The sequence below is a fragment of the Coloeus monedula genome (genome assembly GCF_965178545.1).
Source record: "Coloeus monedula genome assembly, chromosome: 13".
Taxonomy (NCBI): domain Eukaryota; kingdom Metazoa; phylum Chordata; class Aves; order Passeriformes; family Corvidae; genus Coloeus; species Coloeus monedula.
In genome coordinates this window covers 15,765,552-15,837,640 of record NC_138793.1, presented here as the reverse complement: position 1 = coordinate 15,837,640, position 72,089 = coordinate 15,765,552, and positions in this window count along the sequence as shown.

Sequence of the window (72,089 nt, the reverse complement as noted above, 5' to 3'; positions counted from 1 at the left end):
TGCATCAGGAGGACCCTTTGTGCTTCCTTTACCTGTGTGGTGCTCCTGTGAGGTTGCCTGCCCTGGTATCTGTCTTGTCATCAGTGCTATGTGTTCACAGAAACTGTAAAAGTGTTTTTCAAGGAAATATAAGAATTAGCACTTTAATCATTATGTAAATTTAATATTTATACCTGTGGAGACATTTGCCTTTGCAAGATGATGAAAAAGGAAATATGCGTTAACATTAACAATTAACAATATGATGAGGATTCTGTGTTTGCTTTACCACATATTCTATATATTTTCTCTGAGTTCAGTATTTATTTTCTTTTCAGTCTGACAGCTCTTCAAAAGTAGGTGCACACCTTGTCACTTACAGAATGGCCTCTGTTGTAAATTGACTGAGGGTGTGTGATTTGCCCTGGAGCATCTTTTTTAAGTAATTAGTATAAATCAGTCAATAGATTTGTGTTCGTGACACCTGAAAAATTGCAGTAGTTTGGAAAACACTGCCTCTATTATATGTTATCCCCTTTAAGTGCCATTGGTTTAAAATGTGGGAGAATTATCAATTTCAAAAAGTAGATCACTAGTACTTTGATTAAGCAGCTTTTGTTTTGGAGAGCTCTATGCATTTATTCAGGAGACAGCTGATACTAACTGCAGTTTTTCTGCTTGTTTCATGGAATCCTGGAATCCTGGAATTGTTTGGGTTGGAAGGGACCGTTTGTTCCAACGAGACACCTTCCACTTAAAAAAAGTGCTTTCAAAATGTTGCTCCATAAACTGCTCACACTGAAAATAAGGATGGAGAAGGATCATTTTGACCTGCATACAAGTGACCTCTTCAAAACAAAATTTCCCACACTCTAGAATGTTCCAGCTTCTCCACACTGTGGTTTCTGCAGTTGCTGAGTTATGGTGGTGGTGATCCAAGGCTCTCCTTAATGTGGGAAGCAAGGGAAAGATGCTGGTTGTAGGCAAGGGATTGGTGGTGTCAGCTACAGAGAAAATTTTCGTGGGAGTGAGGGATTTGTTAGTCAAAAGACAAGTTCCAATGGCCATTTTGGCATGCTAGTGAGTCATTCAGGCCTGTCAGGCTCCAGTTTAACTTCTTGGGTGCACTGCTTTCATCCATAATCCATGGATTCTTCTTTGCCACTTGCTGAATTCTTTCTAGTTGAGTCCAGCCTTTTTTTTTCTTTTTTTTTTTTTTTTTTTAAGGCAGTGGGATATCACTTCAGTCTCTGCCTTTGTCAGAAGTTGTGGTTTAGCAACTCTGTGTTTCTGTTTTCTTTTCAAAGTAAGTCTGCCCTTTGTGACCATGGGGAGACTGTCTCCAGTGAGGCTGACTGCCATGAGAAATGCTCTCAGAAGCACTCCTAGGAGCCTTCACTCCTTTGCACTCATACTAGAGTCCTCTTGCTTGTTACTTGTGTGAATAACTAAAAATGGCCTTTTTTAGTAGTTTAGGCAATTTAATCAAAACTGAAAATAGGTACCAGCTTTGAAACTGCTGATTACAACAGCTCTGTCATCACCAACATAAACCTTGCCTGCCTTTCTAGCCCTGCACAGAAAACAAGCTGTTTAGATGAAAAAATCGCCAGGGATTTTTTTTTTTTAAAGATCTGTAATTAAGCAATCATAGCCGCCCTTTAAATAAATACAGCTTGCATTTACATTTTAATATGCACTTCTGGTGTTTGTTTAACTTTATTTCTTTTTCACCCCATTTTAACATAATAGGAATTGTACAGCAGGCTTCCTGAGTGCCTCCACTGCCCCAGCCTGTCACAGCCTGTGAGCTGTTCCTCGGAGCCCTCTGGACTCAGGCTGGCAGGATGCCTGATGCTGTCACTGCTTAGCAGAAGTGGGTTTGAACCGAAAAGCCAACCATTTAGAAAGCTACATTGTTCTGCCCATCCCCAGATCAGAATCTATTAAAGCAATTAAAACTTAATTGTGATCAGAAATTGTGTGTGTTCGTCTCAGGCCTTGGCTGTGGAAAGTTCAGCGTTCCCTGGAGTTGGAGATCTGGGCTGGTTTTCACACGAGCTCAGCACGCACCAACTCTTGTTGAGAGCTATGGGGGTGCTTCTCAAGACTGGATGCCTTTGAAAATCTGATCATGTCACTTTATTTATTTATGTAGATTTGTGTATGCACAAATATATACAACATGCCCAGAAACAAGCACGCACACATACATGACAGCTCTAGGGTCTGGATTTTCAAAGGAGCCTAGGAGGATTCAGTGAGAGATGGGTGTCTAATTAAAATTCATATCCTTCCTGCCTTTGGCATGACTTAAGCCTACAGCTAAGTTAATACCAAAACATGGCTAAAGGGCAGCAGGATAATTCAGTAAAACCTACAAGAAGGAAGCCAGGCAAATTAGCCTTCCTTTCACCAGCCTCACATTTTCCCATTTCTTATTTTCAAAGATGGAAGTAAAATTAAAAATGAAAGCCAAATCTCTTTAAAATACTGCCCTTAGGTGGGATGCTTTAGATTATCTGGGGTCAGGACCTATCTCTGGTTATTTGTGTGTATAGACAGCAAAAAGTGCCTGATTTTTGTTGGGACTTCACTGTACTGTTGCACTGGTGTATGAAAATCAGAAAACCACAGCCAGGTTACCAAGGACTTTTGGACACCTGTAAAATCCTAATGTAAGCTGTAAAATCATAGTAGAAACAGTGCATCTTCCCCCTTCAATATACTGCAAACCAAAAATATCAGACAAAAAAGCCCCCTGGTTTTGGATTTCCCAGAAGGTTGTTCCTTATCAGCATGAACAAAAAGAAAATCCTGCATCCTGGAAGATGTTTTACCAAGCCAACATTTTTTATGATAGTGCACAATGCAGTTTGCATTCCCGCCTTGTTCCCAGGAGGGAGGAGGGCACCGAGCTCAGTGCCCAGCATCTCTGCTTTAACTGATGTGGATACTCCAGACAGCCCACCAGGGTACCAAATGGAAAAATGGAATGCATTCTTGAAAAGGGCTTTTACACCACCATGGATCTTGAATTCTTTGCTGCCCAGGACATGTCCTCAACAGGTAATTTGGGAAAAACAAGTAAAGAAGATGATAATTTTTGTTCTCTGGAGACCACTGTGGGGAGGGAGGAATCTGAATGCCCTTATTTTCTAGCCTGGGTGAGAGACAGGTTCGCAAACCTAGAACAGAATTGTTTCTCCAGCCACTGAATTTTAAAAGAAAGTGACTGCAGATACATTTTCAAGGCATGAAATCTTTCTGTTTTCTTTAGAAAAGATTTACAGGATTGAGCCACTAAGGAGAGAATTTTTAATTCAGGTATCCTGCCAAGGCTTAGTAAGAAGTCAGTCCCAAATCAGTCCCCCTGAGCTGGTACTTGCATATCTAAGGAGGCAAATCACGGCGTGGGGTGACACGTGGGCAGGTGTCAGTTTGCTACCTCAGAAGCACAGGACCCTTGAAAGGGATGAGGGCCTGGCTCCCAGTTTAGCATCTTTCCTCACGGAATCTGCCTGAGCTGTATTTAACCAGGGGCACTGAGCCCCAAGAGAGAGTGTTTCAAAACTAATAGGGTCTAGTGTTTTCTTCCCAGTTTGTTGATGTCAATCTATGCTTTTTTTTAGTGTGACCTGCTTTATGGACTTAGAAGGAATGAATCCCAAACCTCTTTCTTTTCCAGAACTGGTCAGGTTTTCTGCAGTTCTCTCACTTGTGCTTTTGGATGGTACTGACAGTGGAGAACGGATTTTTAATTAAAGGGAAAAAAGGTATTAACAAATACCTTACATCAAAGCAACTGGTCTCTAACCTGAGTAGCCCAGGATGCTTGCCCCCACTAGGCTCCTGGACAAACACACTTCACCACTGTGATCTTAAGAGGCTGAAGTAACTTTCAGACAAGCTCATTCCTTAGACTTAATTAAAACCTAGTTCGCTCCTTTATTCAATTTATGAGGCCTAGCCAGTAGGATTAAGCGATTACAGGCAAAAAGCCCCATTTGTGAAACACTCATAAGCTCAAGCTGCTAGACTGCTCAGTTGTACTCCATTAAATTAATAAGGAATGAATAGACTGATCCATTATGAATAAAGCTGTGGGGAGCCTCTGCATTGCCTCAGACTCTCTGCACACTCCTTAGAGAACATTTGTGCAAAATGATTATGTTCATATTCATTCAATTGGAATTCTATAAAAGTGGAATGCATAAATTACTCTAAAGATGGGGAGTTTATCTTAAACATTAACTATGTGTGTGAATTAATAAGACTATTATAAAACCATTAGCATTCAGTGTATTTACCTACGTATGCTGCATACCTAAACTAAATTCAACAATTGTTCCTAATTGCTATTCTTGTTGTGTGATCAAGCTGTGGTTCATTTTCCCTTGTAGTCATAATATTTATGAATTGCAGTCTCTCCTGTTAAAACTTCTCAATCTCCCCTTTCCCCCCACAGCCTTTCACTTGCTCCTGCAGTTTTTGCATTGGGAAGTAAAAGATCAACAGATGCCTACAGATGTGTTAAAATAAAACACTGGCTATCACCTGCAAGTATGCATGTCAATCAAATCTTTATCTTTTTCAGAGTATTAGTTGAAGAAGGATGGCAGTGACTCCTAGGTGAGTGTCCCCTGAATCTTCTACTGTTCAGCAGAATCCTGGTTTCAAAATGCAGAGGGTACAAAACTCATCCACCATTTTTTGCTGTGTTGTTAACATGCACAGTCTGTTTCTTCTGGAAGAACTCCAAATGAAAGGTAAAAAGCAAATCCAAAAACCAAAAGGAAGGGGTGGCTTGATGGAAAAAAGAAAAAAAGCCAGTTTTTAGAGGACTTGGCAAACAAGGAGTTAAAATGAATGAGCATGGGTTAGTTGCTAAGGTTATAAAAGCAAGTGCTCAAACAGGCAGTGGTAGGGCTGTGCTGCAGGATGAGAGAAGGGCTCAGGGCTGAGCTGCTGGGACAGTCACTTTGAGCAGGCAACCTTTCCTCCTGCCCTGCATCTCCCTTCCCATCCTTTGACACTTTCTGACAGAGCGACCAGAGCAGCAGACCCTGTGGGGTTGTTGAGTGGATTCACCAGGGACTGGGCTGAAGCAAAAAGACTGCATTACTAGGGCTGATTCGATGTGATCTCGATGAGATGGCAGCAGGGGTATCTCGGCACGGTGTTATTTTCAGAGCTGTTCCTGAGCAGAGCAAGGAAGTTACGTGTTAACACAGGTTAGCTGGCATGTCTGACCTTCATTGTTCCCAGTGGAAACAGTGACAGTCTATTAGTCCTCCACAAGGGATATCACTGTCTCACAGCAGCTCTGAAAATCCCCCAGGACACTCCTGGAACAACAATAATTCTGCAACAGTTCACACAACGTTAGAGCTCTGTGAAATGTTTGCAACAAATCTTGCCTGGATTGGAGAGGGGGATGTGGTGGGAAGGGGGAGAGCGATGGCTTTGAACTCAGCTGCATTTGAGAGGAGACACTAACCTTGCAGGCAAGTCAGACCAGGTGGGACTTTCACAACAGGAAAATTTTGCTAATTCTCTTGAAATGAAACAGCCAAATAGATAAAAGAAGGTGGAAATTAGTTTTTTAGCTTTATCTTGCTTCTGAAGTAGAATATCAACCTTTAAATCTGAATTTTAAAGTGAAAGACAAAGAATTTAAACAGTGAAACTCGTAGGGGCTAAAAGCCAAAGAAACCAATTTTCAGCTGAACATTTAGGAAATGGAGTGACAGAGTTTTAATACAGCTTATACGAAGTAGAAGCTGAATCAAAGTATGATTGCCTTTGATATAAAAATTATGTTATGCACGGGGAAATACGTCTCTAGATTTTTACACATTGAGTAGCTGCTAAGATCTTTTCATGGCAGTACTTTTAAAATAAAAGGGTAGGAGTAAAGAAACTCTTAGGTCCACTACTGGATTCCTTAGACCTGATCCTCTCCTCTTTGGTTACATTATCCTTTCCAACATGTTGTGCATTTCAAAGCTTCCTGCAGCCTGGGGGACAGTGGTGTGGTGTGCCCTGGTCTTAAACTCAGCACAGCCTGTGGGTGCCCACAAGTGATGCCTGTGCATGGATAACCTCACCAGGTGTCCTAGGATTGAGTAAAGATAAATATGGACTATGTTCAGGGTAACCTCAACTTGCTGCTCTGGAGATTTTTTCGCCTAGGAGGTGTACCTCAAGGCACAGAGTTACTTCATGTCATTACGGCCCCTGGATGACTTAATCCAGGCTTGATCGAAAGGATTAATAAATGGATTCTTGACAGAGCCAGCATGTGAAGTCTGTATTGGAGAAAGGCTTATTCCTTGGCCTGGCTCCAAGAGAAACTAATCATCATGAACTTCATGCAGATTTACGATTATTCTTTTTGTAGAAAGAGTTAGGCCAGCACTCTCTGGCAGTGGTGGAAAATGTGCAGAAAAGGAGAAACCAAACACACACAGGACAAACGTTGCATGTGGGCTTGTTTCCTTGAAATCCTTCCCTTGGATTTTCTACATTTTCACAGAAAACTGATGTAAGAGCACTATCATGTATTAAACCAGATAGAATCGTTACGCTCCTCTCAACTCCAGGAGACAGAAATATCATACAGTCTTATTTTTCCAAGGGAGATGATATCATGGAATAAAGTGATAAGAAAGAAAGCTACCGTGATAGTATGAAATATGTCCACTGGCTGCCTTCAGCACAGTAATCTTTTATGTTCAAACTATTACTCGAAGTAGGGATTGTTGAAATGCTGTTCTTCTGTGGTGCTCTCTTGGGTGATCTATGGAAGCCTGTAGAAGTCAGTGAAAGAATCTTATAATTTCTTCTTGTTCCTTAAAAAAATGGTAATAAAATATCTATTAAATTTCAGAGCACATATGTATTGGAAATGCAGTATGATAGTGGGGGTTTAAAAAGTGCTGTTTCGTTATCAGATTTCTAATATTCTTTTAAAATATCCAGGAAAAAAAGGAAAAACTGCAAACTGGTCATCCAAAATTTTGGGCTTTCTTTTTTTTTTTTTTTTTTTAATTGGAAGCTAGTTGAATACATTTTGTAATCTTATTTCCAACAGTTCATTTGCAGATATGCTTGGATTTGTGAGGTTATCTCCTACTCATAGGATTTTGTTGAACAAGGTTGTGGAACAGTCATTAAAATGAAGACCAAAGCATTGTCCAGGAGGGTCCTGAGATAGCTTTCTGCTTTTTCTTTTTAATGCTAAATTTTTCACATTAAAGCATTATTTTCCTGCCTCTTACACACAGAAAAGGACATAATGAGGGGACAGAGATAATACAGGGACTGAGGAATTCTTTCATTTTATAAGGCAACAGACCAGTGGGCTGTAAGGTCCAATATCTATCCCAAAAGAAAATTAAAATCACTTGGTCAGCCAGGCAGTACAAGATGATCAAAATTCTGTGATCCCTGTGCATGATTAAGGTATTCCTAGAGCCATGGGGATTGTTAATCCTTTTGACTTAAGCTAAATAGTCAAACTACAGATGTTACTACTTTGTAGATTCTGCATTATTTGGATCTCATTAGTGTGTGACAGGGTTTATGAGCTACACGATGTGTGTTGTGTGAATGGGTGTACAAGGACAGGGAGTGGCTCCCACTTGTGGGGCTGCAAAAAGGCTGAGTTCATTTTGTGCACATGCACTAATTAGGCATAAACTCTAATATCAACTTTTTGAAAGATGGATTTGATAAATGGTAATACCCCGGTTATGCCCTGATGAGTATCTATGTCCCAGGATAGTCAGTTTTCCTGTGTTGTTACGATATGTATGGATTTTGTATGCTCAAAACCACTGACTCCACCGTGACATGGAAACAGAGGAGCCACTGTATGTGGAACTGAGGAATGATTTCCTCCTGTGCTCAGGACAGGTGTTTATTTAACAGTTAGTCATAGAAAATTAAGTGAGGTGATTTTTCTAGTTAGGAGATGAAGGAGAGAGACCTATTTATTCTGCCATCTTCTATAACCTTTTTGGGCCGTATGGATCACTTGCATTCCTTAAGATGGTTGGACAAAACATTGCTGTCCAACTTCCTCAAAGAGATTCCTTCCATGTCTCAGTGAAGCAACAGGTAATGATATGGACACACTTAATAGACTTGGCTTTAAATGTTTTGCATTCCAGTGTTAACATATCTGCCCCCTTGAAAACAAGCAAAACACCAAGGAATAGCACCACCCATTCTTAAACATCACAGGAGTCTCAGGGAGGAGACTTCAGTAATAAAGCTTTCTTTCTTGGATGTACACATTTAACTGTATGATTATCCTGGGACTATGAGAGGTGTAGAAACTCAAACCTGGTGGACTGAACCACCCTCCTCTATGACAGCCTCATGAGTGCAGGCTGGAGCTGAGGTAGAAGAGGTATTTGATGTGTGAGGAGCCAGTATGTCCCAGTATGTCCCTTTTTGTCTGTCACATTCACTGTGGTGCTTGCTGATAGAAATCAGTGGGAATCCTTGTAAAGTGGGGTTTCAGTGGGTCTTCTAATAAATTGACTTCTCTCAAAAAATACTTCTGATGAAAGCACAGTGCTGTCAGGAGAGGGATAAAGGTCACCTTGGTAATAAATGATAGCTGTGTTGCAGTCTAGGGAGAAGTTCTAAGGTTTTCCAAGGTTTGAATAGGGATAAGTGGCCCGTTAGGTAATTTTCCATTTCCTGTAATATCTTGCCTTTTTTTTGGCCAATTTGCCCTCTCCCTACATGCTCTATTTTGGCCAGTTTCCCTGGAAGTCTGCTAGAAACCCAGCATGTGCTAAAGGCCTGCAAATCAGATGATCATATAACAATGATTTTCCAGTTCCAGCTGCATGTGTCTCTGACTGCCTGGTACAAGCAGGATTCTACTGGGTACCCAGCATGTCACACCAGTCCCAGTGTACTGACATTTTGTTGTCCTGTGGCTGTATCATGATTTAAGGGTTGAAGCCACACTGGCTCTGCTGGTCTGCAAGCGCGTAATTCCAATGAGCAGTATCCCCCACAGGGTAATAAACTCTTTAATAACAGTAATGTAGCAACCACAATAATGAAAAAAGTGATTACATTCTACATAAAAATATAAAAGCTCATTTGATCCTGAGGTCCCCAGTGGCACATTACCTGGACTTTTATTTAAAATATAACATTTCTTACATCTTATTCAGGTCCTTTGTTAACACTAATATAAAACACCAGTAAAATTGTCATTTGAGGAATTTAATAAGGAGTGGGTATGGCTCAGTGATGCACGCTGCTAATTCTGAGTCCTTCCACGAATCCAATCTAGAAAAACACAAGATGCACTGCTTGAGTGTTTCAGTACTGAACCCCTCTCTGCATATGCAAGGCAGATCAGAGGATCCCTTCTTTAGAAGCAGGGCTCTTTCCTAAAATAGAAGTGCTTCAACAAGCACATGAGTTACATGAAATGTGAGAGTCCCTTCTTGTACTTTTATTGCTCTTTATTCTTGATGGTTTTCCTGCAAATTCAGGCTAATTCCAGAGATCTAGAGTGACACCAGGGGATTTTCTTCCAAGCATATGTCAGGAGTTCTGAAAGCAGAAGCCAGCCAAACCTTAGTCTATGATCCACCTTGCTACATTTCTGTTATATCTAATGCTGTGAGGAAACCAACCCTTCTTAGCATTGCTTTCCTCCCACTATAGATAGTACAGACATTACTGAGCCTATGGGCAGATTTCAAAAGAATGAGAATTCCAGCAGCAATTTTTTTTGCACTGTCCCTTCTTGTAATCTGTACAGCCAAGCAGAAATATATTCAGACTTTTCCCATTTCCTTTATTTTTCTCTCAGTACCACATTATTTCCTGCTGGAGACTCTAGCCTTCCCATCCTGTCGTTGAGGAATTAATCCCCTGCTCTGTAAGTAAGAACATATGGCAAATCATTAGTCATCAGCCAGTGCCCGGACACAGCTTTGTTCTAGAAAGTAGGCTGGCCAAGATGGTGAGTGGAAGGATGGGGTTTTTAATAGGAGTTTTTATCAGGGTTTTAAACGTTCTCAAATCCGAGACAGATCTGAAGATTTAGAAAGTGTATGAGCAGGTAAAGTGCATTAGCAAATCCCCCTGTGAGGTTTAACAAGGGCATTATGGTGGCCTTTGAGATTGTGGTGTAAAAGAAACCTCTACCTCCCTTTGTATGGAAGCTTCACATGTTCTCAGAACCCAAGGGCTTGCCCTCATTTCAATGTGTGCAAATTGCTTTCTATCAAATGGAAGCAAACTAATTTAGGTAAAGAAACACATTGCTGCTCCTTTTTCAAGTATATGAATGTGTTGGGTGTCATTCCAGAAGCTCCCTTAAAAATTTCTGTGGCCATTTAACATCATCTATACCTTCTCCTCATGATACAGTCCCTCTAGCAGTTGGTGAGCCCACAGGAAATGTCATATATGTTGTAACTCTCTTTGACCCTGTTCTTCCTCTTGTTCTTTGATCATATCCACTGTTTGTCTCACAAGATGTGTATGGTCAATCGCAGCTCTAGGGCAAGGATTGCCTCTGTTTTAATATGCAAATAGGCATGTGATGCAACAGGACTGGTGTTGCTGGGTGTTAATGAAAAACAAACACATGATGGTAATCAAGGCAATGGACTGCCTGAAATGGAGGTGATAGAAGGGGATGGCTTTTCAAGATAGCATCTGCCAAATATCCTTTTACCTGAAGAGAAAGAGAGAAGTCCCCACAAAGAGAGAAGTCCTGTTAGAAAGCTTTGTTTTATTCCTTTCCAGAGAGTGACTGCAGCACCAACCAAGATTTTTAAACATCTTTGTTTTTTTGAAGTGATGAGCCTTTTAAAAATAATATTGCATGGGTAGCCGTGGTGAATAGGAATTGAGGGAGATGTGCTACTATGCTTGTTCTCTTACTAGTCATTGACTGGAAATGCTCACAAAAGGAATAAAATGTACATTTGCCTTGTTAATACAATTTGTATTACATATTCATAAACCATTTCATAAAGCTCCCAAGGAAAAATTCAATTGTACTGAAAGCACATAATGGTAGAGTGGCCATATAGAAAACAGGCAGCATGTTGCAGAATTAACTGCACAATGAATGAAATGCAATGTCTATAATAAACCCATTCAGATATAAATTATGGGAGAGTAGATGAAATGTTTGTTAAGCAATAAAGCTTGCAACCGTACATATGAAATTGAATGGGATTTATCATAAAATATTGTGGAGGATACAGTCTGAATATGTGTTACAAATTGACTGAATTAAAAATAATCCAAGGAAAGCAAGCTTTTGGGAGACTGAAAATTTTAGGAAATGAGTTCATAAGCTGTTTAGCTCTGACCCAAGCTCCCCCGTTGCCAAGAAAAAGAGAGGCAAGAAAATAAGAACAGAATAATTTCTTAGAGGACCGCAGTTATGTTGTCTTAATTTTAACCTCCTAAATTTTGTCCAATAATCAGACTCCCTGTTGAACTAACAGTATCTCCCTGGAGTAGAGGGTAGAGAATTTGGCCCAGCAGTGTTTGGTTAGTATGATTTACAGTGGAAGATTTTTTTTTCCCCCCCAAACTATTTATCCCAGTAAGGCTGTTGTACTGAGGGCAGGATAGATGATATTTTGGTTGGACCTTAAAGAGATATGTGGTATGTTTTCCCAAAAGACTTTACCAGATATCTCAATACAAATAAGAGAGTTGCTGAAGAACACATTCTGTGGGATTCCATACCAAGCTTGACTGAAGTCCACTTCTCAAAATGACAGAGCCTACGCTTTCGCTCAATTTTTGAAAATTGAAAATACTTACAGTTTTTACAACATGATGGAAATATTGTACTTGTGAACAACAACCAAGAGAATCACCAAACCCTTAGTATTAAATTTAAAATTCAAATAGAGGTTTATGGGGTAGGGGGATAAAAAGAGTGCATAATTTGCAATCACAAATAACATTTGTAGCTATGGAAACATAGGACAACCTAAGAAAAAGAGAGAAATAAGAGCTGTAGAATCTGTGCCTGAGAGGGTTAAGAACATTGTCCCTTTCTTAATATCACCTAGATTCTTTTCAGGTCTTTTCTCTCCTTTTGAAGCAGTGAATAATGACCATTTCTCGAAGTAGTTAAATGTATACAAAGGAATGTGGAAGCCAGAATACAAAGTGGTGTTTCTGTAGGGGCTTTAAGATGGTTGCTCTGATTTATAGATAGAAGATCCTGCCCCTAGACTAGAGATGAGTGCAGCCAAGTGAGATGGCCTTTATAGGTCTGTTGACCCTAAGATCTTTTTGACTGTAGGTGTGTGTCACTGTGGTGACATTCTGATAGAGTTTGTCACACTGAAGGAGTAAATACCTAACTTCACCCTGAGTAACACACCTGAGTCACCAGTAGACCTCCTTTAATCTCTTTGCCTATGGAGCCCAAGAGAATCCTTTTTGGTTTGCCTCTGCTACTGTCTAATAAATAAATAAAGGGGTCTCCCTTCTCAGAGCCACAAGGAAGAAACACTTCCAGTTGTTATCCAGCAGCGTTTTAATTCCAAGAGATAATGCCGAGCTATTTCAATGGACCATTATTGCAGAGTTCAATATAAGTAAGTGAGGAGAAATTAACTCAAGTGGACTCCACTTTGCCTCTCTGCCGAATGGATGTATTTTCCCATGTGTAAGAGATTCCGTGGATTTTTTTGTTCCTTTTTTTTTCACTTGAAAAACCACACTGAGTACAAACATACATCGGCATCCCACAGTGTATCAAGAGGCACTGGTAATCTTACCCTTTTAAGAAATGTGGCATGTGCCCAGCACTTTTGCATTGCATTTTATTTGTAGGAATACAGGCTATGAAAAACCTCTTCCCTACTGAGGAAGAAAAGCCTGTTAACTTGTCAGCCTGCATCTGAAAGGCCAAGGGTTCAAAGCTGCTCATCAGTGTTGGTTGACATTCCCCCTTAGAGCCTTTGAAAGTATCAAGTTTGCCAGTTATTGACTGCATTGCTGAGTTATCTGTTGTATAAGCACAATTTCCATAAAGGACATAAGGCCAGGGACATGTTCACCAGGAGTTTTAAGACATGGTTGATTTGATTTTCTCATTCCTTGTTTTCTCTAAACATATTTCTCTCAAATATTAAATTCTAACAATATTATTGATTGTGTTCTGCTCATGGAACAATAGCATCTCTTTGGGTTTTTACATTTTTTTTTTCTTGATGATTTGCTCAGAGGGTGGAAAGAAGTAGAGGTGATGAAATACCTTTGTCCCTTGGAGATGAGGGCATTCCAATGGAGACCAGCAGCATGACAATACAGGATCTGTTAGCACCATGACAGACCAGGGAGAGCCCCAGAACTCAAAACCTTCCTCTGCATTTCAGGAAGAGATTCAGGACTTCACATCTATATCTTAATAGTGAAATACCATGTTTTTCTTCAATTAGCATCTAAATTCCTTCATGATTTGAATAAATCTGGAGGAAAATTCTCTGGGAGCACAAGAATTGTAAAGTCAGTTGAGGGGAAAACATAGCATGTATAATCTGCCTTGGGCAAAGAAAACGCATCAGGTTTTGAAATGCTGAATGCTGGCAATTCAGCAGAAAGTGAGTTGTGGACATAAGCAGAGTGTTCAGCTGGTAGGACAACAGCGAGGATCTTGCAGCCAATTCTGTGTTTTTCCTGTTTACTGTGTGATTGCAAGTGAAGAGGTAATACCACTCAATGAGGCAAATTTCATTCTGAGATTCATGCGCATAATTATCAGTGACCTTTTATATCTGAGAGAGAATTGATTTTGATGAGAGCTCTACCTCCTGCTCTTCGTGCAGGGTCTTACCCAATTTGTTTTACACGCTCAACAGTCATTATTTGGATGAACCAATCATGGAGATGGGCTATTATTGATAGATCTTCCAGGAAATATGTCAAAGTTAAGTAAAAATAAATAAAACATGAAATTAACATGAACATGGGTTTTTCCTAATCAGATACATGTTTCAGCAGGACTTGCTCAAGAGGCACAATTTAACCAGGAGGATGCAATTGATATGTAAGGCTTATTAAGAAAAGCAATTCAACATATCTGTCATTCACAAGGGAATACTGAAAAAAATTAAAATTTTCCTCTAAAAAATATTTGTTGAAAGATGCACAGACCTGAATCAAACCATCTTCTAAGGTTCTTTAAAATGCTATAGCAAACTTTGTTATTCTGAAACAGATCTTATCCTGAGGAACTGCCAGGTTTTCTGGCACACCAAAGAGGTCAAAAGACTTTTATGACCCGTATTTAATGCCCATTTAGCAGGTGAGAGAAACAGGGATTGCTCAAGCTCATGTGTCTAGTTATTTTTGGTGTAATGATGCAATGCCAAGTCCTCCATCTTCTGGAAGAATCTTTCTTGGGCATAGGAGGAGCTCTCATCTTTCTGACTCAGATGGAAGAGCGCTTTGTGTCTTGCAAAATGAAGGTCCAGACCTTGGTCTGGATGGTTGACAGTGGTGCAGTGTATGCCAGAATATCTCTCGGGCTTTATAAAAAGCAGTAGGTGCTCAGTGCTCACATGTCTCTACTTGTTTATGTGCAAAATTGGGCTCCCAAAATTAACAAATGCTTTTCAAGAATTTTGTGCAAACAGTTTGCTTCAGTGAGTCAGTAGCACAGATATGAATAGAGCCCAGGGCTCCTCACTCCTGGCCCTGTGCACCAACCACCAAGACCATTTACTTTTGTAGCCAGCGCCAGAGTGAAGATGTGAAAACACCACAAGCAAAACTTTTTTTATTTCCAACTTTTCCACTCATTTTTGCAGACTCAGGCAGTTTGGTTAGCTCTCCACATTGAGTGAGAGGTTAATACTGGTTTTGCCATGGAGTTTTTCACTTCTAGGTGTATGAAAGATGAGTCTTTCCTCTTGCTTTCCCCACTGACCTCTGCTTGAAGGTGAGTGCATATGTGTGTTGTGCTACTTCTGCTTTGAAGAAACTGGTGCAAAAGGAGAGGAGGGTGAGGAAAACTTGGCCCAGTGGGGATCCGGCCCCAAACTCCCATTGGCAAAGAGCAAAGAGGATGGCCAGGAATGGTAGATAGTAATAATAGTACAGGAGGGAGGCCAGGAATAGCAAATGGTCCACAGTCCCAGTCTGTGCTGCTGATTCCATCCTCTGGTGATCCAGCCAGGGGATCAACAGGCCAGTTGTGCCCAGTCATTAAGGAAAGGCATGTCTGTAATTAATGGCAAAGGGCCTGATACAATAAAAGGCATGTCTGCCTTCTGCACTGCGAAGCCCGCATAGGGCTGCGAAAGACGCCAAAGAAAATCAATGTTAAGCAGCTTGTATGGATTTGTGCAGACCTTTACAGTGCCAAAGTCCAGACATATTTCTCATTGAGCTGAGTCCTCATATGTTTTATTTATAATTTAATGCTAAAATTTATGAAGGAGGTGCATGGCAGAGGGAGAACCCATAACCTTGTCATTTCTTTTCTTAAAGCAGCAGCTGCTATATCTAGGAAAGAATTACATCCTCATCCTCCTCCTCCTTCTATCTGATTCCCCAGCATAAAACGTAACATGATAGAAATTTTATTCACTCTGAGTTTGTTTTCAGTGAATTGGCTGTACAGATGAGGTGCCCATTGCATATCACACAAGTTTTTATCAAAATCACTAACTGCCAATCACTTCCTCTAAACTAAATCACCTCAGCTGTTATTCATCAAGCATGCCATGTTGCATTATAGACTTTCATAACTCAGACACTTAAGGTATGAAATAAATTAATTGCCTTTATTATTTTCCATAAAAACAAATAAACAGCACTAGGTGCCTTTTTAAACTCAATCGGAGGATTGATTTTTAAATCAAATTGTATTTCATGAGAGTTCAAGCACTCACCACTAGAAGCTGTAATCTTGGAACTTTAAATATGGATGCTGTAATTCCAGAATGTCACATGATTTAAACATTGAAATATAAACCACTGCCGTAAGAAAATGTTGTGGTTTAACCCCAGCTGGCAAATAAACCTCACACAACTGGTCTCTCCCTCTCCCCCCACCAGTGGAATGGGGAAGAGAATTGTAAGAATAAAAGTGTGAAATATTGTGGGTTGAGATAATTTTAATAGGTTAAGCAAAAACCACACAGGCAAGCAAAGCAAAACAAAACAAAGAATTCATTCACCACTCCCCATGGCAGGTAGGTGTCCAACCATTCCCAGGAAAGCAGGGGTCCATCATGCCATCGTGTGTAACAGTGACTTGGGAAGACAAATGTCATAACACCAAACATCTCCCCTTCCTTCTTCCCTCACTTTTATATGCTGCAATATGTTTCCACATGCCCTGGAACATCCCTTGGGTCAGTTGGGATCCGCTGTTCCAGCTGTGTCCCCCCACAATCCCTTGTACCCTGCCCTATCTCCTCTTTGGTGGGGTGAGGAGCAGAAAAGGCCTTGACTCTGTGTAAGTTCTGCTCAGAAATAACAAAAACATCCCTGAATTATCAACACTCTTTTCAGCACAAATCCAAAACACACCCCATACCAGCTACTATGAAGAAAACGAACTCTACCCCAGGCAAAACCAACCCAGAAAATAAAAGGAGTATACATAAAAATGTATTAAACATGACAGCACCATTAACAGCCTTGTTTGGAGAGAGGAAGTTTTTTTAACAGAATACAGTATTTACTGGTCTCTACTGTACCATTCCAGCATGATGTCAGGATTACATTTTCCCTGGAAGTGTGGATCGGGCTTTCCCCCATCTGACATCAGCCACGTTTGTATTACCATACTCAGCTGAGACACCAAGGTGCAGGATTTCAGCTGGCATGAATCCAACCAGATCAGCACTGCAGAGCCAGCTGAGCTTAATTGAACTGTGCTGGAAACCTAAAAGTGAAGAGGCTGCCAGGGAAACAACACAGGTTCCTGCAATGGAGAAGACCCAGTGACAGGAGAACCTCAAAATGTTTTGTTCTGCTAAGTTGCCAAGAACAGCTAGGAGTCCAAAACACACACAGGACTCATGGGTAAGGATCCAATAGTTGCATATATTTTCGTGTTCAGTTAAATTACCCAAATGGCGTGGTTCAGCAGAATGTGAGCTGGGAGCACTCAGGGAAACATCTGTCACATGAAGTGTTTAGTTAAATTTAGTTAAACTGTTAAATATCACCACTTTTATAAGCAAAAGAACAGAAACTCCACTTAATCCAAAACACCTCACATTGTCTTCTACAAAAACATGTTTCCTCTTTTATCCCTCCCCCTTTTTTGGGGGACTTAAATATGTCAGTTGTTTAAAAGATGTGACTGCCCTTATAAATGTATCGAAGATAAGCTAGGTTGTAAAGGATTCAGGTTCATGAACTGTGTTTATACAGTCTATTGTTTAGTACTCATGAATAATAGATTCTTGTCCTTCCTGCACAAATATTCAATCAGATACCATTCAAATTGATAGCAGGTGTCTGATCTAGGAAAAAATGGCAATGTTCTTTGACTGGAGATGTGATTGTAATACAACTCTACTCCAGCCATGGGGTACAGAGAGGAGTGTCACACATTTCAAATGGGACCTGTTGAGAGGGAGATTTGCTAATTAAAACAGCATACTGTGTAATTGTCTGGTATGTTTTGGGTAAGCAACCATCCCAAAAAAATGCTTATTGCATTTTATTTTTATGTGTGAAATAGAGGACAGGTCATAATTTTTAATAAAAATTGCTTGTTCTGGTGAGACGTTTGGTTATGCAGACAAGAATAGTTCTATATAGTCTGTAATTCCATAGGATCCTTACATACTCAATATTAAAAATCTGACTCTGATTTCCCCAAGACCATGTGATGACCAGGAGACATAGAATAATTGCATTATGTGATATATTATTTAAGATCCAGTAAGAAGGTGCCTGTTCCTTAAAGCACAGATTATTTTCCAATAAATTACAACTTTCCACTACTGGTAGCTTCCTGTAAGTCGCTTTATATACTGCAGGAAAAAAAAAAAAGTGCATGGAAAGAGAAGAGGGAGCAGGACCTGCTTCTGTATCCTTGAACCTTGGAGCACTGCTCATTTCTTGCTCAGGGACATTTGTGGCTGTGAGCAAAGCATGCCTGATATGGAAAGAGGAGCTGCAGAGTTAATATAGATATCTAACTGGAATTTTGCTCCCAGGCACATGAAAATAAGTCTGAGGAGTCAGAGGTCCAATATATTCCAACTAAAGCAAATACAAGTTTGATAATTGAATTAATCGAGACAGAAATCAATTCTAAGTTGGGGTTAGGAAATACCCACTTAGGACATGGGGTTAGGGTATAGCCCACTTGTGATTAACTGATATTAGTAGGAACTCCGGAAGAGCCACTGAGCAAAAACGTAAATTGTTTTTATTTTTTGGCCCCTATCATCCTAAAAATGTTCCTGTGGGAGGTCTCAGCCTTTGGAAGGGTGTGGAAGAGCAGGGACATAGTGCTCACGTGTTTTGCATCAGGGACCCAAAGCACTGTGCTATGAAGAAGAAAAGTACTTCAATTCCTTCTCATTCTTGCCCAATCCATGCTGCAATCTGCAAGGGTGTTTTTAGGGTCACTGTTTTTACTTTGTTGTGCTGCTTCCCCTGTGTCCTCCCACTCCTGAGTTTAATGCTTAAAGACTGATAATCATAAGCTATGAAAATTGTTTTCTGGTTGCTAGTAATGGCAGTTTTCCATATTTCATTATTTACAGGACTTTATATTTACATCCTCTTTTCTATCAAAATGGCTCTGTAGGTGTCGAAAAGTTCTGTTATATAGCATTCATGTCCATTTCTGTCTTTGACCATACACATTTGACTACCAACATGGAAAGATAATGTTGTTTACAGGTTGGGTATGCAGGCCACAAACATTGGTTCAATGAATGGTTGGTCACAGCAGGATGAGAGTTTTTGTAGTCCTGTTAGATTTACACTCTTGAACCAGGCAGATGATGGCACTGCATAGTTCTCCCACATTCTTCAGCTCACTAGCAATCATGTATTTCCAGAAAATTATTTCAGCCATGGAGTGTTAACTCTCACTGTTTATTTGCATCTTAATTGCGGCTGACAATTCTTGAGGGGTATCAAGTACCCACCCCCATGTCTCTCTCAAACCTTCAGACCATCTTACAACCCTCTGGCACACTTGATACATCCTTTAGAACTGTCTCACAACTCTCCACGTACTTGTTCCATGCCGTCCCCCAACACCAAGAGACATTTCAGAAAGATGCAAGTGCCAAGACGTGTTTCTGAGCGCTTTGCTCTTGTTGATTGAAAAGCCCTTATTTGGTTTCTTATTTGGGTAAAATATTTCTTCTCTAGAGAAGCATAAAATGTAGAAGTTCCTTTTCTTTTCTCTTTTGAATACTAAGCAACTGCCTGTTTGTGAAGGTTCAAACAAATGCTTTACTTATACTCTGTCTGCTCAGCACTCCGGTGCACAAAACCCAGTATTTTTAGGAGCGCAGACCCTGAAGCCAGTAGCACACTAAAATGCTCAATCTTCCATAAATATTACCCTTCCCCTGACCTTCCTTCATTTTCCATGCTGGATTCCACTTCTGAATCTCTTCATTTTGAATAGGCAGCAAAATCCTTCCCTGGAATAGACAACACAGATACACCTTGCCAGCTGTAGCAGTTCGTAATGTATATATATTATTGAAATATTGGCAGTGGTCTCTGAAACCACAAACAGAATTAGTTGTACCCAGAGAAACATACTTTCTTTCAGTGGCCCAAGTAGCCAACAATTACGAAAAATATCCTCCTCCTTTCTATAATTTCAGAAGATATTATAGTCTTTAGTGCACAAGTGACATAACACATGAATTGGCTCTTCATAAAGACTTCCTTTTCCCATGGTACCTTATAACTATTCAGATGGGGCAGCTCATAAAGACAGCAATTTCTTTTTTTTTAATTAAGGGCATTTAATGCTTGCTTAAAGGTTTCAAGTTGCCTGCCTTCCGTTACTAAAGTTTCCCTTCAGCTAAGCACAAACCTGAAACCCATCCTGCAACCACCTTATTCACATGTGGAACCTTACAACTGCACTGATGTTTCCAGTGCACTGCCAGAAACACGGTGGGAAAGTGGGGGCAAGGCTGGGACCAGGTCCCTGGCTCTGGTTCTCACTTCTCACTCCTGTTCCTTGGGACATAGAAGGAGAGACAGCTGTGTTGACTGAGGTGTGACCTTGCTGTGGTATCTGTGAGGGACTGCAAGGGTGATACTGTGGGAAGAGAACAGAGAAGGGTAATTTTCTTGCAACTCAGAAAATGGCATTTGCATTATTTTTTCTGGCAGTCTCTGCACTCCACCTCAGGAGTGATCCATACCTTATAAATTGTTGCTTGTATCAGTGTGTTTACAACTTTAAGGGCTCTGAAGAGCTGTCATACATACCAGTTTTTAAATGCTTATAATTTATTTAGAAGTGATGTGTATTTACAATAATCAAATGACTGTGAATGTTACGCTGTGTGCTCAAGGAGCAACCAGGTTGGGACACATGTGGAAGAGATGTGTTGGATAGAAGGAAACATCTTGAAATGCTACAGTAATGAGCATAAAACCCCAAAGTGAAAGTTTTTGGAGATCTGGACTCTGCTGGTATTCCTCAGATTGGAATTTTTCCTTTTTTTCTTTCTAATAAGCCAGAATTTGATGGCGTATTCCTTGCACTGCTTTGGTGAGATAACACTTGGTAGGAAAACCAACCTAATAACTGTCAGCTGCTGGAAGGTATCACTGACCTCTCCAGTCTCTTGCAGCTGCACACTCTGGCATCTTTAGGAGTATCTTTTCCCCCTGTACTTATTTTTCTGGCAATTTAACTCAGTGAATTTGGTCATTCTTGAATGCACAGAGCCAGGAAGCAGAGACGTGTATGACCAAGTATGTGGGGCACTGCCTGACCTGGAGTGGGAACTTTCAGCTATAGATTTGCTTGGAGTGGGAAGCTGGATGGCTTCTGTAAATTCAGTTTGAATTTTTAGCTGTTTTGCTCTCTAGGAAGTTCTTAGAATGAGTCCATCAATCATTTCATTTCATAGGAATGAACCACCAGCATGGGTTTCTGCTCAGCAAGTGCTAAATTATATTCTGAGAATTTTAGAGGATGAGGGAACCCATAAACATGAGAAAAGTATAAGTGTTCTATGTACCTATCTAAAAGAAACAAGGGTTCTGGAATTCATAAACCAGTCAGCCCAACCACTTTTCCTGAAAATACACTGGAACAAGTCCTAAAAAAAAAATCTTTCTAACTATTCAGATGATAAGAGGGTTGTAAAAGATAATATAAGATTGAAGTGATTTGTTCTTAGCAAATCCATCTGATTTCTTTCTCTGAAAGAATAACTAGCCTGGGGAAAGGGGTAAGATGTTGCTGAATTATCCTAATTTCAGCTTTTGGTTTTGTCACACATAATGTCCTTGTGGAAAAAAAAAATCCAGTGGAGTGTGCACAGCTAAAGAACTGCACTGGGCACCATATTTTACATATCAAGAAAGCATATTAAATTGAGTGGAGTGTGACAGGAAAATCTGAAATTTATAGAACATGATCTATGAAGAAAAGTTTTGGGAACTGATAAACCTACAGAGAAATCATCATGATAGTCTCTCCAATATGAGAAAGTTACGCAAAGGCTGGTGCTTATTGTTCTCCCTCCACTTGAGGGAATTTAAAAGAAACCAATTTAATTTTCAGCCAAGATGCATTAGGATGACTGGGAGGAAAACTTTCTAACCATGAGGGGAATTGAGTAATGATGCAGGCTTCATCAGAGTGTTTCCAGAACAGGGTAGACAGATGTTAAGGGGGGGTCTGGCACTACTAATGATTCCAAGGCTGGGGAGGTCCTACCTAGGCCGAGGTTATTACCTGAGAACAGCAGCCCAGGAGGAAAGAGTAAAAGCTACTGCCAAGAGACTAAGAATGAGCAGTGGTTTTACCAGATGGTGATAAACAGCTCTTTCTTAGATATGGGGATGGTATTGCTTTCTAAAAAAATAAAGTTCTTTCATCCTGAATTGATGGTGATATATACATTTTAATATATGTAGGAAAGCACAATGTAAAATGTTATAAGGAGACAGCATGCTAGTGATAGTCTATCACAGACTCTGTTTATATATTGTGATAATAGCCCTAACTTCTTATTTTAAACATCAGTTACACTGTGATCTAGTAAAAGATTAGGGTTTTCTCAAGTAACTTTTACTAGATTTACATACATTTTTAGTTCAAATACAAATTTTTGTAGGCCTCCTGAGAACTTACAATAATAGGACAGGAGAGAATGATGCAGAATTCATTTTAATTTGCTTGTCTTGGAATGCCCTTTGCTGTTTATATTACAAATTTCAATATACATCTCAGAGGATCAGAGCAAGTATAAATATCTATACCAATTTAAAAATGTACCATTTTTAGAACCTGTCATATATTTTCTGGTAAGGCATGCTATTCATCATCTTTTGAGGACCATTTTTCTTAGAAATATGTAAAAGCATGTATACGGCTAATATACAGCATCCCAAAAGCTGTAGCTGGGAACATAAATTAAGCCCAAAGTGCTCAATTTTAAATGTACCTTGCTTTCAACAGCAGTTGGCTGTCTGGATCTGAGAGTGCTTTCAAATATGAATGAGTTTCACAAAGTTCCAAAGAAGTTGATAGCTATTATTGGGCTTATGTCTATTATTTCATAATATCATCCTCCAGAGAAAATGCTGATATTAAGATTATTCTGAAGGCTAAACTGAAAATCTGGTTATGTGTCTAAGGTAGTTTAAAAGTTTATTCTCTTTCTTCCCCCACCTCCTTACCTTCTGTAACTTCTAGTACTGAAATGATCGGCAGAATGACGTTAACATCATAATTTTTGGTGCATGGAAATTTTTACAGCTTTTGGTCACTCTCAGTGAGTCTTTATTCTGAGAAACATACCCAGACAATGTGTACTGAGGAATTACTCATTTGTAGGATTTCACTTTGGTGTGCTGTCACTTGGCTATTCTCATTTCCACTTGCTCCTTGGCAGTGACCTGTCTGCAGTCGCAGATGAGTGGACTTTAAAAGTTTCTATCACTAACAATGTGCAGAAACACATGAAAGGAAATATAAATTACTGGTAATGGTGGTGCTCAGGAGTGCTGAACCTTTAGCTCATTTATTGAACAGTTAAATATTGCCACTTTTGTAAGCTAAGGAAAAAAAGGAAACCTCACTAAAACCTCAAAATTCTCATTTTATCTTTCATAAAAGCACTTGTTTGCTCTTTCATCCCCCATTCTCCCTGCCATAGAGGTCATCTATGGTGTGTCTGCTGAGATCCTCAGCAGCCAAAATGTATTAGAGCTGCCATGAAGTTGATTAAATTGACTTAAAACATGTCAAAAATGGCTGGCAGACCACTACTGCTGGGTTATTTTATGCAGTGTTACAGATTTTAAACAGTTAAGAAAACCAATTAGCATCAAGCAAGCGTACAATACCATTTTCTTCTGTAATTCTACCTGTCACGTTTTTATTTCCCATTTCATTCTCATCTTCATAATTGGATACAAAAATACTAAGCTGCAACTACTTGTGCAAAGGAAGATGAGGGGCAGACCTTGACCAGATCAGCGTGTGCACTAGGAGCTGTGCGTTGTGAAAACCCAAAACCAGTTGGAAAGTGATGATTCAACCAGAAATGTACAGCGTGATAGATGGAACGGACTGGGAGGCCAGAAAGAGCTGAGTTGTGTGGCTGAACTGCTCCAGTGGTCACCGTGTTTTACAGACCAGTGCTTGCAGAGGTGCCTCTGTATTGGGCAGTCTGTTGAGGAAACAGCAGTAGCCATAAAATACTCAGCAATATCCTATATATAACAATGAAGATTTGAAGACAAGGACACCAGGTTATGTATTTCATTCTTTTGCTTTACTGAGAACGTGAAAAACAACAAAAAGCAGGTGGCCAGGGCGACTGATGTAAAGTCTCTTTTGACAGAGATTGCATTCCAGCATTTTTAACAACTCATTTTCCCAAGGGTGGGGTGATGAGGATGCTCTAAATATTCCATGGTTATTTTTTTAAAAAGACATGCAGAGCAGGCTGAGAAGGTCCTATTTGCTTATCTGATGCACTTGAAAATCCTCAAGGCACATGGATGGAGGCACTTGTTTATGGGCATCATTTCCAGATACACTTTGCAATCAGTAATGTTTTCCTAGGAGGCGAGGTATTGCATGATGTTCTGTGGCTGTGAGTAATTCCTGCAGTATGTATCTGATGGATTTCTGATTTTTTAAGGAAGGGATGGTCTCTCCTTATTTCTAATAGAAAAAAAAAAATATCAAACATTCTGTTTACAAATATTGATGATTAAAAGGAGTGTTTTCTGCCTTGGTCAAATATAATAGGAACATTTGGGAAATTTTTATTTTTGTCCTTGTGCTTTTTTAGTCAAATACTTCAACTATTTTTGGCTCTCATTTCTGCAATTTTGCTTCAGCAACTTGCACTGACTGCACAGTAAGGATAAGAACCTTGTCCTTTTTTTGCACCCTGTTTCCCTATGTGGTATGGAACTTTGGGGTGTCTTTCTGCATTTTCCATGACACCAACATTTGATGTTGTTTTTTCTTTCTGACTTGGAATATCCCTGGATCGTTTATGCTTTATTTAGAGCACTGAAGTTTTTCCTTCCCATCCATCCTTAAACTTCACCTCTGCCAGAGAGGGACTTCATGGGACTGAAGGAGGAGATGCTTTCCCAGCATCAGAGTGGAAACTGGTTTATCCCAAATCCATCTTTGCCTTGTCTTTTGGGGTTAAAAGGAATGTCCAAGTGATAAGTCTCCTCTGTCAGTGATAAGATTTTCTTTGTTGTCTTTTCTTGCATTTAGAAGTGTCTAAACAACTTAAAATGAATTAAAGGTAATAAAAATATCCAATAATTTGTGCCCACATCCAGATAGTCTGACTCTGCAATTGCTCATGTATTTTTTGGAGGTGATTCATTTCTAAAATTTCTTTGACCCCTTAACCAGAAGAGAGGGACAGACTGACACAGCCATAGTTACAGCTCAAGGTCACTATAATTAATATTATTTCATATGCAGCTTTTAATTCAAAGAACTTGAGGAGTAGGATCCCAGTTGATCCAAAACTTGTAACTCAAGTGTATGAAGCCAGGAGGCAGCTGCCAGAGCTAAGGCTGAGAATGTACTTTAGTGTTTTTCTGAACTGGGGAGCACTCTTATTCCCTCATAATATAATATTTTGCACAACCCAAACATGTAGGTCAAGAGGCCAGAAAATTAGCACCGAGTTATAACACTCGTGTAAGGGGGTTTGATGAAAATAAAACCTAAAACCATTCATATGTTTTAAATGGTTTCCCTTCCCTCCATTCATGCAATGATACGGAACAGCTGGTCGTGAAACCTGGCTGCATATTTGTTAAACGGGAACAGATTACTAAATCAGATTTGTTGACCAATTTTCAAGTATGTGGCCTTGAGATGTTAAAACAAACAAAAAAAAAGTGTAGGGGGGTATTGCATTGCCTAAAGAGAGAAGGGGTAAGAGGCCAGTGATAGGAACATTTCATGCTGGTGGGATTTGGCGAGGGGGAGGGAATCTAATCGCTGACTTTCGCGTGAGTACCCAGCTAAAACCTCAGGGAATTTTATATAGTGCATGTTGTCAGTATTTTAATCATCCACAGCTGTCAAAACTCTTGTAACCCGCCTCTTCTATTTAAAATGTGTCTTCTAGGCATAAAATAATTAAAGGTGCAGGACCATAAGGTAGGCTCAGAGCTGCTGCAATGTGACAAAACTCCACATATGAAAGGCATTATTTCAGGAAGTTTTAAATATAAATTTTGTTTTGTCAGAAGGCTGCAGGGCACACATTTTCTATACTGTCAAGCTTGATAGTAACAATATTTATATTTCAAATAAAAAGATTAAATTGCAGTCTTATGTGTTTCTGGTTTTCACATAGTTTTTACCAGTGTATCATAGTGTTCCATATCAGTGTGTCATCGAAACTTTTTTTTTTGCTGACACCAGTTTTGCTTTATTGTAATATTAAGTCTTGTACTGTCAGTCCCTGAATTGAAATAATGAGGGCAGACAGTGGTTTAGTTGACTAGCCTATATCTTCCCTTTCCTTCCCCCCCCCCAAAAGAAACCCTGAAAACAACACAAAATAAAAATGAATTCATTCAGAAAGGCAGTTGTAAAGACAGAGATTTGGAGCCTACAGATATAAAATGGCTCTGTGTGTGTGTGTGTGTTTGCACGTGTGTGCTTGTGCAGCCTTGTGTTTGCTGTGTGTCATTCTTGTTCCCAAGACCCCACCTTGCAGAGTGGCTTTCATGTGCCTACCAAGTGATGTGTGCTTTGCAAAAGAATTAAAACTTAGCAGAGAATATAGATGGAAGAGGAGGGGAGGGCAGCATAATTTCTGAGTATTTTGAACTTTATTTGTTTGTTTTTAATATTAAAAGAACTAACCCCAAAAAAGAGTGTCTCGATCATTTCAAGCTGGCTGGCTGGCAAGGCTTTTGTGCCACTGCTTTTTTTCTGTTGGTTTTGAACTTTCTGCTGGTGCCCATAGGCCCTTCTCTCTTCATTGTTCTGAGCTTGAGCCCTGGGTTGGGCTGGTGTCATCTGTGCAGCATCAGGGCTTGACAGAACAATGGGAAGAAACGGGAAGAGGTTCTGACTCAGGCTCGTGTTGGAATGGCCAATTGGAGTCACTGGGGCTGGGTTTGCTCCTTTTGGGTTGAAATCTGAATATTTAATCACAACCGTTTTGTGGAAGTTTGGAACTGGCAAAGTCTTTCTGTGCTAATTCCCCAGGTTTTACCTCAGTGTGATGGTGAGGATTTTTTCCCCAGTGCCTGACAGTGCTGGTTGATGGGTAACAACTTCTCTGACCATGATGTGCTTGGCAAACTGGGCTTATCAGAAAACTTATTCAAAATTTGGGTGTTATAGAAATTCTTCCAGAATTGCTATCACCCTAGGTATGATATGGGATTCATCTTCTCTCTATGTTTCTGCACATTGGCCCTTCTTTCTGTCACTTTAAGCCTTTGGTCTGTCATTTGGCTAGTCATGATTTTACAGTAATGGAAGTTTTTATCTTCTTACAATAAAATGATATTTGAAGGGTTGTTTTGTTTTGTTTTTAATTGCTGCTGATATACATCAGAAAATATATTTTGTTTCCTTCCATAACCAGCCAAGAAGTTTCTGGTCCACTGTAGAAATTAGCTGGAAAGCTTCACAGATTATGTGAAGCACAGGATGTTAAAATATCAGTGAAAAGGTTGTGTTCATTGAGGAACAGACATGCCTTTTCCATGTATACATCCGTGTCTCTGTACACAGAGCTCCTAAATGCAGGATTAATCAAAATAGGAACAGGAGGGGAAGATATTTAAAAGTAAAGTTATGTACAAGTAGAAGACTTTTGTATGGAAAAGGAGACAACAGGTGGCACTACCCATTCTGTACTCACAGTCTCATCTCAGTTAACACCCCCAGACACATTTTTTTCCATTTTGAACTGATGGATATACAAATCAGGCTATTGCACACACACATCTCAAATGAGAGAGCCCTATTCCAATGGAAACATCTGGTTTCATTACACCAGGTAACACCTGCATGAAATTACATCTGTGTGGAAAGTCCTTTAACAGAATTTAGTAATTAAAGTGAGGCAATCTAATCAAAGAAAGGCATAGAGAAGGTGATACATGAAGTTTTGTTCTCTGCCATGTAAATAAACTGCATTAGTATATTGGGTCTTTCAAGGAACAGTTAACATCAACAGCTTGCAATCGAATGGATTTCATGTTAAAAACAGCCTTCCATATTATATCCCCAATATATATTCTGATCTTCCAAACAGATCTCTGGGGTGCCGTTTGGATTTATTGCACTTAATAGCATATTGTTTGGAGTGTAAAATGTGTGGGTCCAACTGAGTTTTACTGGGGTATTCTGCGGTTCAATTTCCTTTCAATATGTAACTGTGTCCTTTTCAAATTTTGCTTTAAAGCCTTGTGCAGACTTTGCTTTATACCTTATCAACTGGTTTTCAAAACGTCAACGTTGACCTTGACTTGAGCATCAGCAAGGAGCTCCCCCAGAGGAGGAACATGGCTCTGTGGTAGTTGGGGGTTTCTCTGTGTGTTGTCACTGAGCTGTGTCTGAGGCTGGAATCACCTCAAAGCTGAGCTTCTGGAATCAATTCTTAGTTCTCTTGTCATTCTCAGGAAAGGAGATGGTTTCTCTGTCTTGGAGTAGGTTCTGTGTCAGCCCTACGTAGTGTACAGGCACTTCTGGCTTTGTTTGCCTGGGATTTTACCATCTGGCAGTGTCACCTGGAAGGCATAAATAAAGCCATTGTTTCAGGGGTTCTATTAGGGGCTGCATATATTTTTCTTGTCAGAAAGTATAGAATAATGGATCCAGCAGAAATCACAATAAAAAGGCTGCTACTGTTAGAAACTGATAAAGGACAGCATGGTTAACACTCCAAGCTTTAGGATGAGTTCCAGAAATTCTTTAAGGAGCTGACAGACATTTTTTCCCATACTTTTTTTTTTCTCCGAAAGCTGATTTTTTGGCCAGAGTTTAAAAAAAAAAAAAAAAAAAAAAAAAAAATTCAAAATTTTCATCTTGGAAATGAATGCCCTTGCCAAGATTAATAAGTTTTCCAAAACTTCCCTGGAGAGAGAATAATCCTTGGAGCATAGCTGGAAGTCAAGGACTCATCTTGGAAATCAGCTTTTCAGTAGAGCATTTCCCTGCCTGCTTTTGAAACAGCATATTGTTAATCACCTGACCTTTGAACGAGTGCAGCTGATTTGTTCAGGCACTTTCATCCACGTTAATCCAGATGTGCCTTTTCAAACCATGTTCCTCCTGTTGATCGATCGATGTTCTCAGAATCCCTTTCTGCACACGTGCCCTCCAGGGTGGGCCACAGAGCAGGGCAGGATTTGGGTGAGCTGGGAGGGAGATGGGAGCCCAAAGGTCACCTTGCCACGAGTCTCCTGTTTGAAAGGGGAATGTTTTACCCTGGCTGCCTGTGCTGATTGCTGCTGCTGCTCCCTTTTGCTACAAGTTGAGGGCCAAACACATCTCTTTGTGTAACTTGTAGGTAGAGCCAGAAGCAACCTATGATGTCTCTCTTGACAAGTACTTTCAACATAAGGCCATTTAATGCTTCAGTCAGAGTCAAGTGAGTGCATGGAATTTTGGCTCCACAATACCTCACAAAAGTCTTTGCCTCCTTCTCCAGCAGCTGTAAATACAGTTGAGATAGCGTTCCCTTGCTGTTTAAAAAGGCCAAAAAAAAAAAAAAAAGATAAGAAAACAAAGAAGGCAGTGGCAGTAAACTTTCTGCAGAGATTTAGCCTACCAAAGATTTAAAGGATTGACATTTGCATTACGTTTTTCCCCCACCCAGTCCTCCTCATTAGCTGGATATCTTTATTCTCTAAATATTTACCACCTAAACCAAATTTACAGTTTAATTTGCTGCATAAAATCATTTATTGACTGATAAAGCTCATTACTAAGGCCTAGCCCAAGCTGTAGCCTGCCACGACAGTTTTAATTCTTGTAGCAGCAGGCTACTGCGGGAGAAAAACAATCCTGTCATGTTAACGGCAGGGGTCTGAATTATTCAAATACACTAAATCCTCCCAGAACAGTTCCCCTGCTCATAATTTGTCTTTTCCCACCAACAATTAACTAGCAATATTCAAAGTTAACAATGCCAACTCTTTTGAAATCTCAAGGAAAATGGAAATATATACATGCAAGAAACGTTTTTAGAGAAGAATACATTAAAAGAGCAATGCTGGGAGACTTCTAGGGAATATAATCAGTTAAATGGACCCATTGCTTTCTCTAGCCCAGAAGGAATTTGCTGGATATTTGTGTGTGTACAGATGGATTTGATGCTGAGTTCTGGTGTCAGGTGGCACAGATGCAGAGCTGCTTACACCTGCCAGTGGCTCTTTCCATGGCACTCCTGATGGCTGATGTTTGTCAGTTCTGTTGGACTCAGAGAAGGAGTTTCCTCTTCCATCTCCTCTCTTCTGTCAGAGCTTTTGCTGTTGTCATGATTATGAATTATTGTAAATAATTGCAGTACTAAGTGTAGCATACTTACATGGCAAAACCATGCAAATGCTATGAAAACAGTGAGAACAGATATGGGTGAAGGTTGCTGGCATAGATCATCTCGAAGAAGCTGAAGGTCTGAACTTGTTCCAGTTAGGAGCATCAGAGCTTTCTTTCCATGTCAGCCCACAGAATTTAGGCTGGCAGGTGGTCTTTACACAAATCTCTGATTAAGGCAATTTACAAAGTCAAGACAAACTGAGGCTGTCTGATCTGCTTTGGTTGTTGACCCACTGGCCAGTTTGGTCTGCGGAATAGGGTCTTGGTGTTTTCGTAATTTGTCTTTCTTACCAGCTCTGTTGGGTGATGGACCCTCTCCTGCATCCACAAATAGCCACTAAACAGAGAGGGGTTTGAGATCACTCCAGTCACAGTGAGGAGGGACTATAATTCCCTGCAGGGACAAAGTTTCGTTCCACAGAGGACAATCCAATTCAGGTTTGTCCTTCTGTATGTGTGACAACCACAGTCCATATATCACAGTTAGTGATGGGCAGTAGGAAAGTCTTTAGCATTCTGGTGTCTCTTATAAATATTGCTTCTACATAGCACTTTACACTCTTTCAGAACTGTAAGTCCATATTTCCCTTGTCCCATTCATTTTCTCCCTTCAATTTCTGTGGCAGTTCCAGTGCAGAATAGCTTCTTGTGCAGGCCTTCAAAGGGAAAATGATGGCTCCAATTTGTGACCAAATAGCTTTGACATTGTCTGTACGTTTGCTTGAGTTTATAAAAGACTTTGGTTTTCTTATTTAATCCTTTGATGTAGAAGCAGTCTGAAAAATCAGTAATTCTTTCTGGTGTGCCCTTAGTGACAATTTTAACTCTCCCATGAAATTCTTGGTTTTTAAACTCATAATGTGTCTTTTTATCCCTTCCTACAGCACACAGAGTGCTTTAATGCTGTGAAATCCTAGATCTCTGTAAAAGTGCGTAAAGATAGGAGGAAGTTAAATTATATAAAAAGTATATAGAAGATTATGCATTATTTGCTACTTATCTATATCAGCATTTCACAAGATGTGGGCCATAGCCCCTCTGGTGATGATCTGCAAAAGGACTGAAATTCCCCTTCATTCCCATTTAATTTAAAGGTTAAATCTGTGTTTCTAGTCCACTCCCTGGGTGGTGGTTGAGTGGGCAGTAGCACCTGCTGAACTGATATGTCTTTATTTGATCTGATATCTCTAGTGAGGAGTGTATGTGCTGCAGGAACAGAGGGCACTGTAGAAGGTTATGTATGTGCTTTCTGAGTAGCCATAATCTCTCCTATTCATACACTCACAACAGTGGAACTGGACTTTGGCTCTAAAACCTCTATTGCTGAAGATAAAAGGGAATTATCAGCAGGAGTGAGGGTCCTACCCAGTTTGGACTTGCAGTGTTAGGACCAGTCTGATATGTACTCGTGTGTGCTCTCCCTGGGTGCTGCACGTGCTGAGATTCACCCTGGTGTCAGAGCAGTGGAGGGGACTCTGGTGGTGCTGATCTGCCTCAGCAGCTATGGGCAGTGTTAGATATCCATCCTTACTGAACACTTCCCCACTGTCGGTGTCCTCTTCTGTTCTGCTGACATGCTGCCATTGCAGCTAAAGCCATCCTTTGTGGTTTAAACACAGCTGTGATGAATAATCCACTGCAAACTCTTATTTTTTCTTTTTTAATGAAGGTAACTTTACAGCATCACCTTTCTCTCATAGGAGTTATTCATGTCCATGGAAGATTATTTATGATCCTCATCTGTTTACATTACTTCTTTGCTGTCTTTTTGATGGGTTTCTCATCTTACTTTTCTGGAATACCTGTGGTAGCATCTCTTAGTCCTGTAACAGTTTTATGGTAAAGACTGAGTAGACCTTGGGCATCCTGAAAGCAGATACCTTGTTCAGCTGTCTCAGATGTAGTTTTATCAGAAGACATGGTATGCAGAATTTCTGAGAGTATGCTGGGGTAGCTTGCAGGGTAAAGCCTAACTTCAAACTTCCAATCTCCTTAACTCCTCTTTCTATAGAATCTCAGTCATTTTCTCGTATTTATTTCTCGTATTTATTTCTGCATCTGCTATCCCAGACCTCAGGGCAGTCACCAGACTGTTTAGTTTGTCCCGGGATGAAAAGAAGCATCTGGACCACGTGCATCTGAGCACTTCACCTGTGCAGTGTCAGTGACATCCACTGTGTTTGGAATTGATGGATCCGGTGCTCGCTGCTCTGAATCAAAGGGGCCACAGTGAGTTCAGTGGAGCACTGCTGGTTTCCACTGCCTTGGGACCTGGTGCTGCAATCCCAGATCACTCATTTCCAGCTCCCTTTGACCGTCTGCCCCTGGTTGTCGCAGGCTGGAACGAAGCCGTGGGGAACTTGACCTGTGCTTGTTTATTCCAAACGTGCCCACAACTGCAATAAACCCTCGCTGCTCTGAACATGCTGTTCCAGCTCCTCTCTGAGTCTGAGGCTTGGAGAGTGAAGCTGGTTAATTGTGGCAAATGTGGTTTTCTGGGACATCTAAGGGTTATGTCACTTTTCTAAAAATCTCTTTGATCTTGAATCAAAAGAAAGGGGTGGGTTTTTAACGTCATCTTAACTGTGTGGCTTTTACAAATTAAAAACCTACTTGAAATTGGTTATACAATATGCGCTTGTGTTTCTCTAAGACTGATGAGACCACCTTTGACTCTAAGCTGCTTTTTCTAGCAGATCATCAGGAAAACTCTGGTAATGAACAGTTAGGAAAAGCTAGAGGGAGCTTTTGAAATAAGAACTGTGCTCTTCTCTGTACTTTGCGAGCCAAAGCTTTAATTTACAATAAGCACAATAAGGGCAGAAATGAAGCTGCTAGTGTGCCATCTCATGTCAGTAAGCAAAGCAGTAGAAAGAAATAAATATTTATTCTGTCCTTGTCACTAGAATCATCACAGTCATAGGTAATTAGTATCTAGAGTCTGAATCATATCCCACTGATTTGGCCAGAATCTTAGTAATTTCTAACTTTTGATTAAACTGACTGTGTCTTATTACCTTCTAGCTCTCTAAGCATTCATAGAATCTCAGGACTTTTTCCTCAGTTGTTTGCACCTTATAAACCCATTTATGTAAGTTGTGAGCTGGTACCGTGCAGCTGAGAAGGGCTTTAAATTAATGGAGCTTTTTTTGTAGATCTGATAGACTTAACTACAGCAAATGCAAGCCTACTGAATACTACTCTTGACATATTTCTGTGTAGATTCCTTTGGAGTAGTCTGTGGACTTCAAAATATCTCTGAAATACAAGTGGGAAGTCATGTCTCTAATTTATAGACTGGATTTTTCATTTCGTGAAATGGGTGAAATGTATAAAACATGTTTTTAATCCAGTTTGAAAATCAGGTTTTGGATCTTTAGTGCCTTTTAACACAGGCACTAAACAGCCTGTGTTGCCCAAATTATGCTTTTTCTGTCAGAATTTTATGGTAGAAAAATATTGATGAATTCCTGTTTTCTAGAAAAATGTGTTAGATGTTTCAAATAGTTTGTTAAATTTATCAGAGTTTCAAATAAAGAAGAAAAATAAGCTCTCCTTGAACAGTAATAATTATCACTGCCCTGATTATCTGGATTCAACCAGAGCAAAAGCGTTGGGGATACCCAGTTTTATTTAATACTTTTTTTTGGTGAAAGAAATGAGATTTCTTAGTGTGTATGTTCAAATGATGGTAATGCCAATCTGTTCTAACCATAATTGATGATCATTGTTTTTGGGTAAATTACTTGCCAACATATCTTCACACAGGAAAGACATTCAAATATAACCTTATTTTATTTGGTTTTCTTGTAGGTGTTCTATTCACAACCACTGAATATGTTTAATTACTCTTAAGTATGTATATGTGAGATAAAGATAACTATTATTCGAAGTAACCAGTTCTTTGGTAGAACGAGATTTTGAGGAATAATTAAAAACAATTTTAAGAGACTGTGTTTTCTGTGAGATAAACTCCCCCAGCTTCTGAAAAAATCCATCTTTTCATCAGGACTTTGGTTTAGTCACCCAGAATGACTAGCTGGTAATGGCAAATTTAATCAGGATTAAAAAAAAAAACAAGGTTCAGAAACCAATGGCAACGAGTGTTTTTCTGAGTTTTTTTGCAAATGGGGCTGTTTGTTTTAAAAGCTGAGCAGGAACCATTTTGAAAATCTTCCTGGTACTTTGCTCCCTTTGTTGATGTGGGAAAGTAGACGACCTGGCTCTGCATCACTCCTGGTGCCAAAAAACTCCTGGTCTTCCACTGCTTGGGAGCTGTAGGCACAAAGTGATGTTGAGATAAATGCCCTGGAGCAACTGCCATGATCTCATGTCTCTGTTGGTATGACATAGCCTTGTTGGCTCCTGTAGCCCCGTTTGACTCAAGGCTACTGCGTACACCTCATTTCTTTTATCTGAGCTTTTAAAAGGCTCATCTGATAAGGTCTGAGCAGTTTATGTGCACATCTGCTTTACTACACCTAAAGCTTAATTCTCTCTGTCCTAAATGGAACTTTTCTGCCGTTTAGTTTGAAAGCTACTTTGCGAGGAAGTTGGTCTTCTGTTCCTATTATTAAATACATGTGATTCTTTGGGGGCACATCACAGAGATTCGAGTTTTTCTTGTGTTGAATTCTGCTCTTGGATACAAATGCACAATTCCCAGAGTGATCTGCAGAGAATTAATCTGTCATTAGCAATATTGGGTGTAGTGCCTCTAATTCCCATGCACCACCCTGAAAATTTCCACCACCCCCACAAATGGAAAAGAAAAAGAGGACTATTCCATTTATTCTTTTTTATATGTAAATGAGACTTAAAATAATTGTTTGATAATGACATGGGTTTTTTGTTGTTGTTTGGAAATATCTCTTGACAATAATTTATCCTGCAATTATTGTTGCTTAGTCCTATCCTTATAATTAAGGCCAAGAAAGTGTTGTTCATCACCTCATTAAATGCTTTCTCTTTCAGGATGCCTGACTCCCTTTAACACAGCCAAGAGCTGATAAAGCCACTTGTATGCAGAACTGGCTGCCTGCAGATCTTTGATCTTTTTTTTCCCCCTTCTTCAAGAATATGACTTTGTGAAGTAGTTGGTGCTGCAGTTTCAGTTTGTTGTTTTAAACAGTTCAGTTGCTATAAATACTCATTCACTTTGATTTTCAATTGCCCTTGTAAGACAATTGTTTTCTTGTTGGATTCCCACTGAATAGATAGACCTCCTGCCTTTTACTTTTTTTAAAATATGATTAAAATATACCTTCTTTTTAAGCTTTTCCACAGGTCACTTCTTCCTGAAAAGGTGAAATTTCAGCCCTAACCAGTGCTAATGACTGAAGAATTCTTTGCACTTGTGTTATGCCTTTCCCTTGGTTTTAATGGTGGCAAAGGGGGTGAAGAAAATGTCCTGACTGAGGACATGCAAGAAATCAGAAATATCTCTTGGACCTTTGTTAGAATTATTTGACAGAAATCTCACTTCATTCTGTTGTACTTTTCCCCCTTTCTGCATTTTTTTGGCATTGAATGTAGAGTGGTTCCAAAAAATCTATTTCTAGAACCTTTTCTGTTGTCTGAGATATCAGTGGCCATGCTCCTGCAGAGATTCTTCCCCCTGTGAACACCTTTGTGCACCCTGAATCCTCTGTCATCACTGAGGAGGGTCGTTGTGGAAACCTTAGCTGAGGGCTGAAGAAGCGAAATTTTAGCTATTTTTTAAACTTAAGTACCTAAAAGTTCCTTATGACCTTCCATCCCCCTAAAGAAGCTCTCAGTTGTGTATCTAATATTGTAATTCACATCTCTCCAAGCTCTGTCAGTTATATTTTCAATAGTATTATCCTTTAGGATAAATGAGTTTTTTGCTCTTTCAGGGCTCAGTATGAGGAACAAAATAAAAACCTTCATGAAACTCCAGCTAGGAGGAGAGAAGGGTACATCCTCTTGCTGTTTCCTGACATGCCTTGCTATTCCTGGCATGTTCTCATTTCTTTTGTTTCATCCCTTACACGGTGACTTTCTTTCTGGAGTTCCTCTTTGTCTGTTTCTCCTCAGCTTCTCCCAGATGGAGCAAAGACCTTTACAACTTTGAGGGACATACAAATGACATGACCTGAATTAGGAAGAGGCCTCATCCTCCCACTTGTGTGAACATCCCGTTTGTGACAGAGGTAGGGAGGCTTTGAACACATGCCACATAAGGTGTGTGTTTATATAAATGTGTGTGGGGAACAAAGTGCCCTCCTCTGGGACATTTCCTCTTCCAGACAGTTTAATAACAGAAGCTGAGATTACTCCTTACACCTGTGCTTCAGCTTATCCCATGGTAAGATAAAGTAACAGCCAGTGAATTAATAAGTCCATGGTGCTTTATATTAGGCAAGTACCAGTACACTACACTGGCATTTATTGGCTATTATTCAGTGCTTTCTATAACTTTTGTCTGCCTTATTAAATTTGCCTATCAATGACCAAGAATACAAAGGCAGCAGCACAGGTTTAGGATCATGAGTCATCCTTCAGTTTCCAAGGGGCTTCTTACCCACTAAAAGTCCCTTTCTGGTTCAGGGATTTTGATAAATTAGGGCCTAATAGCTGGGTGGAGCAGAGGGATTATTTTAGTAGTGATGATTGCAGGTAGGGAAGCTCCTGAAACCAAAAGGAATAGCAGGCATTCCTGGCTAAGCCACTTAACTGATTAAAATGACCCAGTGATTCATTTAAATAAGAGTTTACTTGCTCAGGCTTGAAGTGTCTAGTAATAGTTGATCTTGACTATTTGTTTCATCTAATGTAAGTGACTCTCAGCACAAACAGCTATTTTCATACCTGAAAGACTGTTGTTTAAAATAAGTTTAAATCAAACCCCATAACTTTCCTTCTTATGCGTTTTAGTCCTTAGATAGAGAAGGCTTGGATGTTTCTTCTGCTTTAATAAAATGCAGAGTTGGTGGCAGGGAAGAGAGTGAGATTGTGGTGAATAGAAGAGGGACCACTCATTTTGTGCTGAAGGAAGGGAGTGCCCTGGCACCAGCTGCCACTGATCCCATGAGAGGTTTGTGTTCACAGCCTCTTGTGATGGTGCCGGGACAGGCTCTGCTGTTCAATTAAGAACAACAACTTCTGCATTCATGCAGCAGCTGAAGATGTTCAAGGAGAAAAAGTCTACTGGGAATTATTGTTAAATGTGAAGCTGCCACTTGGACCAGGAGACTTAAGCAGCTGGGCAGTGCTGGTCTGGTCCCATAGATGTCAGTGATCCACATGCTGCAAATTCTGCTCCTTACAGTGTCCTCTGTCCCAGAGATTCCCTGAGCTATACAAATGAGAGGATCTTCCAAATCATTGACTGGAGAGCCTCTCTCATCTTTGCCTCTTATAATGTGCAGCTGGCCAGCCTTGCTTTTATCACTAAAGCCTCTTAAGTGAGTCACTGGTGCTGCATGTTCGTGTGTTCAGTGGCTTACAAATCCTGCAGAACCCATGAGAGCAGCTTTAGAGTGGTAGCTACCTGGCAGCATAAATCTCTCAGACATTAGTTAAAATCCACTCCGGACAGAGTGGTGAATTCCAGATGCTCAAGTGCACCTTGGCATGGGTTTACTGTGCACATGGAAATGGGACTGTGCTCCTAAGAATCCTGGTTTTCTCAGCTCATATGGGCTACAACTGGACTCTGTTGACAGCACAGCCATGAAGGTTCACAGGAACAAACCTCAGCTGTCACTTTGCTGCTTGTTCCTGGAAATGTGTGAGGGGTACTTTTGTTTCTTACATTGGGAAACCTAAATGTTCCCCCAGGAATTAATCTATCACATGAACAATCAGTTGTTTGATTATTTTAAAAATTTATTTTAACATGTTTAAATCAATAGGCACATAATAGAAGAAAATCAGAATGTTTTTCAAGATTTGATTTTACTGGCTGAAACCAAGCTAAATGTTAGAAATAGAGTAAAATTTAAGTATTTTCTTAAAATCTAAATTACGGAGCTTGAGATCCTCAGACATTTTTTCTTCTTTATTCACGCCACTGGGCAAAGGATTGTCCAACACTCTCACTTTTTCCCTCTCTTGTCAAAGTAACGCTCATTTTTGCTGTTTTTATATCCTGCATTTGTTCATTTTCTGGTATGAAATCTCTGATGTTAAAACTGGTGGAATAGTTCTGACATTTTTCAGCATCATTTGTACTCAGATAGTGCATTAAAAATGGTTTCTGGTTTGGCCTGAGCCTGTTGCACACTGTGATCAGCTCAGGAAGAGTAACTGGAAAAGTAATTTCTAGCTGTTGAACAACATGGCACTTTCATATTCCATATCTGTGAGGGCCAGGCTTTAGCAGGGAGCCATGAAAGCATTTAAACTCCTTTTGATACTAAAATCTGGGTTATATTAATGATTGAATACATATCTTGTATATGGATTATTGTTTGTACTTGTCCAAACTGGTAATTTCCCCTAGAAGTAGAAGTTACTGCTATCTATAAGTCACTTAAAGAGTTGCTCTTTGACCATCAGTTCAGCAAATCTTCTGTGGGCCTGATTGAGATCTTGCCTAAATCAGTCATATTTAACCTTTATAACCATATATAACATTGATGTTAGTCCTGACTCATCCCAGGAGAAGTGAGAAGAGGGTATGTCCTGCTGCTGTGGTGGCTACCTGAGGGATGAGCATGATGTATTTTCTAGGAATATTTCACTCTTGTGAAGAATGGCTTGAATTTCTTTTTCTGAACTATGTTGGGATCAGGATGAACTGTATGCATTTTGCTGTCCAAGGTATTCCTTTCCATATTCATCTGTAGTTTCATGTATGATATTTCAAGCTTTTGAGCAATTTCGATTTCAGTAAAATGGAGTGTTGCCTTTATCACTTTCAGTTTTATTTATTAACTTCATCCTGCATTCATTGATGACAAGCAAGGCTCCCACTGACTTTCATTGTGCAAAGACCTTATATATGACTGGAGTCATCAGATTTGGTTTTCTTTTCAGGTACATGCATGTCTTTGATTCTCAGGTTATCAGTTATGAGAAATTTCAAAATCTCTCTTAATCAGGATTAGTACAGCTGGGGACATATTTGCCAAGGTTCTGTTTTGAAGCAAGTTTGCCATATGGGTGAAGGCAAGGTTTAATCTCCATGGCAGTGTGTGACTTCCATGAAAAGTGCTATGGTAACAAATATATATGGGTTGTAGTGAATTGATTTCTTATGAGTCACTAGTGTGTCCCACCAGCTTATTTTATTTAAACCATGGAAGATTAATAAAGCCTTGTGGCTTTTAGTGCAATCACTGTGGACTGCACGGGAGCTAAAATTCTGGTGGCAAAATTCCTAAGCTAACTGCTTTCCACTCTCAAGTTAAATTTTAAAAACCATTATGATGATTAATCCTGGCTAATTATTGTTGTCATGAACACTAAACCAAATCTGGGGCCTCCAGACTGTCTCATGTCCTGCTGCCTCATTGATTATTTTATTCCCTCCTTGAAATATGTTCTAGAAAGAGTAGCAGACTATAGTCTTCATGACATGTCTTCAAGTGCTCCGGGAGTTAAACATCAATTTCTATTTACATTTAATGAAACAAAAAAAATATTAAAACAAAAGGTCCAAAAACCAGAATAAACATAATCATCTAGGATTCCAAAGTCTGGATCCCATAGTGCTTGTGGCTTACATAGTTCATGGCTTCTAGCATATATGGGGGAGGAGAACAGGTGAAACACTTCTTTCACCTTTCAGTGCTCAACCAGTGTAGCCCATGTTCATCCTTCTGCTCTCAGAGCCGTGCACCTTAATTATACTTCTGTGTAAAGAGTTCTGGGTGAGGCTCAGGCTGAACTCTGAGTTTGCTGTTGCTGCCTTGGTCAAATGAGATGATACTGCAGTGGAGAATGAGCCATTCCTTCAGCGGTAGCAGTGTGAGAACAAATGTTTCCTGTAATGCACAGTCATTATCCTAATGGACTAATTCTCTGTAGTGACTTGAGACAATATTCTTTTCTCATACCCCTTCTTTTTTTTTTCCCCCTCCCTTCCCTGCCTCTTCCTCTTCCTTTTACCTTTCTGGATGTCTTCTGTCCCTCCCTCTGTAATTCTCAGGACGTTATATATGTTTGGGGTCAGATATTGCTTCTGCTCATACTCAGGTCCCTCCATTTCACTTGTATCACCAGTGTTGTGGATGGTTGGCTCAGGAATACACTCGTCTACAGCTTCACAGCACTGCTGACACACATGCCTGAGAGTTTTGCTGTGATTAAAGCAGATTTAAAAATTCAGGAGGGAAGGCGGTGATGCACCATTCCCCCTGCTGTGTCTGGAGCAGGTAGTTCATTCTTGAAACAGCCTTATGGTTGTAGGAGAGCTGCATCTCCTCTGGGTGTTGGTGTAATAACAAGGGCTAAAACTGTATATTAGGTGGTGGAATTTGATCTGCAACATGCAGGGGCAGATTGTAAATGTGGCACACCAAGGAGTACTCCTGTCAGATTTGCATGTCAATATTCCATTGCTTGGGAAATGTGTAGGACATGGATTGAAATACAGCCTTGGGGAAACTTCAGTTTTGTCCAAAGAAATGAAGAGGGTATTAATTTCATATGATTGCACAGATCTTTAGGAGGTGCAACTCTGGAACAGGATCCAGTGTTTTCTTTGTCAGGTCCCGTCAGTGGCGGCAAATCAATCACAGTGCACAAACTTGAATTTCAACTCATAGATCCAATCTCCATTGCACCTGTGCTGTTCCTTCAGCCCTCCAAATAAAACATGGCACACTAATTTTATGGTTTTTAAAGACAAGCATGAAACATAGGACACTTAAGTAAAAAACAAAATTCAAGTATTAAACTCCAGTTTATATTTATAATTTGTATGCTTATGCTCTCCAAATTAAATGTTTGCATGCCCTCTAGGACCTCTATAAAGTAGGTAAACAGCAGAGGTATATAGTGCTGGTCTTCCATAGAAAAAAAAGGGTGGTAATCCAACCCTGTTACTTAACAGGGTGACTGGTGCAGCAGGGCATCTTTATTAGTCTGCTACTAATGGGAGCAGTGATGGGAACCAAGGCAGGAAAATGTGTTTCTTTGACTAAGTGAAGGATGTAACCTCAACTTTCATATTGGATTATTATAGTGAAGCTGTTACCCATCTGTCATTAACCAAATAGCTATTTAGCTTATCAGGGCAAAATAATTAAATCATCATGGTATGAAAACATCTGAAAAAAAATATGCCTAAAACTTAAATGTTTTCTTCTAGACAGCAGACACTAGGCAGGTACTCTTTGGGAAGAGTAAATTGTTTTCTACATTGTTTTCATGAGAAAATCATTAGCAATTCTTGCTACTCAGCTTTTTCATGGTTAGGACACTTTCCTCCAGACTGAGAAGCACATCCTTGAAGTGGAGTCTGTGGCTAAAAACCTGACATTTCCCTTCAGCCCTCACTACAATGCTGGTGGCCATTTGCAGAGGTTTGGATCTTACCACAGGCCCTTCCTGGGCCCAGCATCTGGACTAGTCAGTGTTCAAACCACATTATTTCACCCCAGAGTGGTACCAGGTAGCCCTAAGTGACTGTGTGGAGAGCTCCAGAGTTTCCTGCCTTATTCCTCTCATTCCCATGAGCAGCACAGCCCTTGCCCTGTGAGATGTGGGCTGTATGAGGAGGAGCAGGAGGCACCAGGCACATGGCTTAAGGAAATGAGTCTGCTGCCTTGCAGGGTGTTACCTGTTGCTGCTTAGTAAGTGTTTGTTTCTTTTCAACACTAATTTCTCTCAAAATATTTAACTCAAAAACCTTGGAGGCTTCCAGAACAGAGAGAAACTGGCAGAGCCAGCTCAGGGCAGGTTTTGGAGCTGTAGCTGCCCTTTCCTGGGAAGGGGGTGTGTGGGAAAAGCATGCTTTTTGGGAAGACGTGCAATAGGATATTACTTCATTTCTCTCTGGAACAACTCCTCCTGAATTCAGTCCATTCCAGCACCATGTGCTGTAGTCTCAAGGGAAGGAGCAAGTCCTATAAGTTACTCTTTATTTTTTGCAGTGGTTTTCTTTGCTCACCCAGGGTTATGGGGCCTTGCTCTGGGTTCCCAGTTGGGTTGGTACATCTTATCAAACCCAAAGTGAAAGCAGGAACAGAGGACCTGCCCAGTTCCCATGCTGACCCTGCCCACGCCCCCATTAGCCCTTCTTGTCCAACACTGAAGCCTCAAGACGTTTGACCCTCTCCTTCCTGAGCCTTTGTCCTCCACCATCCCCCAAAGTGCTGACCCCTGCAGCAGTTCCTGTCCTTCCTGCTGCCCCCTCTGCACAGTCCAGCCTCCTCCATCACCAGCTTCATCTTCTCTCCTCTTGGCCTCCTACATCTCCTCATGTAATGACTTCAAAACCCTTCACCTACCTGATTCCTGCTTCTGGCTGTTGTCGTGCCACCTCCTCTTTCTCCACACCTTTACATGTGATTCAACTATATTTCAGTCCCATGATCAAGCAAAACGGACAGATGGGGGCAGAGAAGAGTCTGTGACGTGGCTTTGCTCTAATCTGAGGTTTTCCCTGTCTTTGCTCCTTTGTTTGTGGTTACCCCTTACTGTGCTCCCGCGATTTCTAACACAAATGATAAATTAGGACAGTGGGGACTGTAAAAGATAAGGTAATAACAGAAATGAAATACCGGGCCAGGATTTTAGCTGGAGTAAATCAGCTGCTGATCTAAACCAGCTGGGGATTTGGCCCACTCTAAAATGAAACTGTAGGATACGAAGAATCCATATAATTATTCCCCAAAGAACACTTTTGTCATGATGCCAGACTGATGTTTCTATTCTTGTTTTTAAAATGATGTATTTTAGAAAGTGATTGTCTCACTATTGCCCACCTGTGGTCACAATATTGGTTCTTTCAAAAGTGAACATGCCAAGTCCTTCAGGCACTCAGCAGTGCCTCTTGAAATAGCTCCCTTCAGCACCTGGAGTTTCTCTTAAAAACTGCTAATCCAAAAAAGAAACAAGGCCCACGTTCATTTCCCTGCCCGGATCTCGGCAGAGGCAGAACGCTGCACCTCAGAGTCTCACTCCGCCTTGAATTCCAGCTTTCAAGTTATTCACCTTCCTGCAAGCCCCCTTCAGTACTGAGCAGTTAAACCCAACCCTCTGCCAGAAGGGCTTGTGGTGAAGATCAGTGGAGACTGTGCATTGTGGGGCCTGAGCAGTGTGTCCAGAGCCAGTGGGAAAGTGTCACTTGTGTCCAGCTCATGGCTGGGGTGCTGTGCTGGGAAGATGTGTTGGTTCTTGTGACGTGTCTATGTGCACCCAACACTGAACATTCAAGAATGGACTCCTCTATTTCTTTCAAAATTTGGTGGAAGGCAGCAGGTTGCCCACTTCCTTTTGCAAGAAAGAAGGCATTTATCATTATTTCCAATATCAGCCAGTTCTTTCTTGGCTCCACATTATTTCTGTGTTTACTACCTTGCATGACCAGGCAGGGAGTGAACCTGAAAGCTTGAACTCCAGAGTGCTATGGGAGCTGGGCTTTCTAGATGGCAGTCTGGTCTCCTATTGCTTGTGATCTCTATCAAAGTGTAAACCGAGGAGATGGTCTTTACCAATCATTAACAGCAAGGCTGGCACAAAGGGCTAAGTCTAGTAATCATACCAAAAGAAAATAAATTAACAAGTCTCACTGTAGGCTCAGTTCAGCCTCGCTAGCCATGACATGTCCTTTCTTGCACACAGCAACAAAAATAGACCCAAGTACTGAAGGAGAAAAAAAAAAAAAAAGAAATAAAAGAAAACCCAATTTGTTCCCTATTAAGCTGCTGAAAAGCTTAAACCCATTTCTATTCCAGTTAGTAGCTAAGTGAAAATGTAACTGCTTTATATATTTCACTAGAATTAAACTTAAACCTACAGAATTAGGTTTATTAATTTCTGTCAGTGCTCAATGGGGAAATAAGAGTGCCCATTCATTAAGGATACACAATTACTGCAGACAAAAATGAAGCACAGTGCTATTAACCATAATAAAAATGTTGAACACTGTGGAAATTTTCATTAAATAGAATCTATTCTTTATATGACTCTACTTAATCCTTTCTGTCTTTTTTCCCCCTTTGTGTTCTCCAACTCATTTTATTTTATTACTTAGCTCTTATGTATGTTTCTTAATGTAATTATGATTAAATATTTTTAGTAGTAAACACTATTATTTCATTAAAAAAAAATCTGTCCCCACACTTACTTCAGCGAAAAGTAGTCTTTGGAAAACAATACAAACATTAAGTAGTTTCATTATTATTATAGCTCATGAAGATAAAAAAGAAACCTACAGAAAATAAAAAGGAAAACTGTATCAGCCCTTCCACTAAAGTAGAGCTGACTTTGTGGAGCAGAACTGTAGGTGGAACGCCCAGGTGGACCAGAATAAATCTTGAAATCAACTGAAAATTAGGGCAGTGATTATGACTAAAAAAAATTAAATAGTGAATAAATACAGAATGTGTTTAGGCTTTGCTAAAAATACTTAAGCCAAAATAATTATTTATAAAGAATATATTCCCAGATTTTCATTATCTGCACATAACACTTTGAGGAATCACTGATCCCTCATGTAGACTTAGAATTTTTTATGGGAAGCCATATGTCAACTGAGGGATACAGCTTTAATTGCTTGAGAAGGATCATCAGTTAGTAACTATGATATGGATTAGCTGACGACTTCAGCTCATGAAACTCTATTGAAGCCAATGGGATTATGATCATTTCCAATAAAAAAAGACTTATCTCCAGTTGAGTTAAAAATGAATGTGACAGTGCCTGGTTGAGCGGGTGACCTGTATTTCTTGCATAGAAGTAAATGAATAATAAATAACTATGCCCTGTTGATCAAAGATATTTATTTAACCTGAGGGCTATATTATTAAAGACCTCCTTAGGAATGCCAGAGGAGATTTTGCTCATGTTCTTGTACTCCAGGGCCTTAGGCAGTTCTCAGACTGTCAGCACTGGACCCACAGCTCCAGCAGGTCTGTAGGTTTGGGGAGTATGACCACAGAGAGACTTGGATCCCCAGTGTTCCTACTAGGCACAGGAGATGCTGGATTTGAGGGCTCAGACTGAGCTTTTGCGTTGGATGATAGGGATCATTACCAGAACTCACTAAACCCAAAGTGAGCATTGTCATTATTTTTGCTTAGCACTGTGCTTCAGAGCCATGCTTCAGAGCCATTCTCCAGATATGAGGGGCTGCTCCCTGGAGAATTTGGGCCTTTTTTTTTTTATCAGGGATCATTTAAATGATAAGTCCTGATATAGCAAATTAAGGTCATAGACAGGAAACTGAGTGACTATACTGTATTTGAGCTATGTGGGGCAAGTTACCTCTCTCCCTGGACAGAAGCATGGACCTTCTGGGGCAAACCTGGGCTCTTTTGCTGGTGCTCACAGGTCCTGATGAGGGACTGCAGCTGCCTCACTGTAGTTTTTGTTTGTGCTGTTCAGAGGATGCAACCAAATGCCAGCATGAAAGATTTTTGACCAACCAACTACTTTGTAGGGACAAGTGACTCTTGTGCTCACGAGTAAGGTGGTCTGAATGTGGCCCTTTGCACTTAGGAAGGGTTGTATCAAAAGCCTTTTCAGAGTTGGTCACATAGGTTATTTATAGATCTTTTTCTTGGATGACCTGATTGATGATATGCAGATGGTCAAGGGGGCATTAGATTATTCTGAAGCCTTATTGTGTCCAGAGCTGTTTGAAGTCTAGTTGCTTATTTCTCTCTATTAATAGCACCTTTCAGTTTGGGCCTTGGTTGCAGGCTTGGATGTTCTGACAGCATCTGTTTCTTTATCCCATCTCACCAGGGAGCTGAATAGGACACTTGTTAGACTTTCTGGCGTTTAAATACTGGAAAAGAAGGCACCCTGAGATAGAAAAGATGGGAAACGACCATGTCTGTCCACCTCCACATTCACCAATAACAGGGCACAAAACTCTATTTCCATGATTTCTGTATTGCTGCTGTAGGACTCATTTCCACACTGGGACGTGCTCTGCAGTTGCAGCTCTGAACCAGAGAGAAATGGTCATGACCCTTCTGGTTCTTGGACTTCATAATGGAAGGATTGAGGTGTGGAAACATGTAGATGGATTACCGCCAAAATAGACTGTTTTCTGAATAGACCTCATCTACTTAGCATTCAGTAAACAGCTGTAATACAGGACAGTAAAAACTGCCTATGTACTTATTACCTTGGTATGGTTAACTAGGCAGAGTGTAACCACAGAAATATGAGTGCATTTCAGTAAACACACAAAATGGCTTCATTTTCAAAGTACAGTAGTTCCCCTAGGTATTCTAAAATCTATTCTTCTGTAGACAAATACTCATTTTCTTTCAGCATTAATTGTAGCATTGTTGCTGATAATGTTTCCTGCATTATACTCAGCTGCCTCATACTGTGGATAAGAGAAATCAGACTGAGAGCAAGAACAGAAAATACTAAGATTGCAGCTGCATCTCCTGGGGAAATTATTGCCATTTCAAATGTCATTTAGCCTGATTCATTATTAAGGGGGAGTACAAGACACCTCCTGCTTGAAAACTGGTCTGCACAGAAATGGCAAGCTGGTTTTATTGTTGCTGTCCTGATGATGTAACCTTATCAAAATATGTGCAGGTTCTGTTTTGTCTCCACTCTAAGCATAACCTTTGGTATCCTGGGTAGTGGCTAAATTAATCCGCTCCCTCAGAACAATGCAATTTCCAACACGACCAACCCCTCCTGTTGTTAAAGAACATTTATCTGCTTTACTTTCATTTGCATTTTCCATAAATTGAGTAGCAGGAAGTGTGAAACACCTGAAGTTCAAAGTCTCTGGAATGCACAGATGTTGATTTTCATTATAGACTCCAAAGATTGGCTCCTAAGCAACACTGCAGAGATTTTTGTGTAACTTAACCACCTTCCATTGGTGTGCTGGGACTCTGAGAACTCTCCAAAGAGCAATACAACAGATTCCTGGAGGACTGGGAATGACTAGTGTGCCAGAGTGAGAATTGAAGTTATTGTCAAGTAACCTTTTGATTATCTGGTGGGATATTTCCTTAGTCTGATTGGGTTTCTTTTTAAAGATAAAGTTAAAAAATACCATAATGCTTTTGTTCTTTTACTACACCTCTACCCAAAGATGTGTGAGTGTGTTGGCGACTCAGAGTGGCGGTTTCCCTTCTCTTCCTTTGGTATTTATAACTCACAAAAGCATGTGCACTCTGTGCTCCCACAGCTTTTCTTGTGCTGCCTGCTCAGATTTTCTCCTCTGACATAAACTAAGGAATGCAACTGCCCCCACTCATTCCCTGAGGTTGGACCTCTGGGGGTTTCATCAGTTTTCCCTCCTGAAGTGTTCACAGACCATCTAGTGACATCTCTGTCTACACCCCTATTTGTGAAGCAGATCTGTGCCTGGTTGAACCTGGGTGAAGCATTTTATACTTTGTGTTGTGTAGAGCTGTCTTGGTACTGGGATTTGGAAGACTATGAATTTATAAGACTGGAGCTTTTTTTTTGTGCACAGCATGGAAAGGTGGGTGTTTAACCTGTGGCTTCATATCTAAGCAGTAACATGTGACGTTTCCTGCAAGTACCATCCAACACAGGTTTGACACAAAATTTTCTTCCCTTCAGCAAAGGGAAAACTGTGGTTTAAAATTCCAGTCCTCCCTTTGCCATCTACACCAACACAATCAGCAAACTCCATCTTGGCTAAATGCATCTAAAGGTATATATTATTGTTTATTGTCTCCTGAGTGGAAAAATTCTCTTGTCATCCTGCAGATTTGCCTCTTCTTTTTTCTCCTGTAGTAGGAGACATTCAAATTGAAACTTTTGAATTGCAGTTATAGGGGAAATAAAGCAAGTCACCAGCGATATCTATTTGTGCACCTCTATCTGAAGATTAAATTGTTTCTAATTGCCCAGCACGTCATGTATAGATCTAATGTGAATACTGTGTTTGAATTGATTAATCCAATTGTAGAAGGGGGAGAAGAAGACAGAACTAGAATCCCACTGAGGTACCATTAATGAATATTTCCCAGTTTTCCAGTCTTATCTTTACTGGAGACTTCCAAAGGCCAATTTCAAGCAAGATTGAGACAAAGTTGCTTTGTCACTAACAGCAGTGTAAAACTCTACTTCACACCTCTTATCAAACTCATGTTTTCATGAGGAAATGAAAAATCCCTTCAAATGGTTCTGAAGGATTAGCAGAGGTGTGAAATCTCACCTTGCATAAGAAATATGTTTTGCTCCCTTTGTCACTTCTGTGTGATTTCATGATTGTGAGTATTGACTTTTCCTGTCAGGCATTCAGGCAGTAGATGCTGATAGATGTCTGTATCAATCATCGGAGCAGTCTTGAGCATAGGACCCATGCACGGGGAGGAGATAGAGTCTTGTATTGAATTATAGCCAAGAAGCACTCAACAGAATTGTGGCTAGGTCAACTTTGCACTTCACTGATCCTCAGCAGGTCATTCAGGCCAGTTTAAGTCTACCCAGAGGGTCGGCATCCCTGGAACCACTATAGGACACAAGAATTAGTTTAGTCTTTAACTCACAAAGCAAGGACAGTATTTCCTTTATTCAGTGTAGCCAGAGCCAAGCTCTATTAAAATTCATAAACATTGGTGGATAAATTTCTTTAGTTTGAAAAGCTGATAAAAATGGTGAGTGCAAGCAAGTTTGTGTACTTGTCCTTTTCTTTCAAAACCTTGTTGGGATGATTTTGGCTACCTTGCAGTGCTGTGCTGTTAAATCACCCAACAGGGAGTGATGCAACACCAGACATGTGCAGAACCTGCTTGAGTAGCTCACAAAATTGCTGCGCTAGTTCATGGGGATGAGTCAGAGGAGGAAGTCACTGCAAGAGTATCGCACAAAGTATAAAGAATCTGAGGTAAAAAATGTGAAGAAGAGTGTTAGGGGTGAGGATGCTGGATCTTTATATACAGATAAAATAGTGCTGAAATGCTGATGAAGTGAACATCATTTCAGAGCACATGAAACCTACAATTTACATCAACTAAATGTGAAGAGGGAAAAGAACAAACACGAACCGTTATGGAAACAAGTTCAGCCATATTTGTAAAGAAGCAAATCTTGTGATGGCGCGTGCACATATTTTAGTGCATGCTCTGCAGTATGAGAACATTTACTTCTACTTGAAATTCTGTAATTTGCGTATTTGTTCCAAGCAATAATCAAAAAAGAGCTAGCTTACAAAGTATGTGGCCATCTAGTTTTTCTCTGTTGATGATGGTCTGCAGTTGGAGGGGCTTCCTGTAGTAAGTGCAGAGGGTATCTAAGGCCAGCTCCTGCTACAGCCAAATCTCAATTCAGATCTTTTTGGTCAATATTGTTCTGAAAGAGTTCAGTTAAGCTGAGGACCCTGTTTCACTCGATGGACTGATGGTGTGGTGTTGTCTGCTGAGGACCCCGTTCAGATGTGCCCTTTCTTGTTGATGTTCCTGTTGCTGTTTCAGTCACTGTCAGCTGGTTTTGCATTAGAGACTGTGACCTGAGCAGAAGTATCATTTGTTTCTCTTCTATCATTTTCTGCAGAGAAAAATCACTTCCTCTTTGATTTTTTTCATTATTTCTAATGAGGTGTGTACAAATCCTTCTTTATTAAAGGAAACTGAGGACTGGTATCTTCCAAGTGACATCAAGTTGGAAGGAATCAGTTATGTTCTTTAGAGTGTGGGAGAGAAATATTGAAATTATCAGGATTGCAAAAATCTCCTGGGAAGTTTTTTAGTAAAACAAGTTTATTTTATAAATGTGAAACAGGATATTTAAAAGAGTCCTACAAAATGTTAATGCATTTTTTTTTTTAATGTGACCGTAAGAAAACTGAGGCTGAGTTCAGTTTCCCCCTGAGAAGGAGGAGATCCTGAAGCAAAGACATTCTTACATTTCTGGAAAACAATGAGCAGCAATAATTTTCAAAGCATACTACCAGGTATTGTGAGAACTATCTGTGTCTGAAATATACGTGAATATTGAGTGAACACTCAATTTTCTTTAAAAAGTTGAAGATGGGAGACAAGCCAAATTTTTTTTAAGCACCTCAGGTACTAGCTGCAACCAGAGCAATAGTAAGAATTGTGATTCTAACAGAAAGAGTCTTCCAATTTTTATCACACCAGGCAAAAATAGATAAATAGCAAAGAATTAGCAGAATATTTTCAGAAAACTGAAATAAAAATAATAGAAACTTCCCTATTTGAGCTTGGTTTTTTCAGCCAAGTAGGAGAATACAATGAATTTTTGTTTGCTGGCTGAAAAATCAAAACTGGACACAAGAAGTTGGGCAATATTCATGGACCAAAAAATATTTCTTTCAAAGTTTAAATAATAGCTTCAGTGTAATAGACCTGGAAATAATCTGCTTTTGGGAACCAGGGTGTTTGTAGTATATCAGATAAAATAGCTCTCTTGGATTTTTTTCCTGTGGTCACATTGTTAAAAAGCTTTTAAATTTATGTTGTTGTTTTGGCAAAAAATATGAAATTGATGAAAAATTATGGCTGACAATGCAAGTTGGAATGAATAACTACACATATATGTTGATTTTAGCCGTTGATTTTGAATAGCAATAAATCTAGAATTCTACCAGCTCAACTTATGGGAGGCTTTCAGCACAGTCAACCACAAAATGCAGTTGAACCACTCACAGAGCATAATTAGAGCAGATGCTGGTATAACATCCAACTGCTGTTCACGCTTTATTATGTTAAATCCTGCCTTTCCTGTTTATTTGGGTTTTCTTGTCTTCCTTCCCTAACACTTACCAAGACAGCTTTTAGACATTCCCCACTAAAAGCCCGGAAGGACCTTGCTATTTTATTTCAGGAGCAGCCCAGAACAGTTTTGTGAGTGTTTCTGTGTGTGTGATCTGTTCTGTACAGAGTATTTTAAAATGAAAAGCAATGTTTTTGCTAGCAGTGAGGCACATATAACTGGGCAGAAGCAAGAATATTTATGATTGAATTCAGGTTGCACTGAAAAATTCAGGTTTATTCCCAGATTTTTACCTGTGATTGGGCCTGACATATTACCACTTTGCCTGCTATGCTCTGTCCCAAACTTCTATTTTTCCTTGTAAATCAAGCTGTGCCAGGAGATAGAAACTCCTTCTCCAGTATATTTTGAAACAGAATGGGATCTTAGTCTTGGTTGAGACATCAGGTCAGTATTGTGATCCAAATAACAAATAAACAGAATGAACATAAGTTCAGGAGAGTCATAAATTCATCTTCCTGAACACAAACTGGGGTGGTTTTTATTTTTTTTTCTTCTGGATTTATTGCAAATGGCTTGAAATTAAACTCTCCAGCTGACAGAAGATCATTCAGCATTAGCTATTCAAAAACTTCCACTGAAATGGAGTGAAATAAGTTTGTTATTTATGAAGTTCATCTCACAAGTTCCCAATTTGGTGAAAACTGTTTTATTTTGCTTCACATTTGAAACCTGCAAATAGCTGAGTTAATTTAACTTAAATGAGTATTCTCAAGATGACCCATAAAGGGGAAAAAAATCCAACCCAACTGTACTTTAATCTAGAAACCATCAAAGCCTTCTTGACACATGTATTATTGTACGGCTCAGAAAAAATAAACAGTTTATGTAGAAGATTAAGAGAGAGTTTGGATTTTGCTTTTGACATATCTTGTCTCCAAATCTTAGCTGAGGATTTATTAGAACACTATCATGTCAAAGCTACCTCATTTATATGATAACACATCTGTAATGTTTTACAAGTGCAGCAGTCCTCGTTCAGAATGTTGCTCTTTAAGTCCTAAATTACAGTACCTGGAGAGGTATGCATAATTATAGTGCATGTTAGCAAATGATAGGATGCATTTTCCCCTAGGCTCTCTGCATTAATCATCAGCAGAGTGGGTGCAATAAAATCATAATTGCTTCTTCAAAAGTTATAATCTAACTTATACAACTTTAAGTTAGTTGTATGGCAATACGATATCGACTGTCACGGGGCAAGCCTGTTTCCTTCATTTCCTTAAAATTAAGGTAGTGTTGCTCGGTGGTGAACTGTAATTAGCATCAGTTTCATTTACAGATTTGGATTTTAGATCCTGAGTGGGGGCATGATGGTGTAAGCTCCAAGCTTGATGAAACGATGCTGATTTACATAAGCTGAGGGCCTCTGGGCTGATCTCTGCTTATTTGTTGGGCTGCCTGCAGTCAGTTGGGTGGATGATTAACCTCTTCTGTCTCCTTAACTGGCAATTGTAGCTGAAAAAAAGACACTCTTAAAGAAAGGAATTATTTTACATAAGAATCCCGTATTCTTCAGCTTGGATATCAGTTTCACCAGAGGAAGTTTTTGCTGCAGAGGGGAGAGCTGGTCCTGTGCAGCTGTGCCAGGGAACAGTGTGACACTTCCAGCAGCAGTGAGGACTGCAGGAGGTCTGGCACCTCCCTTGCTGTCACCTGCCTGCTCAGGTAACTTCCCTGGCGTCAGCACTGGTGATGCTTTGACCTCATGGTGATTCAACTTGGAGATGTAAACTGGCAGGAAACTGGATCCCGCCCCTCTCCCCGGTGGAATAGTTTCGTGCTAGTTTTGCTTCCTGAACTCACTCATTTTCTTGTCAGATGAACGGCAATGACCCCGTGTGAGGCTGTATAATAGGTAAGTGTAGGATGGAACCAGTTAAAGATACTCACACTAGCTGTCATAAAGCCAAGCCTACATCAGAGATCAAAGCAAACCTTTAATTATTTAGGAAACATCACTGATGTAATCAATACACCTTACAAAAACAATTGTTTAACTCTAATTCATTGCCTCTTAGGCTGATACATATGCACACACAGAGGCACGACATGCATATGTACACGCACATGTGTATTTATATATATTTATATACACACATATAGACATACACACATAAAATGATGTTTCTGTTCTTTGAAGCTTAGCCAACTTTTCAGTGTGGTTGCAGCAGCCATGTGTAAAGGCATGTCCACAGAGCTATCTGAGACCCAAGGGACTCAGAAGGGTAATGGATGTGATAACAAAGCAAGTTTTTTCAGTTTTGCGCAATCCTATTCCTTAAGATCAGGTCGGAAAATTAAGATCTAAACCTACGTATCGAAGGCTGGATCCTGCAAACAAGGTGTTCTGGCCCCAGTGCAGTAAAGCACTTAAATATGTGTTTTAACATTAGGTGCAGGTCTTGTTGTGGTATGACTTCAAAGGGACTTCTTTTGCTTAAAATTAAGCACGTGCTTAAACACGAGGTTATGTATTTGAATGAGCCACATCCAGACGGCTGAGCTACTGCTGGAGAGCTCAGCACCTTGTTTCTTCACTGAGCAGATATAATCACAAAAGAAACAAACAAACAAAACAGAAGCTTCCACCTTTTCTAAATAAGCGCTTCCATTGTTGGTTTTTACCTAATTTGCACAGAAACACCGAAGCTCACACTTCTTTCCAGAGCTTTAAACACGTGGTGCTCACCGTGATGGGCGTTGCAGCATCGAGGTCAGTGGAGGGACTCCTGCTCAGTGCTGCTCTCAGAGCTGGCAGTTCCCCTGTGGAATGCCCCATTTGCAGCCTGGCAGCAGAGAAGATCGAGGCTGTGGCCATTTCTCCCAATATCCAGAGAGCAGTGGGTATGTGAAGAGGTATTCCCAAGTTGTAACTCACATGCAAGTTGTGCTCAGCCACTGCTGCCATCCAGTTTTGCCCTTCTGTGATTCTGGTTTTATGAGCATGGCAATTACACATTTAATACTTGATTTGCATGAGATTAAGCTGCACACTTGTGAAATGCAAACTGGTGCTAAACAGCCTTAAAAGGGTTTAGAAGCATCCAAAAATAACGTGTTTCACACCAATAGAAGTATTTGCTGAAGTGCAGAAAATGGGAAAAGTTCCTCTCCACAGTTCACTGTCTTGCTCAGTTTTTGAAGGAAACTGTTCCTAAAGATACGAGGCTCTCCCCATTTTATGCCAGAAATAAAAAGTGTAATAAATAGAGTAATATCCTACCAATCAAGGCATCTTCACTTAATTTTCTAAGGCTTTTTGGTCTCCTGCAGATCTGAATTTTGTTTCTCTCTCTGACTTGCTGGTGTTAATAACCAGTGCTGTTAAGCAACAAAATTTCTGAGAGTTAAAAATAGTCTTTAATTAGCTAAAATGTACCATGCAGTTGTGCATTTAAATGCCATGTGCAGTTTAGGGGAAAATAATCTTTAAAAAAAAAGAAGAAAAAAAGATTGACTTCATTTTTGTACTCTGAAAAATCGGTATTAGATTATTTTAAAATGCACCCCAAGTCACAGCAAGCTGCTGTGTATCAAGTCACGCTGCCTCCTCCAAAATCATGCTTATCTTTAAATTTTCCTTTCATAAACATTTGGCAAATATAACATCAATTTAAGCTGTAATGACCACATTTAATTTTCATTTTAAATTTATTCTGTTACTATATATTGGTATCCTGGTTGATGCCAAGTCAGCCAGCCACAGGTCTGTTTTTCATTTATGCCTTGAACTTCTTTAGGTTAGACATGCTCAAGAGTCCTGGTTTAATGCATAACCCTAATTATAACTTAGAATTAAGCTACTGCTGACTGCAGCATTTTAGGCAGGGGAATCAAAGAATGTATCTAATGAAAAAAACACAACTCCACCCCTCACTAGTACCTTATCTTTATACATTTTTTTATGTCCCTTTTTTTTTTTTTTTTTTCAGATTGAGTGCATAATACAGCTATAAACCAGCAGTTTAGATAATATAGTCAGCTTGTCAGTTCATATACATCTACTCTGAGCTTAAGGGTTTTCTCTTTGCTTTGAATTGGGCCTCTCTTCTTATTAAAATGCTACAAGCTTTTAAGAGATTGTAGTATCACAGACCAGTGATAGCTCAACATTCTAATATATCATTATGCTGGACCTATATCTGTGCACTCTAAAATTGCATTACTGTTTAAGCTGGTTGAAATATTTTTGCAAAATGTTTGGTTTTGGATGAAAAATGCCTTTTCCACCATGCAGAACTTTGATGAGGAAATTCTTAGAATGCTCTGATGAATATGGCTTTGGGTTTTTTTATGGAAAAACTAAAAGTGCAATTCAGAGCACTGTTCAATTACAATAAAAATACTGGGGTTTCCCCACATTTTTACAGGAAGTTAAGTATTTTTAAGGACAAGCTCTTGTGGTCACTTCAAAGTTGTCTGAATTTCGTATATTGGATTGAATCATTGAGAACTCAGTGGACAGGAAAGACAGGGTCTTATCATCTGGGTATTTGCTCCCAGAATAAATCTGTTCTTATTAAAAGAAGCAGGTTTTTAGATGGGGGGGATGATTAACGATGAGCCATGTTGCATGGGTCAGAAGGAAATGTGGCCTGGGGAGATGCCACCATCATGAAAAACAAGATCAGGAAGAAGCGTGACGAGCCGACAGGAGCATCGCGCTCCGGTGGGACTCCAGGACAGTGCTACTGAGGCCTGAGTGACAAGCTTGGATCAGAGCAGCACCACGCAGGGACACCCTCTACTCATCTCACAAAGACAAAACTCTCAGTGAGAGATGGAGAGCGAGTGAAAGTCACTGCAAGGTACCTTTGTGCACCAGCCTTTCTGCTGGCCCTTTATCTGCGGTACCTGGGTGCTGCCATGGGGCCAGGTCGCTCTCCTGCTCTCCAGGAACACTTGTAGACACTGTGCCTAATCCTGCTCATTTTTACTGGCTTCACCTGAGGGTAGCACCTCCATTTCCTTAGAATTAGTCCAGACGTATGCTGGACTTTGTGGCTGCAGATGGGGATCCTTTGCCACTGGAATATGAGACTGTTTTCATTCCTGTGACAGTTCTTATGCCCGCCTGTGCTCTGTGGGAAGCTCGTCAGTGAGAGTTATACACTGCGTGATAAAATACTAATGTTTTTCTTCTTTGGGAACAAGGAAACAAAAAAATTCTGGGTTTGTACTAACATTCCACTTGTTCTGCGTGGGCATTCAGCTGTACTGCCAGGAGCTGGGAACATTTACAGTCCTGGTGTAAATGAAAGCAGACAGAAGCAATGGAGAAACAGGCTGTGCGAGCCTGGGGGCTTGTCCATGCACAATAGTAGCATCAGTTCAGCTGCAAAATCCATTTAGCTGAACCACTGTATGCTCTGATTGGACACACTTAAATTGGTTTATAACCAGCTTACATCAAATTAGTTTAAATCAGGAAGTTACCATAATAGCTGCATCAACCCGTAATTGTCTAATTTGTGTATAGGATGGTCGCAAACCAGTAGCCTTTCCTCCATGCAGGCTTTTTTGCACTGCTTTAGATAATTTAAAAACTGTTAAACCAGCAAAACTTTTGTCTGTAGACAAGCCCTAAAGCCTGAAGTTCATGTAAGCTGGGACAGGGAGTGTGCAGGGGCTCTGTGCTGGCTCTGTGCTGCAGCACATGCGCTCAAAGCCAGTGGAGAAGGAGACGACAGACGCTTTAAAGCAAGAATGGGACACAAGGCACTAATTTTCCAAAACAGTTTATTGCTCTATATGATGGAAAAGTATGAGGTAAAGAAGTTCAGGACTCCTTGCTGTGACCCAGGGGTTTTTATGAGCTGCGTTCACAAGCATGGAGAGGTCAAAGGGAAGCTGTCCGAGGGCTCCCTGAGCTGTGTGGGATCACGTTTCACCCCACGAGCTGGAGCAGCCTCGAGCCTTCTCTAGGTTTAGTCAAAGGATAAAAACACCCAGCAGGCAGCGAGGCTGGTGAGACGTGTTCCATCTCTTGAGCTGCTCAGGACAGAGCTGGAACAGGAAATGTTGCTTTTGCTCTATGTTAATGGTGGTTCAGAGCTGTTTTAGAAAGACAAGCCCCTCTGGACAGCAAAGGCAGGCCTCTTGAAAGTGTGACATTGTGGAAACAAAGGCAACAGGAGAATGACACCATGAGCGGGGTTATCTCAACATTTCTGTAACTAAAATTGGCCTAAATTGTTTTCCAAAATGAGCTCTTGCAGAGCAGAGAGAAAGCCTCTGATTTCAAGGGTTCCTAAAATACTTTTGGAATGAAACTCTCTGAGTGTTCTGTGGGTGTTGATCACTGGAGTGCTCAGTAGTACTCGAGCTCCGAGTTCACACCATTAAAGCTTTGTCGACATTACTGAAAGCGTCCTCTAACACACTGAAGCAAGCTCAAGAGGCTGTATTTATGTTCTCAGGCTGACTTTAGGGCTGTTGCTGGCAAGCTGTCAATAAAAGAAGTTATTAGTCAGGGAGACAGCTTGGAATGGAGAGTTGTTTAAGCAGTTTGCTTATGAATGGGACACAAAGGTGAACAGAAGGAGCTTTCTGCATGTTTAGCAAATGGGAATACCAAGGAGCAGTTTTGTCAAGGTAACTCTGTTCAGGATGCCCAGCAGTAAATGTGCCAGATAGTTTTTTCCTGAGAAATACTCCTCCAGTTCTGCAAGCTCTTTTATCCTTTAAGAAATAGAAGGGAAAATTGGTTTGATGTTCTTCCCTCTTACTTTTTTTGAATGTGTGGAAGAGCAAGGCGGTGCTGTTTTCTCAGCAATAGAAAATGTAATGATGCCTCTCCCCTGAGTAAGGCTTCTGGACATTTTCTTACTTCATAAAAGTGGATTGAGATGCCATGTTAAGTAGTATTGTACCCACCAGATAATCCTACTGGACTTGAAAGCATTGTGGAATAATACTCCTGGTAAAGAGTAACTTGCAAAGGACAGCTATGGGAAATAGTACAATTCTAATGTCCAAAGAGCAGTGCTTGGAGAAAGGAGCAGCCTACTTTTGTAAGAAATGTATTTTTACACTATGCAAACCATCTTTAAAGACTGAACTCATCCAAGTGACAATCACAGGAAAGAGAAAATGATTGGAAAACAAAGAGATCCCTAAAGGGACTGACTGATAGCTAAATCACAGTTTGTAGGAGTCATTTGTTTGCTCCTGGTGGTTTTGTGTTGGCCTAAGAGGAATTTGAGTTAAAACAAAGATGAAAACCTGGCTCCCTGTGGCTCAAACCCAAAATATACCTACAACTAATGTATAAGTGGTCCTCCATTTACAAGAGAGGGCTTTCCAAAAGCCCGCTTCTTGTAAATTTTTGTCAGCCCAAAGCTCTGAGAAGGCCAGCACATATCATTATGGCCATACTGTTCCTGGATCATGGTTATGATGATTTGTTTTCTTTCGGGTTTTGCTAACACTGATGGGGAGTCAACCATCCTTTCTTCATCCTGGGAATAGTCTTGGCCTTTTTTTTGTTTGCAGTGGGAAGGCTGGTCGCCAATGTGCAGTTCTAAAGTCACATTCTCACTTGTATTCTGGGCAATACCTCCCACATTTTGGACTCTGCAGTACTCAGTGTAAATGGTTCCTTAGAGCTACTTTGGCAGCCAAAAAAAGCGATATTGTATTTAATTTCTGGCACTGCCACTTGCTGAATTGCCGACACAGCTGTAGCAGACCTCCAGGTCTGGATATATCTGGCTAAAGCAAAAGATCCCTGTGTTTCCTGACTGGACTCCATGTAATCCATGCCACTCAAGATCTGATCTGGGGCAGCCAAGCAGAAATGTGACTCCTTTCTGCCCAAGGCATTTCGGCAGTGATTTTAAGGTTGTTCTGGAGGGAAGAGGGGACAGAGGTGAATTCTCTGAGAAATTAGTCTTAGTAAGGCTAATTTAGGCCTTCTTCCAGTAGAGTTTACCAGGAAGGTCTGCTGTGTACAAGCCAAAGCTTTTTTTTTTTTTTTTTTGCACCACAACTTTTGAGGAGAAAAAACCCATCCCTACCACCAGAAACACATTTCTGCTTCCCTTGGGTCAGACACTAGTGGTCATGTGGCTGTGTAGTGTGATATATCAGGAGACTGGTGTGGTTGACATCTAACTGTGGAATTTTTAATTTTCTTTGTTTGTTTGTTTGTTTTTTACTGTGTACCAAGGTAGTGGTGTGAACATGTTGGAGGCCTGGGAATCAATTGTTTTGGCAGCAGTTACCCTTATTTGCCTTGGCTTGGATCATATCCCTACCACAACATTAATAACTTAGCACACTCAGAGAGAGAATGAAATAAAGTAATATGAAAAAAAGTATAGGGCAAAAAAAAAGCTCAGGACATGTTTGCTAACAAGCTTCAACTTTTGCTTTTCTAGTGGTGCCACCACGGTGGCAGATCTGACTTGTGTCCAGAATGAGCATTTGAGTATTCATCTTCTAGGCAAAAAAGGTCACTGCTTTCAAGAGCATTTTCTGCCCCTAGAAACCATCCAGAATAGTTTATGCTGGTTCTCAGTAAATTCAACCAGACTTGAGAAATCCCTTGAACATTGGAGTCTCCAGGAAGACTGTGTCCCTTGGCTTAGCTTGGCATGGATGGTGGCAGGCACTGTAATATACTGATGCTAACACTAACAAGAGCCTGTTTTAAACTACAGTACAATGCATGCAAGGAAATTGGTACTGGTTTAATAAGCACTTCTCTGTTGGCAGTGGAAATTTTAGGTCCAAGTGAGTTAAACTCCATCATCTTGCTGTGATAAAGGAAAAAGATGGAGCTTTTTCCTTTATCGATGTCATACCACAACCAAATGCCTTTAGTTTCCCATAGCAAACTGTTCTGCAGGGTAAAATACCTTTCAAGATCAAGGCAAGTTGTCACAGGAAGCAGTTTATGGGGTTGGTATTCACCACAGCACGGTGATTTGGGACTGCAACCCCCTTGGAGCTGAGGTGTGCTGGCAGTGTAGCAGTGATCCATATGGGATCACCTATCTGACCCTTAGAGGAACAATCAGTCTGGAAGAGCCCGACCATCCAGCTTGTTGTTGCTGGAGATGATTGCTTTCCTGTGGACCCAACCATAGTGTTTTAGGTTCTCTTTATTGTGTCAAGAGGGGCCACAGGCACCATAAATAGTGTTGCAGAATGTCCTCAGCCTCGTGAATCATCTGCTGTAATTCTTCAGGAGTGAGCAAGCAAGAGAAGCACTGCAAGAAATGGGCATTTCTTGTGTTATTCCCATACTTCCCAGCATACTCTGCCATGTGAATCTGCCCGCCTGAAATACATAAAACCCGCAAGCAGGCTCTCAAACATTTAATTTGAAAGATCTCTGTTTAAATAGTTTTTGACTTGTGCCAGGGCAAGCCTGTCCTCCAGTTAATTATGTTCTAAGCACACAAAGAGAGCTAGTGAAAACAGTCACTTCATAACCATTTTCTTTTTGTAAACTCAGAGTACTTAGATCTGCATCATTTAATCATAATAGAGCCATATGCATGCAGCTTAACTTTTCTGGAAACCAAAATTAGCTAGAAGACATTTTGGCCTATTTCTGAAATGCTTGTGTATGGGGAAAAGTGCTTTGAGAACTTCAAATGGGTATGAGCTCCCAGACCTTGCAGGAGTGGAGAAAAGTTCATGTCAGGAATGCTCCCACCTCTGCACAGGTCACACAGCAACAATTATATTTTCAGTGCAATTTTAGAGTAAAGTTTACTGGTGGAGTTGTTAACTAGCACAAAGAAACTAAAAGAGGGACTAAGCTGCTAAATGTAGGGCAAAGATTAATCTTTTTATGGGCCAGTTTTTCAGGGTGTGAATACCTGGTCCACAGAAAGTTATTTTAGTTGCTGCAACATGACCCTTGGATGGAGCAGAGGAATATTTCTTAATTAGATATTTACATATTTTGCAAATATTTAAAAAAATATAATAGCCTCAGTGAAATTCAAACCTATTTGCTTAATGAGGCAGTGCTTTAATTTGCATGTCTGTTTAGATATAGCTCTGGATACCTAGAAAACTCTGAAGGAGGCACATGTTTGAATCATTGTCTCAAAAATTCTCAGTGAACAGCCAGGGCAGGGATCACATCCAGGGGATATTGCTGTAGCACACACACCACAAGCTCCAGGGCTTGGTGCTGAGCTTGCAGTTGTGCTTTGCCAGCAGGGCTTTGCAGCAGTCACAGCAGCTTTGTTCCAGTGGGAATTGTGTCTGAGTCAGTCCGGCATCTCCCGGTGCTCTTTGATACCCAGCTCTGCTTCTCTACCAAAATGCTAGCTAATGTAGAGAGAGGATGGTAAAACCATAGAGCATTCCAAAAAGTTCCTAAAAAGCTTTGGGTAAGCTTAAGGAAACAGTGCAATGATATCTTGACAGATACCTTGCTACCACCCCACTCCCCTGTATTAAAGCTGTCAAAACTTGCTGTGAAAACTTTTAAAAGAATTTACCAATATGGTTTTAGTTTCAAAATGGTAGTTACTAACAGGACAGATACTCTGAGTGTTACATGGATGAAACTATTAATTAAAGGTCACTTACAGAACTCTCTGGGGCTGCAGAATTGCAACACAAATTTGCAGAGGAAATAAACATTAAAGGCTGCAGCCCAGCTTGCAGCCAGCTGTTGGCCACCAGCTGAATACTCCCTCACAGGGATAACACAGAACATACCTTGCTAAGATTAAAAGGCATATTTTTGGGATCCCCTCGTTTGGGTGGGATTCTCTGAATTTTTACAGTAATTATTTGCCCAGCTCTCAGTTCAAGAGACTTAATGCATTTACCCGTGTCTACTGTGGCTCTCTGTCACCCAAAGAGCCTCTGGCCAGCAAGGCTGTGCTGGTCCTGCCAGCAGCAGGGATCACTGCTCTGGCAGAGGGGTTGTGGGACAGGTGAGTGTCTTCTAAACGGAGAAAGGACAACAAGTGAATGAAGAACAGGAGGATGATAAGGGAGAGGAAGACAGTGAGAGAGGAAAAGAGAGTAAAGGCAGGGAAATGCGGCTGATTGCAAATGCATTTATCCTTTCTCAGGAAGTTCATCCTCGGAGCAGCCCCTGAAGGTAGCGCTGGTAACTGATGCTACCTGGTCTAGGGTCTAACTTGCTGTCATGCTGACATGTATCAGGAAATTAAACCCCCTCTCTCTTGCTAGTGCTTCTGAATATTGATTCCTAATTCCACAACCTGGCCATTATTTGAAACTAAAGCTTGCCGCAAAGGAGAGCATTAAAACACAGGTCAAGGACAAGCCTGCCCTCCATGCCTGCAGCCACTTCCCAAGTGCTTTATGAAAGCCATTGTGCCATGAATGGATGGGGGGAAAAATAGAGCATATTCAGCATGAATAAAACATGACAGTGATGTGCTAGCAAACTGTGATCTGTTTTGACTGTGATAACAGTGTAAACCTCAACGGATGAGGACAAGATCACAGTGCACTGAAACCATGAAGTCAGCTTAACGTGACCACGGTCCACTCGAACTTCTCTGTCACTCCTGCCAGTTCCCTGCAATGCACTGTGACTGTGATGTGCACCCAGAGAGAGCGAAGTGACACATGAGCATGGCGTGACAGCAATGCCAGAAAAGATTTGGTGCTTGCTGTTTGTGGCCAGTTAGCCATGTGAATGCAAAGTGTATGGGGCAGTTTGTAAAGAGCTGGTACTGATCATTTGTATGAATGGTTTTGACTGAGGAGCATTTGGGTTTGAATATCTGATACAGATTCCTCCTGTAGCAAGCCTCGATAACATTCGGTTACAGCAGCTGTTGGCTGGAAGGTTCACCTTATTTAAAGTGCTTTCTGAGATTTGATGCTGTCCTTTTTTGTCTTCACTCCATACCATACCACAGTGGCAGATTTTTAACTGAGATACATATGGCGATCGATATAAAATAAAGATCAACATGTCCTTGAGTTCAGTGCACGTCGTTTTATAGGAAAGTGTTTTTTCCCCTCTCCATTTGGCTTGATTATTCAAGAGTTCTTTAACCACTACAACAGAATCCTTTTCAGAAGAAGAACATTTTTCTTTCACCCTAGTTGCTATGAGAACATGAATCATCTCTTTAGCACAATAGCAACAACTGTAGTGCTTAAGTGCATCCACTGATTTTTTACTGTTTGTTCTTTGCTCTCAACAAGATAAGCTGTTGTTATTTCTTTCTTCTTGAACAAGCATAACATGATTGCTGAAGTAGTCAGAATAATTGGACCAAATAGTGAGGCGGTTAATGTAAACAGAAAGAATTTATCTCTTTCAAGTACAGTAAATTGTCCTCCAAAAATATGGAAATCTTGTCTATTTCTTGTTGTGCCCTAGAGCAAATTTTGTTGAGTTTGTTGTCACATCATTATTTTCGGACTCTATGAAATTGCTAATGAGGAACAGGCTGCTTTCAGTGGGATATTTGTGTGTGTTTAAGACTGTGGTTAGATGTTACAGTCCAAGGGTAAATCACTAGCACAGGAGAGGTTAATGCTCTCCTTGAACTCCCCATCCACCACAGGTGTTGGTTACCACCAAAAGTGCTGCCAGGGAGTGGGATGTGGGAGGATGGTGCTGGCTTCAGCTGCAATGAATTATCTACTGCAGAGAGGGTGTAAACCAAGTAAGCTGATGTGCAAGCTCTTTTGGTAGCTGTAATAGGAATGAATTCTGCGCTGGAGGAAGAAGAGATCAAGAACTATTTTGCTTGATCATTAAGACCCTGAGCTGTTGCCATAGATAACCTGTTAGCAAATTTTTAAATTTCTTGAATAATGGGTAAAATGAGTGGTTCTCATCGTGAGAGGGAAGATTTTTCTGTGTACTTGGTATATTCATTTTCAGGCTGCTCTTGGCTGCACCCACTGTCAAAGGCAGTATTTTCACACCATTAAGTCTGCTTGTATAAAATGGCTTCTGTGCAGAAGCATCCTTGAAAAGCAAAGGCTGGTGGACATGTTTTGACAGTCTCTTGGTGTTTGCTAGCTACTGCCTTCCTAAAGCCCTTCTTCAAACCTCCTCATCCTAATCACCAGAGATGCTTGTGGAAATCAATGTTGTTGGCAGATGAGAAAGATGGGGGCCTGTGTCAAGTGGAAATGAAATGTGTTTTAGATGGCATTAGACAAGAGGTCATGAGAAGTTTGTGACAGCACTTAAATGATTTGAGGCTGGTGGCTCTTGTTGGGACTTGTGTCTGATTTGAGAAAGGAGCTTCTACTCCATCCTCATTTGGTACTTGTGATTTGTATAATCTATGGCCCCTTTTAAAGAGGGGGATAAATGCTATGCAAATATGTCTAGACAGGTGAAATATGGCTAATGATCAGTTGAGACAATTTCCCCAACAACCCTCTTAGATTTTAATTATTTATAGATCTATAACTACATACTATGCACTTCTGTAGCACAGGTGAATTAGAGGGGGAAAAAAATGAAAGCTTACATACAACCAGTGTTTTCAATAGTATCAAATTATGCCAATAAAACATGTAAAATCTGTTCAAGATCAAACAGGCATTTGATGTGCTGATTCTGTTTTGGAACAAAAAAAAATCCCCGAGTGATTGTTATCTGGTACTTGTAGCTTTGAATAGATAAAAGCAGTGGCCCAGACCTTGACTGGAGTAAATTAATACAACAGCATTGATTTCGGGGAAACAATGTGGATTTATACCAAGTGATGGATCTGTTCTTACTGCCTGATAAAAATCTAGAGGTTAGGCTTCTTCATCAATTTTAGTCTAAGAACTGAGGAAGGAAAAGATAATGGGGATACAAGCAGGGATATGATTCAGTATTATTCTGATCTTAAACTTCTAACCTCAGGGGAAAGAGGTCTGAATACTTGGCATGGATCTTCCTTAAGTTTGATGAACTGCTTTACGATTGTATTTAATTGTTTGCAGCTAGTATTACACTGAACTAAACTAAGGTTATATGCAATTAAGCAAAAGAAGAGTATTGCATTGAGTGGTATTTAGAGTGCCTCATTAATTTGTGTTAGGTTGTTAATGTAGGAAAATGCACCAACATGATTTAAACGTAAAAATACCTAGGTAATCTGGCAAACCACACTAAGCTTCTAATCACTCTTTTTTGAATATTTCCTGAAAATAACTAGGACCTGATTAAACTACTTTTATGTGTCACGTTTTCTCAGCAGAAAAAAAATCTTGAGATTCCTATTGCCTCAACAGCAAGAAGACAGAAGAAGCTCTAATGCAGAGGCAAGCAGTGATATTAAGAGAAATAAAACCCAAAAGATATATATTAAGAAATTACTCATGTGTAGCAGTAAAAACCAATTTCTTGGAGTGAACTAGATTTTGCTGGCTTAATCGTAATTTGTGAAAGTTGACCTCAAATAAATGTAGAATCATAATGAAATTTAGAGATAATCTGATGAAATTTAACACTGACTATGAATCACAATTTAATGTCAGGGTTATGTGTGTTTTGGTCTTGGATTTAGTGAGACTAGGTTTTGGGAACTGAGTATTGAGTGTGGGCCTTGTTATTTGTCATCAAAATGAGCAGTAAAACTTCTAAAACAGCTGCTTCCCAAGGAAGGAGAATCTTGATTGCTCTCTTTGCAGGCAAATTCCTTGGGACAGCCACATTTTATGCAGTTATACGGAAATTTATGTTGGTAGCAAAGATTGTTTCACAAAGCTGTGATAACTTTTCCTATGGCAAAGGAAGGTCTGTGAGTGACTGCTACAAAACACATTTTCAAAAAATTGTGAATCCTGCAACCACTTTGTTTTATGAAGCACAGTGTCTCTCATAATTTAAGGTCTATTAAAAAAAAAAAAAGAGAAACCTATTTAAAATTAGCCATTGGTGGATATTAACTGGATCATTAGTAAAACAAATATTTTAATGCTTCTTTGAAATCTTAAATTCAATCTAGAAGTGCTGGTGTTTAATCTACTTTTTAGTTCATATTATCTCCCTGTATTTAAATGCTTTTACCCATTATAGCTTTCCTGAGGTCTGATGCAAACACCTTCAAGAACTGCCTTTGTCAGCAGTGGGACTTTGACTGGGATGTGGTTGTTTCCAGGTCCTTAGTGGCCTCTGTGTAAATGGATGGGAATTCCCCACTGACAGAAGAGATTCCTGCGGGAACAGGAATCATTGGAACATTTAGGACACAGCTCTGAGCCCCAGGATATGTGGTTAGAACCTGCTTTTCCCTGGGAGGTTTGCTGGGTTTCTTTAAATACTTTGCATGAGTGCAAAAGGTGGTGAGTGGTGTCTCTGAGCTTCCTGGCTCTGCTCTGCTTCTGCCAGGGGTGCAACATTTCCCAGATCACAGCACTCCTACCCCATGGGACTGCAGGAGTGTCCTCTCCAGCCCTTCAGGTGCCTGAGCCCACTGCACGTGGCTCTCGCGTGATATCACCCAGCAAGAGAGAGATAAAATGTCTGAAAGGCTCCAACTGTTACAAAAATAAATCTTGCTGATTCTGACTCAAGTAAAACATACAAATTAACATAAACTCAGTATCAGCGGGATCTTAATTCGATTTTTTTTCTTTTTTTTTCCCCTTCAAACTTTTTTAAAGATGTTCTCATATTTTAAAATCTCTACATAATAGAGACCTGGTTTTCCCACCTCTTGTACACAGCATCATCAAGACATAAAATATGTTTCTGGCCATCTGAGTATAATAATGAGGCAGCTGTACAGCTCACTTTGGTTGTTTATACCTATTTGGGCTCAGACCTGTTGCTGTGTCCTCTGGATGAACCTTTCTCATCTCAGACCCTGCAATTTGATGTCTGCTCCAAGCATTGGTTAAAGACCAAGTTTCAGCAGTTCATTTACTCTGTGTGAAATTTAGTGGGTTTAAATCATCACCTTTCTGGTGAAACATGCCAGTTTGAGGCTCGGAGATCTTGTGGATTTGTTTTAAATAATATCTGGGGCTGGGCTTCAGCCCTTGGCTTTGAAACCTGTCAGTATGTTGCATAGACTTGCAAAATAAATCAGAACACTTTATGTTATCATAAACTATTGAATGGGGGATTTTTTGAAAGAGCTAAGGGAATTACAGGTGTATATATATATAGTGTATGTATAATTGTACAAATTCAGTGAGTGGAAGTCTCTGTAGGTTTTTCAATTTCAGTGGCTTTTGTATAAACCTCGACTGGAGGGGGTTTTTTAAATTTTAGCTTAGCTGTCAGTCCTTCCAGTTCCAGAATTGGAAAAGGGATTTTGTCCCACTCCAGATCTCATGCTAGTGTGTTTCTGATGAGTGTGCATCCTGTGCCGTGTCTTCAATTGTAATTAATTAATGGATGTTCATGTAGGAATTCTTTTCCTGTGAAACTGATCCCTACCAAACTGTCCTTAAATCTTATGTCAGTCTCCTTTTCCTTGTAAAACTGAAAGTCACCTTCATCCAGTGCAGAAACTACTGTGGTCTACTACTCAGTTCCTTTCCCCTTTCCCCTTTCCCCTTTCCCCTTTCCCCTTTCCCCTTTCCCCTTTCCCCTTTCCCCTTTCCCCTTTCCCCTTTCTCCTTTCCTTTCCTTTTTTTAATGTTTCCATTTTGAGATTTGTCTCTTGCTACTATTGCTGTCAGCCAGCACAACAACCAGGGAGTTCTGCTGGAAAAATATTTTTAGGCATGCAAAATTACTATCAGAGATTTGCCACTGACCATGTCACTTTGTATGCAGCATATCCAGCAAAAACATTCATATGCCAAAATAGCTGTGAGCTTACAGGGTGTTAGCCTGGGATAACTGTAGCTTTACAATCTAGCTTGTAAATTTTTATCCTGCACACAAGCCCCCATATACATCCATAACTCATAACTTAAACCATGTTATCACTACTACATAAGCTAGTGCTGTAAAAATGCAACCAAAGCTAAATTTAAATACATGTGTAAGTGCAAAGCACTCAGCTTCTGTAACAAAGGTAAAATTGGGCTCCTGTGGTAAAGATATACGTCCTTAATTTAGCCTGAGAAATCACCAAACTCATTGTGTTGATGGTATGACCTAAACTAATCTTCTGTCCAGATTTTCAAAGATGAAAAAAATTCAGAAAACTAATCTAGTGCAATGCTGATAGCCTATGATGGTTGAGAGGTTGTAACATTATTTTAAAATATTATAATATAGCTGATGTGCGATTTTCTGTAATGCAATATCAGTTGTCTGTTACTTGCATCTGACTATATTTACATGGGAGAATAAGGCTAAAAAACTCAGCAGGTCTGTTAATACTCAAGGTGCAGGTTATCATAAATGCTGGTAATGTTTTTCTATTCCTGCTTTTTTTCCTGTTATTACAGGTTTTTATGAAATATACAAGATATGTGGCAACATGAAACATAATGTAACCTGGTATTTTCCTTGTTTGATGCTGCTCTTTATTTCTCTAAATCAAATGGGAGTGCTACAAGGTGCCCAGGCCCTTTAATATTTTGTTGTACACAGTAGCCTACATAAACAGAGTGAACTCTAGAGCACACTATACCTTCTATATGTACCAATAAGTGGTTTTATACATAAAACAAATTAAACACATCAAAATAAGGAATTTGGGGTGATGAGCACTGGAATGGAAGCCTGGTATGTTGGTGAGGATGCTGCACTGAGTTTAAATTGATTAAAATCCCATTTCACTGGTTCTAAGAACATAGTAATTTTTCTTGGAGGGTTTTTTGGTCTGAAGCCTATTCTATACTAAAGAGCTGGTGGTTTTATGTCTGAGGAAGGAATTTGATACTGAGGAATAGTCTGAGAAGCTCCTGCCTGGAGAGGCTGAAACCATCCTGATTTGAAGTAGGAAAATCCTTGAATTGTTGATGGTATGGACAAGAGTTTGTTTCGTTTCCTTTAGTAAAATTTTTCTTGCTTGAGAATCTGGGCCGCAAATCTTATGTGCAAAATGTTTTAAAGGCTCCTTTTCATTTTTGTGTAAAACACCTTTTTTTGTACTCTCTATCTAGTAATGCTGGCCAAATATTTATATCTCCCCATTCATGTGCTATATAGAAAGACCTCAAAGAAAGTTTTTCCAGACCTGGGAATCTTATGATGCAGATATAAAATATAACAAGCCAGATAAGTGTGATGGTAGTAGAATGAAAGCATGAAATGGCAGTAACAACGAGAGCATGAGTGGAAATACGAGTTTCGTTCTTGGTCCCTGCCTGTAGGATATCTTGGACGAGTTTCCAGTACTGGAGTCTCTAATATGATCCAAAACCTAGCCACAATTGATTGCTGTACTTTCCAGACTCATCCTGCATGCATCCTAAGAAACCAAGGCATCAACTTATTTGAATAGTATAACATTTGCAGAATTCCATATTTTCCCAAATTGCATCTTGGGTGAACCACAAGAGATGCATCTTACAGGACCACAGTCTGCCTCAAAACCTGGGGAAACTCCACTGTCTCTGGTGGAAACTTCAAAGGATCCAGGAACTTTGAATCTATTTTTCTCCTTTTAAGCTTTTTGGACTGTTTTATTTAAATGCTGAAGAATTAGAAAAATGTTTCTAGTTAATGAGTAGATTGGGCATATGTTAGGGAGACTGCAAACCAAGTCACTGCCTGTTTGGCAGGCAGACGATTCTGCACAACTTAAGTGTCTGCCACTAAAATGTTGTCATCCAGCAATAGTTACCACAGCACCAACAACTGAAATACCACAGGTGGTATAGAAAATATAATAACTAGTTGTCACAGGAGATTCAGGATAGGAAATAAGTGTGCCATCTCCCAGAACAGTCTTTTTAATGCCTGTTTTTATAGGCAAGGTTCATCCCTGTACTGTTCCTAAGTCCAGATGTTGCTTCCAGCAGGACATAACAGAGCAGAAATCAATGGGGAAAGCAGGCAAATGAATTATGTTGTAAAGTCCTTCTGTTCAAACAGACTTATTCTGGAACAGGATAGGCATGTGATGGAGTCTCTATTATTGCAGTCTTTAACTCAAGCTTGGATGACTTTAAAAAAGTTGTCTACTCATGTTTTTAGGCTTTAGTCATCCTAATTTAATATTCATAGTGATGCTTCTGACCTTGGGTGGTTACTCCCTCCTTGTTGGGGTGATTTTTGTTAGTGACTATGTATCATACGAGAGTTCCTTAAAGCATAAGAAGGAACTTGATCTACTCATGTTTTTAATGACTCAGTGATTTAAATCTCAGTCCACCAGGACAGTGAAACGATCTGAAAATGTTCCCAATCTTTCTGTTAAATTAGCAATGTTTATTTCAATTCTGGTAATAAACCCTTACTTGTCTTTTCATAGATCGAATTAGTAGGATACTTATTGAAATTTTGCTCCAAATCGAATAAAGATTAATTTCCTTTCTCTTGTCACCCAACTTTTACTTCCAGTAACAAAAAAACCCCATAAATACCTCATCAGTTTGAAACTATCAAAATTTCAAACCTTGAAAATGGAATAAGAATATGCTACACATAAAAGCCTGCCCAACTTGAGAGGAAAAGTTTTTTCTATTCAATTTCAAGGATCCTTTTTCACTTACAACTTTGTAGTTTTGTTTCCTTCTGAGAAGGCAGGAATTCAACTGCATGATCCCCCAACTTTTTTCCAAGATATTGGCAGTCAGAATAAGTTTAATAAAAAATCACAAATGGAGCATTGAAGCTCAGATTTAACCACCTATGTTGCACCATACCATAATCTAATACAAACCAATTTTGGTCTGGTGTCTAATTTCCACAGCTGTAAAGAGAAATATTCAAAGGAGTCATTCCTGGATTGCACCAATGGAGGTCAAAATCCCATTCTCTGGATCATTACAATAATTAGATCCAGATTCTTTCTTGTGTCTGAAAGAAGACTTCAGGCTATCTAACTTCACATTCTGTTGTAAAGCTGCTAACAAAATGTTTTACTCTAAAAGTGTGTTGGATGTTAAAATTCCCAACAATGCTCACAAAATATGGCTCTTATGCCAAGCTTAATTGAATTTGGTTATTTATTATGTAACATAAAACATTTATTATATGGAATGTGTTCAAGAACATCTCCATTTACCATATGTTTTCAAAAATGCTTTACACAGTGCAAATTGAAAAGATAAATCTGCAAAGTGAAGCCACCAAGGGTCAGGTAGTCCAACCTGAGGCTTCAGAGCCAACCAGGGGCTAATCCCTCTCGAGATACCTCACTGCTCACACTGATTTATCTTTCTTCTTTCTCCAAAATTGTCTGTGTCCCTTCTGCTGTTCCCGTTTATCTGGTTTTTACAGAGTTTGTCAAGTATAACCACCCAGGTTTTGTTTAGCTGCACGATTTTCCATTTCTTCCCTCTCCTCTTTCTTGGTTGTCTGTTATGAAATGTTATGGTCAGTGCTGTCCTGGCATAGTCCAGCTGTGAAAAAGGCACCATCCAATCACTCTCCATTTATTCTGTTGACAGCATGTGAACGGCAGGAAAGCTCGTGTGTGTGGCACTGTGTTGGCTGAAACCAGTGTCTAGGAAGCACAGGGAAATGGTTTTACAGTTGTTTCAGATTCTGCAAAGCTATTTACTGCTCAGTGCAATTTTGCAATTCCTGGCAAGTCACCATAAATGTATGGTCTCACTCTGTTATGATTCCAAGACCATAAGTATTAACATTTCTTTAAATGCTCTTTCTGCTTTTCCTTTATCTTAACACTAGTTAAGATGAATATTTGAGTGAAGGGAAAGGAGGTGGTAACTGCATTTCACTCTTTTGCAATAAACTGTGCATATAAAATAATACCAGTTACATCCTAGGACTTTTAAATTTATCTGGCACTGTATGTCATCCTGTGATGGGTAAAAGAATTCAAACTTCTTTGAGGCATTTTCTAAGGGCATTGTAAACTTTTTTCAATGTCTTTGTACTTAAATGTAAAACAGAGACTCTCTCATATTTATT